The 72,089-nt window shown below is 44.9% G+C and overlaps 1 protein-coding gene and 1 long non-coding RNA gene across 2 annotated transcripts; both read right to left on the bottom strand.

The window, feature by feature from the left end:
* Nucleotides 1–21,922: 21,922 nt before the first annotated feature.
* On the bottom strand, nucleotides 21,923–39,280 carry LOC106781979 (uncharacterized). The gene is made up of 2 exons (XR_011428774.1): nucleotides 39,163–39,280; nucleotides 21,923–22,465 (listed from the first exon to the last, which is right to left on the bottom strand). It is a non-coding gene; the product is annotated as an uncharacterized lncRNA (long non-coding RNA).
* A 2,584-nt stretch (nucleotides 39,281–41,864) lies between these two features.
* Nucleotides 41,865–43,039, bottom strand: LOC100067335 (transmembrane epididymal protein 1A-like). Its single transcript, XM_001497417.6, has one exon. The coding sequence runs from the start codon at nucleotides 42,904–42,906 to the stop codon at nucleotides 42,016–42,018; it is 891 nt and encodes a 296-aa protein (XP_001497467.4). The 5' UTR covers nucleotides 42,907–43,039; the 3' UTR covers nucleotides 41,865–42,015.
* Nucleotides 43,040–72,089: the final 29,050 nt, after the last annotated feature.

Here is a 72,089-nt window from a genome sequence, read left to right as displayed (position 1 = left end):
AAACGTAGGCAGGACACTTTTTGACATCACTATTAAAAGGATCTTTTCAGACACCATGTCTTCTCAGACAAGGGAAACAATAGAAAGAATAAACAAATGGGACTTCGTCAGACTGAAGAGCTTCTTCAAGGCAAGGGAAAACAGGCTTGAAAGAAAAAAAAAACCCACTATCTGGGAAAAAAAATATTTGCAAGTAATACATCAGACAAAGGCTTAATATCCATAATATAAAAGGACTCACACAACTCAACAACAAAAAATTAAATAACCCGATCAAAAGATGGGCAGGAGACATGAACAGACATTTCTCCAAAGAAGATATATGGATGGCCAATAGGCACATGAAAAGATGTTCATCATCGCTGTGCATCAGGGAAATGCAAATCAAAACTACTAAGATAGTACCTTACACCCATTAGAATGACAAAAATAAGTAAAACTAATAGTAACAAATGTTGGAGAGGCTGTGGAGAAAATGAACCCTCATATACTGTTGGTGGGAATGCAAACTGGTGCAGACCCTATGGAAAACAGTATGGAGATTCCGCAAAAAATTAAAAATAGATCTACCATACACCCAGCTATTCCACTGCTGGGTATCTATCCAAAGAGCTTGAGGTCAGCAATTCCAAAAGTCCCACGCACCCCAATATTCATTGCAGCATTATTTACAATAGCCAAGATGTGGAAGCAACCTAAGTGCCCATCAACAGATGAGTGGATAAAGAAGTGGTATATATATATACAATGGAATAGTACTCACCCAAAAAAAGATCAAAATCGTCCCATCTTCAGCAACATGGATGGACCTTGAGGGAATTATGTTAAGTGAAATAAGCCAGATAGAGAAGGACAATCTCTGTATGACTCCACTCATATGAGGAATTTAAACATGTGGATAAAGAGAACAGATTAGTGGCTACGAGGGGAAAGGTAGGGTGGGGGGTGGGCACAAAGGCTGAAGGGGTGCACCTACAACATGAATGACAGACAGTAATGTACAACTGAAATTTCACAAGATTGTAAACTATCATTAACTCAATAAAAAATAAAAAAATTTTAAAAAAAGAAAGAGGAATTAGAGTATAACAGGGATGGGGTGGGCCATGGCTCCTTCTCTGACATGTGTTCACCCACTGGGAGAAGGCAGCTAACAGGCCAGGCTTCTTGGGCAAGTGGAAGGGGTGATATTACATCCTTAGTGTCCCGGCATGCAAGAGTCACCTGCGACCCCACCTCACTGACATTTTTACCCCGGGGCTGCCTGCCAGTCCTCAGAATCTGGAATGTACAGCAAATATCTTCTTCCAAATATTTATTAGTTCCAAAGGGAAAAATAGTAACTTTACAGTGGAGACACCAGCAGACTGCGCCTTAACCAGGCGATCTCAGAATGCGGTTTTATTGAAAGAGATAGTCAAAGTTCCCAGCTGCCCGGCAAAGCACAAGTAAATAATGACTATTAGTGTAGTCCTTGAGGGAATAGTAACAGATCCTCAATGACCTGCAGCCCAAAGATCGCCCCACGCCAGCGCGACTCAGTGCAAAAGTAATCTGCTAACTTGTCACCACCTCCCAAAGGGTTAATGAGTTGTCCTTGGGTAACACGTGGTTAACTCATGAGCTTTTGACGGGGGAGGAGTCCTTTTCTGTAATAAATGGAGTGATTCTAACGGTGGGGATTCAGGCACAGTGGCAGCATTGGGAGAACTGCTTTGGGGCTGGGGTGAGGGCAATATGGGGTCTCAAACTGTGTACAGTACTAGGTACTCCTGTGGTCCCCCACGTTGCGCACTGCTGCGTGCTCTCCTCTTGATCCCTAACCAAACCTGTGCGGGTCGGGCCCGCCCACCCCGCCTGCTCCACACGTTCAGGTCTGCAGATGGGTGTGTGGATGTTGGGGGGCGTGCCCGGGCTCTGCTTCCTCCTTCCCTCCCCTGGCTGGGCTGTGGGTCGGTGGCCTCCTTCACGCTGCATCTGCCGCACCTGGCAGAGAAGCGGTCAGAGCGGACGCGGGGCTCTGCCAGGCTGGCTGAGGACCCGAGCGCTCCGGGGACGGTCTCTTCTGGGAAGCGCGCCACTGCCCTCTGGTGGGTGAGCTGTGAACTTGATGAGGCCCCGGGGCTCCGACTGAGGTGGAGGTACCAAGCCCCTAGAGCCGGACCTGGGTGTTCCGCCCACCCCGGGCCTGGGCCGCGGAGGGCCGGGCGCAGGGTAGCCCGGGGACGGTGCGCCGGGCTGGGGCTGCGGCGAGTGAGGATGGCGCCGACCGGAATGAGCCAGGTCTGAGTCAGCCCCGTCCCAGGACGGCGGGGAGGCCTCCTCCTGCCTCCTTGTCCCCCCTTCGCTGGCCGTCCACTCTTTCGGGTCTTCCCTCTCCTTGAGGGAAAAGAGAGAACAACTTCACATATTCATGTGGAAACTCACTCCTTCTAAAAAGGATTTGAAGTGGTCTCACAGATTTATGAGGAAATTGAAGAAAGGGAAGAGGATAGGAGAAAAAGGATCAACAGAGGGCTAAGGTCAATACTTAACATAAGTCTTGAGATCCTGAAGTTACTAGAGCAGAAGAGTGGAACTAGGACGTCAAACTTCCCAATCGTTAGAGCTTTAAAGAGAAGAAACTAGGAAAACTCAAGCAGTCTTTCAAGAATCCGGAACAAAAGACCAGGGGAAGGGAAATTATGGAACAAAAAATATGAAAGAAACATGTAGACAACATATATCAGAGGTCATAATTATTGCAGGCAGATTAGATTCCCCTATTTAAAAAAATCCCCTAGTGAAAAGCCTAGGACAATATACCTACCTATTTTCTGTTTGTATGACCATGGCTAAAACAAAGTGACACACACAGTTTGAAAACAAAGAGGTTGGGAAGGATGTACCCGGGAAAGCTAGCGCCCCAACATCCGTCCATTTGGAGTTGTAGCCCCGAAATACATCTCACATCTACCCACTTCTCTTCACCCACTGCTGTTCCCTAAGCCAAACCGTGGTGATTTCCCCCTGGGGCAACAGCAATAGCTTCCTAATCACTTTCCCTATGCTCCTCTTGCCTTCTTCCCTACAAAGCAGACAAAATGTTCTTTTAAAAACCTAAATCTCTCCGCTGCCTAAAGTCCTGCAACGCCTTCTTCTGGCACTTAGAGTAAATTCAACATCGCTACTCTGGCTACAAGCCCCTGCTCTCACCCCAACCCATCTCCCACCGTCTGTCCTTCCTAGCTGCTGCCAAGGTGGCCTTCTTGCAGGAAGAATAAAACTCAGGGCCCTAGGATACTGGAGCAAGGCCATGCCATCTACGGCAGAAAACAACGCTCGTTTTCCCGGAGCCCCTGTAGAGAGGGAAAGCTTGACTATGGCATGTTAATTGACCATGTGTACTGAGTTGAGTTATGCCCCTCTAAAATTTATGCTTCTTCAGAACCTGTTAATGTGCCTTCCTTTGGAAACAGGGTGTTTGCTGATGTAATCAAGTTAAGATAAGGTCATAAGAGATTAGGGTGACCCTAAATCCAGTATGACTGGTGTCTTTATAAGAAGAGATGAACTTGGACATAGACACAGAAAGAACATTATATGAAGACAGAGGCAGAGATTGGAGTTACGTAGCTACAAGCCAAGGAACGCCAAGGATTGCTGGCAACCACGAGAAGCTAGGAAGAGGCAAGGCAAGATCCTTGTTTAGAGCGTTCAGAGAATTCATGGCTCTGCTGATACCTTGCTGTTGGACTTCTCTCCTCCAGAACTGTGAGAGAGTAAGTTCCTGTTGTTTTAAGTCAACCAGTGTCTGGTACTTATTACATCAGTCCTAGGAAATGAATACACTGTGCATCTGGAAGTGGTCATCTAAAACGATTTTCTGTCCACTCATGGTTACAATTGGGCAAAGGAACGCCAAGGGATGTCTAAATGGTCACCTGAGTTCCACACAGATTCCTCCTTGACCTTGTTGTGTAGCAGCAGCCCCGCCACCTCCTGCTGATCAGAGTCAATTGTCCTTACAAGCCAGTGACTTCTTGCCTACTGGCCTCTGGTCACAAGGGGCCCATAGGGCTCCAGTGACAGCCGTTACTTGTAGCGCAATAGGACCCTTGCTGTGTCCTCCTTGTGACAGTGAGCCCATCTGGGTACCATGACCTCTAACTCCGTGGGACCAGAGTGCAGTGATGGGAAGCACAAGCTCCCCCTTCGCTCACTGGGAGTGACGGCAAACAGGCTGCTCCTGCTTTTACCCCTTTGTTCCCTTGGCAAAGTGCTATTCTCGGGAGTGCTTGAGGTGTGCAAAGGCTGTGAGTCCACACTGAAAGTCCCCAGAGAGTGTGATGTTCTGGCAATTGGTTTTATCCCTGTCCTCACGGCTCCTCTGCTCTCCATTGTGACTTCTCTCTGCTCTGTGGGTAGGATGCCAGCGCCAGGGTCAGCTATTTCCCTTGGTTGTTCCTGCTGGAGACACAGCAACTGCAGAGGTTTCTGCTTCAGGAAGTATTCCGTGTCCAAGGATAGTGCCCATCCTTGCAGGATGTTGCCTCCAACCCAGCACTTCAGCTGTATCTTCAGCACGCAGTTCCAGTGTGCTGTCATGCTGGAACCTTCTGAGTGGTGTGGCAGGTGATACCATCAGTGAATTCCATGGTCATGGCCTTGCTTCCTTGGCTGCAAAGGAATTTCCTGGTTGGATGCTGTAGTGACTATGCTTTCTTGTTTTCTGTATTCTTGATCCTCTGGCATTTGGGGTCTTGATGCTGCAGAGACTGCCCCTGGCAGGGCTTGCTAATTCCCAGAGATCGCAAACAACTTCCCTGCAAGTGAGTCTTTGATGTGTAAACCAACCAATCCAGAGCCCACATCTCCAGCCATCTCCTTTATCAAACTTTCATACACCCTGCTTTAAATCACCCAGGTTCAGGTGCCCACAACTGGGGGCCATGCCCTGAGCCCAGAGCTCAAGGACACTATTCAAACTATCTAATCCTAAGCTTACTCAGTGTACCTACCCTGCCTTGCCCATTTCTTCCCATAAGAACCACATTGAAGGCTTGGGCCATGCTCTGCCCCTCTTCTGCCTCCTGACCAATCCTGGTCCTTACCGATGAGGTCCTCCTTGGCATGGTGTGCCTCGTGTTTCCAGGAATCTATGTGTACAAACTTCTTCCTTCATAACAACGATTTTCACGTCTGCATGTCTTACCATACCTGATTGAAACAAATCCTGGGTACGTTTTTAGAACAGATGCTGTGTGCTATGGGATTCCGTATCTGTGACTCGGGTATTCCATGAGCCTCAGGATAGTGGTACTGGCTGAGATCCTATGGGCAAGAAAAGCAAACCTATATCCAGAATAGACGCCTATTCCTGTGAGAACAAACTGCTGACCTTCCAGGATAGAATGGGCCCAAGGTAGTCAACTTCTGCTGCTTCTCAAGGGACAGTACCATACTGAGCTCAGTATTGGCCTCTTGTTGGCAGACTGGACATTCAGAGGCGGCAGTACCTAGACAGTCCCTATTAACTGTCCATCCATGCTGTTGGGCCCTTACATGGCCTCGGTCTCTGCCATGGTAGGCTCTTTGCTCATGTGCCGGTTGTGCTGGCACTGGGATGGCCACTGACAACGGCTGGCTAGCATCAACTGGCTGAGTCACCGTGTTTGCTTGGCGCCTCTTCCGTGGTGGATGCTTTCTCGGACCACTCCTGTTACCAAGTGTGGCAGGTTGGGCTCTCCAGGAAGCAGTTGCTGAGAAGAGTCGGGTATACAGACGTTTATTGGAGGGTAAAAACTATCGAAGGGAAAGGGAGAAAGCAGGATTGAGCAGATGGCGATGCAAATGTGATAAACTCTGCCACCCAGCGGGGCAGCTCCAGAGCAAAGACCGGTACAAAGCGAGGCCCTGTACTGCCATCTTGCGCATTTATTGACTGGGGCTCGCCAGATGAAGCGAACAGCGGGAGGAGGTGAGCTAATCATGCTCCTCGCAGTTGGGCAGCACGTTGTTTCTGGAAGGACGATGTGGACAGTGCATTTCCTTGTTACCAGGGCCTCCGACTCCTCAAGACCCAGGGCTTGGGTCACACCACAGGTAAACCTCTGGGACAACAGAGGGGGTAGCTGAGGGTGAGGGGAATTTAGAAGGAATAGTGGAGGGAGGAGACGATGGGGACCACTTGTGGCTCAAAGACCAACTTCAGCAAATGCGGTCTGTCTTTCATCCCCTTAACTTCCCTCTGGCAGGTTTCTCTGAAGGAAGAGAGGCCCCCAGGACCCTGGGGGAGCCACTCCCAACGTGTGTGTGAAGAAGTGGGTCCACGCAACACGAGGTGTGCACTGTGGCACAGAGATGCACTGCTGGCTTCTCCCTGAAGAAGCTGCGAGGAGCGACGTGAGCTGACAGTCTCAGCATCTGGGTCCATGTTCAAGGTCAGTTTAGTTTTTGAGCTGAGGTCATGTTCTTTTTTGGGGTGACCCAACCAATGACTTAGTATGACAATGGTATAGGGCTAGATGTTTCTGCCTAATGGGGGACTCTCCTAACAGGAAACCTTGGCCATCTTTGTTCCAGAGCTCCCGTAGGGCTGGCATAAACTTTGTCATGTCTGCATCATGAGGGCAGTCCATCCCCAATCAGGTTTCTTCTCCTTTCCTTTCATGGGTGCTACTTGCTGATGAACCTTGTGCACTCCCAACTCTGTGTCAGCCTCTGCTTCTCAGAGAACTCTCCTGGCACAGTCTGCGAGGCATGCTCCCCTCTAATCTCTGAGGGCACCTGTCTTTACAGCAGGTGCTTCGTACGGGGTTGAGGTCTGTCTGACTGATTAGCTGAGTGCCCAGTTCTGCTGTCAGGACTGTGCTTCGTGCCTCTGGCAGAGGCTCTGGGATTCTGTATGAGTTCTCCCATAGTATGTGGCTTGCGGGCCACTAAAGGGGGGAGCTACAGTAGTTAAACAGGAGAAGCCCAGGCACGGGCAGCCAGAGCGTGTTTGTGAGTTTGTGATTCTCAGGGACAGCTTTGGGCTGGAGGACGTTGGCCACCAGGTGGGGCGTCTGCAGTGTGGACGCCATCTGGGCCTGGCTCCCTCCCTGCCAGACCCTCCCCTGCTTCCCTGAGGGTCAGATGAAGAAAGAGAGACTTCTGGATTAGGTGCCAAGGACTGGGACAGGAAGAGGCCACGAGAGCTGCCGCACCTCCAGAACAGAAGCTGCATTCCACAGAGCAGTGGTGCCACGGAGAACCTGACAGGGGAGAGCATTTCACGGAGTGTCGGGAGCAGAGGAATCCTCTGTGGTATGGCCCATGAGAATCAGGAGTGGCTGCAGTGGCTGAAGCTGTTGCTGCACACCCACGCGGCCACTGAGACTAAAACCAGTGGGGCAGGGAGGGGTCGTTTTCTCAGGGGTCTTAAAAAAACTTGTTTTTATTGAGGTATAATTGACATATAACATTACATTAGATTCAGGTGTACATTATAGTGACTCATCATTCGTATGCATTCTGAAATGATCACCACAATAAGTCTGGTTAACGTCCCTCACTGAACATAGTTACAAACACTTTTGTCTTGGGATGAGGACTTTTAGGATCTGCTCTCTTAGCAGCTTTCAAATATTCAACACAGTGTTATTAACTATGGTCACCACGCAGTACATCACACTCCCAGGAGTTATTTACTTTATATTCAAGTATTTATGGTCACAGAGCAGGGCTCCAGAGACAGCGAGGGATCAAACTACCTCCCTCAGCCTCGCCAGGCAGAGCAGCACGGATATACCATGAGCGGGATTGAGAGTGTCTACCGGGAACCTGCACCCCAGCCACCCCTATGGAATGATTGCCATTTGTTCTATTAGGAGGAATCATGGGGAACTGCCATTTTTGAAGGTCAAGAAACAGTGTAATACTGGCAATTTTATTTGGTTCCACTTCATATAGAGAGTTGAATTTAAGGGAGGAGTGTATGTCCTCCCAGGCTGGGGTGTCTATTCCTGGAGCTTCCCACGGCTGCTCTTCCTGGAGCGCCTCCTACAGGCCAGGCATGAAACGGAAGTCTTACCACATGGTACCTGATTCTATTCTCACAGCAACACAGACAGTATGTACAATTGTTATCCCTATTTTTCAGATGAAGAAGGAGAGGCACAGCCAAGCAGAGTGCCTAGGGACAGAGGTGGCATGTAGATCTACAAACGCATGTTCTTGACCCCGGTGCAGACTGCCCTGTGTGGGGTTGGGGACTGGACATTTGAGTTGAGAACGATTTAGAGAGCTCTGCACCGAGTGGCCCCTATGTGACCATCAGGGTCAGATATAGACTTAGTGTGTCCTAAAGTTTATGCTGTTTGTGGGGCCCTCTTTAGGAAAAATAATACAAAAATAATCTTACCTTTGCAGATTTTGCGTAAACATATGTTCACATGAAACTTTTGCTAAGGCCTCTCCCCTGGCCGTAGAAGGGACTTGCGGGAGGAGGTGATGCTGAAGCTGGAGCTTCATTACCAAGGTTCTGATGCCCAGAGGGGCCGGGCGGGAAGCAGCTGCCTTCACAGAACAGGTCTGAGCAGGGGGCTCGGGTCTGGCACAGCCATGGAGAGTCCAGCACTCCTGCAAGTTCCACTAAGGCCCAGGGAGATTGTGGAAATGGAGACTCCAGGTGGCCTGTGCCTTTTCCACAAGCCAGACTCTGAAAAGGGGGTCCAGGGTCTGTGGGCAGTGGATGCAGAGGGTGTGTGTAGAAAAGCTCCTTGTTGGCATTTCCATGGCTGAGAGCACCGCAGCTTCCACTTATGGCCACGAGGGGGAGGTGCTCCTCTGAGAACTGCTTGTAAAGAGCGTCACCCTCCCAGGACCCCTTTCAAGGCACCCAGGGTCCCTGGGCCACGCCCTGCTGTTGTCCTCAGGCCCAGTTCTGCTGCTGAGGCCTCTCTGCCCACTGTGACCTGCCCTTTCAAGGAACAACTTGCAGGGGGAGGGAGTACAGCAGTTGGAGGGAACACACGGATTCTACGTGGATTATTTTAAGGAGAAAGCTTTTCTTCCCTCAGGAGCCACTGATCCTTCAGAAGATTCTATAAGTAAAAACTAGCCAAGTGTTTAAACTAGAAAAATGGGAAATTTAATTAATGTTTAACTCGAGTTTAAGAATAGGGAGCATTAAGCTATCTGGTAGACACGTCTGGATTTGGTGCTGTAGCTTGGAGAGGAAGACTGCCGAGCTCCCAGGAGGGCCATGTCCCCACCCCGGGCCTCTCTCCTCAAGGCTGTGAGCTCCTGGAACCCAGGACTGGTCTTTGTTCGTTTGATAACCCCTGACCTGCACATTGAGACCTCAATCAGCATTTCCAAGATGAACAAGTCAACAGAGCAAGAAGGGTTGAAAAATGGGAGGAAGGGAAATGAAAAGATAGAGAAAGAGAGCCCGAGATTGACTATCGCTCATTCAAAAGAACTTTGTCTATTCTTTGCAGGACTTTAGAAATAGAGGAGAGGGGGACATGAGGATAAATAAGTTGATATTCCTGCCCTCAGGTAATTCACTTTCTTGTGAAAAAGAAAGATACGCCAGTAACTATGGTATTGTGCCAAGTATAGGGGCCTTCCTTTGGGGGCGGCCCGGCCTCTAGGCACCAAGGCCTTCTGCGACGTGGCCCGCTCCTTCAGGGGCTCCCAGTGCCAAGATGGCTGGTAAAGATGTTCAGAACCTTACCTGACTCTTGGTCCTTTGCAGGCGATATGTTAGTGTGTTTGCTTATATCTCTTGGATCTTTTAACAGTCTGCGGCTCCAGCGTCTAGAACTTCCACGATGATGATGGAAGTATGCCTTCCTTGGTGGAGTTATTTTTCATTCGTTGTTCTAGCCTCTTGGATGGAAGTCAAATGTTCTTCAGCTCTAGGAAATTTTCTTATTCTTTCAAAATACCCATCCTCCCCCCATATGTTTCTGTGCCCAGTTTTTAGAACTAGTATTAGTCAGATGTTGGAGTCCTGGATGGACCCTGTATAGCTTTTACCTTTTCTCTCACATTTACTATTTTGTTATCTTTTTAATCTGTTTTCTGTCCTACTGATCTTAGTATTGGGAGTTTTTTTTTTAGTGATCATATTTTTAACTTATAAGAGTGCTATCATGTTTACTGAACTTTCTGATTTTCAAGCATTCTATCCTTTTTTATGCTTGTAATAGCTTCTCAAATTTCCCTGAAGATACTGTGTATATGTTTTTAAAAGTTTTTTATTCCCTGAGTTATCCTTGTTTACTCTAAGGTCGTTTTTCCTCTTTTATTTTTCTCTCAACTTCTTATTTAAGAAATGTTCTCTGTGCACAAAATACTCATATATCCTTTCCCTAACCATCAATCATTAACATTTTGTCACATTTGCTTGCTTTGTCTCTTTCTAGTTTTTTGTCTTTTCTGAATCATTTGAAAGTAATTTCAGACATCATGACATTTTACTCCTAAATACTTCAGTATATACCTCCTTTAAGAATAAGGACATTCTGGGGGCCGGCCTGGTGGCATAGTGGTTAAGTTTGCATGCTCTGCTTCGGCGGCCCGGGATTCACGGGTTTGGATGCTGCCGTTCGGGCACGGACCTACACGCTATTCCTTGGGCCGTGCTTTAGTAGCATCCCACATACAAAAAAGAGGAAGATTGGCACGGATGTTAGCTCAGGGCCAGTGTTCCTCACCAAACGAAAAAAAAAAGGAATAAGGACATTCTCCTACATACCACAAGATCATTACCACACTCCAAACACTTAACATTAATTCAATAATATCTTCTAATATTCAGTTCATATTTTAAATTCCACCATTTGTGCCCAAACTTACTTTAATAGCACTTTTTTTTATTCAATATCAGATCAAGAGTCACATATTACATTTAGTTATTACGTTTTTCTATTATCTTTTAACCTAGAACAGTTCCCTTACCAATGTTTTTGGTAGTTTTTCATGGTGCTGACTATTTGAAGAGCTCGGGCTAGCTATCTTGTGGAATGTTCTACACTCTGGATTTATCTGATTATGTCAGACAGGTCAGACATTTTTGGTCAGTCCACTCCCTAGGGAACTCTGTGAACTTAAGACTGCACGTCACTAAGAGGCACTTGTTTCCCTTTTGACTAGATTCAGCTTACACATTCCAGGCAGTCATGTTATACAGGTGACATTGTATTTTTTTCAGGGCATCACATTCAGAGGCACACAAGGTTCACCTGCCATCATTGGTGACATTGATCTGGATTACCCAGTGAAGGTGTTGTCAGCTTTATCAACTGTGGTTGCCTTGCAATTAATAAGCCATCTTTGGGAAGAAATTTCAAGACCATGTAAATATCCTGCTCCTTATCAAATTTTCTCCCATAGAATTAGCACCCATTTTCCCAAACCAATCTTTACTACAATGGTTGCAAAATGGTGGTTTTCAAACTTAACCACTCCCACTGCATTTATCAGCACATTCTGGCTCTGCAAGACGTCCCAGGTTCATCTAGTACTTGCCATGTCCTAGCCCTAGAATCAGCTGTTTCTCCAAGGAGCTCTGGTTCCTTTCAGTGGTTGCCTTTACTGTTGGAGGATATTTTCACTGGATTAATTGTAGTTATAAGTTAGCAGTTTTTGCCCTCCAGTATTTTAAAGATGTTGTTCCCTTGTTTTTTTTTTTCTTTTTTTTGGTGAGGAAGATTGACCCTCAGCTAACATGTGTACCAATCTTATTCTATTGTGTATGTGGATTGCCTGCCATAGCATGGCATGATGAGTGATGTAGTTCTGCTCTCAGGATCTGAACCCATGAACCCTGGACCACCAAAGCGGAGTGCACTGAACTTAACCACTATGCCATGGCTGGCCCCATGTTCCATTGTTTTCTGGTTTGTGTTATTTCTGATGAGAAGTCAATGTTTTATCACTGTTTAAACATTTTTTTTTTCCATTCAATGTTTTATTTTTCTCGGCTTTTAAGATTTTTCTATTTGTCTTTGGTTTTTAGTATTTGAGCTTCTTGGATATGTGGGGTGATATTTTTTTATTGTGTCTGAAATATTTGAAATGTTTTAGCCATCATTTCTTCTAATGTATTTTTTCCTTCTGCAATATCTCACATCTGTTTCGGGAATTTCAATTATATGTATGCTAGGCAGCTTAAGATTGTCCTACAGGTCACTACTTCTCTGTTCATTTTTTGCCATCTTTTTTTGCTTTCTGTGATTCACTTTGGATAGTTCTCTTGTCCTGTCTTTGAGTTCACTAATCTTTTTTACTGCATTGTCTAATCTGCCATTAAATCCATGCAGTAAGTTTTTTTTTTACTTCTGATCTTGTATTTTTCAATTCTAGAATTTCCATGTGACTGTTTTTAATAGTTTCCATTTGTCTACTGAATCTCCCCATTTGTTCTCTCACTGCGTTCAGTTTTTCCCTTTAAATCCTCGAGCACGTTCATGACGGCTGCTCTAAAGTCTGTGTCTGTCAAGTCCTACATCTCTATCGTGTCTGGATTTATTTCTCTGAAGCGTTTTTCCCCCTGACTTTGAATCACATTTTACTGCTCCTTCATCCGTCTAGTGATTTTTGATTTAGACTGTATGTCACATGTGCTACGCTGTTGGAATTGTGTGGTTTTCCTTTAAAGGTTGTTGAGGTTTGTTTTCGCAGGTGATTGATTTACTGGCGAATCACTTTGATTTCTTTCTTCAAGGCTTGTTTTAGGCTTTGTTAGGACTGGTCTAGAGTGTTTCTTACTTTAGGGCTAAATAGCTCTACCACTGAGATGTGGCCTTTCTGAGGCCTCAGTTGAGTTCCACGCTGTTCAGCGGCTCCAGCTGGTTGGAACTTCTGTGTCTCCCAGCACTGAGACCTCTGGAGTCTCTGTGCAGCCCCGAGTCCTCAGTGGCTGTTCTCTGCCAGGCTTTGCAGACTCTCAGCTGCGCTTGCCCAGCTGAGGCTTCACTCAAAGACTTGAGGGAACCACAGCAGGTTTCTGAAGCTTGTTTCCTGTACCGAGCTCTCCTTTTCAGAACTATACCTCACAAACTGCAGGGGCTGCACAGGCCTAAATCGAATGTCTGTCTCAGTGAGCCTCCTGTTCTCTGCTTGGGCTCTGCCTCTCTGTGCTGTGGTGTAGAAAGTGTGTCCAGGATGAAAGCCAGATAATCATGGAGCTCACATGGGTGTTTCTTCTCTTAGGGATCACAGTTCTGTACTATCTGTTGTCCCAGCATAAAAAGTTTCTTTATATGTTTTGTCTGGTTTTACAATTATTTGTGTCAGGAGGGATGGTCGGCTCCTAGTTACTCTGTCATGGCCAGAACTGTTGGAAAAATTTAAATGCCGAGTACAATTTTAAGATTTTAAGAAAGATACCATACTTTTTGAATTTTTTATTTCTTGTTTCAGCTCCGGTAAATTTTGTGAGGGTGTTGTCCAATTTATTCAAATTGCAAAACATGTCAGGGTAAAGTGTGAGGATGTCAAGTTCTTTAAAAATATTCTCTTATGATCTCTTAACGTTTGTAGGATCTGTAGTGATTTGCCCCTTTTTCTTCTTGACATTGGTTATTTTGTGTGTGTGTGTTTTCTCTTTTTTCCTTATCAGTCTTACCAGAGGTTTACTGATCTTTTCATTTAAACATTTGGCTGTGTTGGCTTATGGATCTTTTTTGCCTGTTCTCTGTAACTGCCACCTTTGCTCTGATCATTGTTGCCTCTCTATTTGTTTTTATTCTCTCGGCTCTATCCCTTATTACATTTTCAGTTGAAGTTGAACCTATTCTCCTTTAAGCATCTTGTGATTTAATTTCTATTCCTGAAATGATTTAATTAAAGCATTTTTATTGAGGCATAACTGACATATAACATTATATTAGTTTCAGGTGTACAACATACTGAGTCAATATTTGTATATATTGCTATTTAATTTTTCTTCCATCTCTTTCCTCAGTTTGGCTAATTCATTTCTCATCTTGTTTTTTGTCCATTTCTATCCTGAATTTTTGAATTTTGGTCTTCTTTTGTATCTTCAAATGCTTGTTTAATAATATTTAATTTTTGTTGGATATTGTGTCACAATTTTAATCTGTTTCTTTGTTGTTTGGAGAAAAGTAAATTCATCAGCTGAAGATAATAGACTCTCACTTTTCATTTTATTCTCACAGTGACTTGGTATAGACGTTACCTGTTATTTGTTTACTTAGAAGTGTGTTGAATTTCCCTGGCCTGTCAATAACAGGCGTTTCTTTGTGGGGAGGGGTGAAGGGCTTGAGTGACTTACTAAGATTCTTAGTTCAAGAGCGCCCTCTTCAACTGACAAGTGAAGTCAAGTTTCTTTAATGGATTGTGCTCTTGTCAGGGAGAGGTTGATGTGCCCTCTGCTTCTGTGATTTCTTTTGTTTCTGTAGGACTCTTACTTCCCACCATTTTTCATTGCTTTTCTTCACCTCCCAGGCTGCACATAAGGCCTCTCCCTTCTAAGTTCCCTTCCTCTCCCAGAAGTGGAGCCTTTCCCAGATTGTTGCTTTGGGTCCTGTGTGCTTTTGAGCCTCTTCTAGCTTCCTCAGTAGCCAGTGCTCTGACCCACCAGGTCGCAGACCTCTTTTCAGTGTTCCTCCACTCAAGATGAGCCCTCTCTTTCTGAAGTGGTGACTTTTATTGATGTTCTTCCACTGCCAGGACCCACTGCCCCCTGCCCTCTTCCCTGCGGTCTTCACCTGACTTTCTGCTCTGGAGTGGGCTCTGGAGCCGGCTTTGCTGATATCACATGTTTAATTTTCCCTCCTATGTGTAGACCAAAGTTTGTAGAATCTCTGCCTTGTGGTGATGGTGTAGATATGGATGATATGTGATTTGAGTTGCTCTCCTTGTTAATTTGTCTGGGTTTTGGAGGTTGCGTGAAGAGATCTGGATGGAGGAAAGTATCATTATCCCACGGGAACTCAGTAGAGTCATTTTCAAAATCTCAGTTTTATTTATTTTGGAAGCGTTCCTCAAATTTCTAGTGATTCTTGATTGGCTGATATATTTCAGAGTGTGGCACAAAAAGGCTATTAGGAGCTCTGTGTATATGTTGGGGGGTGGGCTTTGCTTGGAGGTGATTGTGTGGGAGCTGGCCATTCTGCTGGGGTTCCTCTAAGGCTGTAGTGTGCACTTCTTTCCTCTGGGCCCACTCATTTCTCCAGGAAAGGAACCACAATTCTCTTCCCTGAAGGATGGATGTCTGGGTTTGTCCACAGAGGAACTAGAGGAAGGGGAGGAGCAGGGTCATGTATTTTCTGCTTAGACTTTCAGTCAGCCACCCTGTTTTCAGCCCTACACGGTGCTCTTGTCCTCTGCTGTGCAACTATACCTGATTTCATAGAGGACTGAACTTCTCTGACATTCTGTAGGGCTGAATGGCTCTTCTCTGTATTTTTTTCTCTGTGCCAGTATCCTACTCTGCGGCTTCCTTCATTCTGCTACTGTAGTTGTCACTCCTTCTTCTGCTTCACACCTTCCAGAATTTTGTCAAAACCTCCCATCTGTCGATGGACCGTCTCTCATATCCTTATGGCTGCAGATTGATCAGCTTTTTATAATCCTTCACTTTAATTTTACTGAGGATGTGGGAGGGAATGGAAATAAACAGAGATGTTTAATCTGCCATCTTTATTTGCAAATCTCTTCTCTTAGAGTTTTGAGTGTTTAAAAGAAAAGCAGCCCCATTAGAAAAGGAGAGAAGATGGTGGTTCTGTGGTTAGAAGAACCACCAGGAGCAGGACGTGACCCTGACCATCACTCCTGGGCCACTTGGCAGGCTGGGGTAGTTGTGCCTGAGAACTGAAAGAGCTTCAACCTGTGGCTCACAGCAGAACCCACGGTGGAGGCTGGAACCGAAGACCCTGCAGCTGCCCCGGGCTATGAAGTTTCACATTCTACACACTGCTGAAAAATGTCTTTAACTTAACAAAAATGTAGTTATGTGTCATATTGAACATCTGTCCCTGTCATTAGATGTTCATGTGCCATATGGTGTTTAAGGCTGCTTTCTACCTCGTCCTGAGAGCTACCATAGTTCATTTAACCAATCCCGTAAGTTGGGCCCATCCACTACATTGGACTTCCGATCTTATAAAACCAAGCCTGAGCTCCCTGCACCCTCCCTTGGCTCAGAATTAGGTTAGTTCCCATGTGTATGTGGTTCCAGCTTGTTCCCTTTCCTCACAGACCATCTGTTAAAGCCCCAATGTGCTTTGTTTCCAAACTCACAGAGTTATTGAGAAAAGGAGGCCCAAACAAACTGAGAAAACACCAAGGCAAAGGCTTGACTGGGTTCTCAGCACAGGCTCCCCATCCTCCTGCAGTTAAAATCTTGGCTGAGCGCTTTCCTCATAGTGTTTGGCTTGGATGCTAGACCAGGGAAGTCAGCATTCCCGGATCCTTCTTTTGGGCTGAAAGAATCTGCCTTTCTCAGGCATTTCTCTGAAACCAAGGTCAGAGCTGTCCTGTGGCCCTGGTCTACATTGATTGTACATCAGCTCTATGTTGGTCTGGAGCCTCCCAGGGCACCCTGGGAACTGGACTCTTGATTGAGGAAAGCACACTCGATGTTGTCTCACAGGTCCTTCAGTCCAATGTGCACTACCCTCATGGATGTTGCATGGTGTGGTGGAGACCACCTGTGCAACCTTGAGCAGATCATTCTCTCTCTCTCTGAACCTCAGTGGGGATAGTAGTGCCCTACCTGTGCCTCATTGGCTGTAGGGCTTAAATGCGGTAATAAATATGAGGTTCTTAGAACATTGCCTGACACCAGTGGCCCTTTCCTCACTGACCCAGTGGTCTCCTGGGCCCTTGTGTCCACCTTGCCCCTGACCTGTCTCCATCGGGCTCTGGCAGCACATTTCAAGCATGTTCTCTAGCTGAAGGTCGAGGCCACCTCTTCCTTACTTGAAGCTAGGATTCTTGCCTACTTCTATTGTCAGATGGTATCTGAGTCTAATCTCTTGAGTGTCCATGTGGGCTCTTGGACATGCATCATATTCCTGGGCCTTCTCCACCATCATTTATTTCAGCCGCCCTTCCCCCTTTCACAAATAGTAGAAAATTATCTCCCTCATTTCTAAAGTTGGAGCGGTGTAGGACAAAGATATCGGTATAGGACATGCAATCCCCAGGATGTGAATCCTCGTTCTGCCATTTATTAGCTATGTTACCTTTCAGAAGTTATTTGACACTTCTACACTTTAGTTTCCTCATCTATAAAATATGATGATAAGAATAATACCTATCTCACAAGGTTGTGAGGATAAAATCAATATGGATGATACTTTATAAGTGGTAATGTATTGGCAACGGTTTTTATAAATAAATAGCTACTCCCTAGTGGGTTCCTGAGGGGCTCTGTTTGCTGAAAAACACTTCAAGCACATAGGCCCTCTTATGATAGCTTTCAGGTTGATTGAAACATCTGAGACCGATAAATGTCCAAGACCCATCCATTTTATTCATTCACTGAATGAACATTTACTTCAGTCTACCGTATCCCAGGCCCTGTTCTAGGCACTAGGAATGCATCAACAAAGAAAACAAATCTATACTCTCATGCAGCTTATAGTCTAGTGAGAGTAACAGACAATAAACATAACAAATAAGCTGCATAGTCTGTTAGAAGCTGATAAATATTATAGTAAATAGAGGAGGGTAGGGAGATTGGGAACGTTGGGATGGGGTTGCAACTTTAAGTAAGATAGTCAGGGAAGGCCTCACTGAGAAGGCGACTGTAGAGCCAAGACTTGGAGGAGATGAAAGAGTGAGCCATGAGGTCATCCGGGAGAAGATATTTCTGTGCAAAAGCCATGAGGTAGGAGTAGCTCTGGAGGGTCCGAGGAAACATAAAGAGGCCAAAGGGGCTGAAAGAAAGTGAGTGAGATGGGGAGTAGCAGGAGATGAAATCAGAGCCAATGAGAGGCCAGATCTGGAAGAGCCTGGTAGGCCCCCAAAATGACTTTGGTTTTTGTTCTTGTTGTTAATTGTTTATTTATCAAGAGAAACTATTCCTTAGCCTACATATTCATGTGTTATAGTTTAGGAATGGAAGTCAGTGACGAGCTTCCATAGAAGTCACTCCAAAGAAATTTGTTGTATTGCAAATCACTTTGCACTCTGAAAGATATCAGTCTTTCTTAACTTCTCAAAATCTTTCGTGGAATGCTAATTTCTGTGGAAATCTGTGTATGCCTTCTTTCTTGGTTCAGCCACAGCAACTTGAAGACAGATGCAGCTCCTAGGGAGAGAGCAAATGCTTCAACGATATGAAGTCAGGGACACCTGGCCAGAGGGACCCACATCTGAGGTTTCGCCGAAACACTGGAAGCCGCGGAGCTGTTCTCCTTAACACCCAGACTTTGGTTTTTCCTCTGAATGATTTGAGAAACCACTAGAAGAGTTTGATCAGGAGAGTGGTTTAATTTGACTTGCGTTTTGAAGCAATCACTCAGGCTGATGGGTGGAGAATAGACGGGGGAGAGGCAAGGTGGAAAGCAGACAGACCAGTCAGGAGATTGGTGTAGTGATCTGGGTGAGAAACGACCGTGGTTTGTATCAGGGTGGTACTAGTGTTGCTGATGAGATTCTGAATATATTCTGAATGTAGAGCAAAAACAAGGTATTCTAACGGTTTTGGAAAGGGCGTAGAAGAAAAAGAAGTATCAGGGTCGAAGGTTTTGGGGCTGAGCGATGGAAAAGTACAACTGCCATTACCAGAAGACTGCAGATGGAGCAGATTTGGGGGTTGGGTAAAATCAGGAATTCTCTTTTGGACAGTTGAATGTACAAATGTGGAATTCAAGGGAGAGTTCGTGACTGGAGATACAAGTTTGGGAATTTTCAGCATATAAAGATATTTAAAATCATAACGTTGAATGAGATTGCCAAAAGAGTCAGTATGGAGAAAGGAGTGAAGCAGTACCCTGGAGTACTGCCAAGTGAACAAGTAGAAGATGCAGAACCAGGAGGCTGAGAAGGAGTAGCCAGTCAGGAGGGGGAAACCCAGCGGGTGGGATGTCTTGGTGGAGTCTTTCCAGGAGGAAGGGTGGTCAGCTGTGACAGATGCTGTTGGTAGGTCACGTCAGACGAAGACTGAGGACTGATCATTGTATTTTGCAACACGAAAGTCACTGGAGACCTTGTTTAGAGACATTTTATTAGTGTGGTAGGGGCCAAAGCCTGACTGAAGTGGATTCAGGAGAGAATTGGAGGAGGGAGACTAGAGACAGTGAGGACAAGTAACACTTTCAAGTGGCGTTTCTATGAAGGGGAGCAGAGAATTGGGATGGTAGCTGGAGGAAAGGTCAAGAGAGAGTTTTTCTCCTTTTTTTGTGGTATTTATTTATTTATTTTGAGGAAGACTGGCCCTGAGCTAACATCTGTGCCCACTTCCTCTATTTTCTATGTGGGACGCCTGCCATGGCATGGCTTGATAAGTGATGGGTAGGTCCACACCCGAGATCCGAACTGGCGGACAATGGACAGCCGAAGCGCAACATGTGAACTTAACCGCTGCACCACTGGGCCGGCCCTGAGAAAGCATTTTTCTTTGAGGGAGAAATAACAGTATGATTATATGATTCTACACAGATTTAGTAAAGAGGGAAAATCTGATGATGTGAGAGAGAGGACAGTTACTGGAGGTACGTCCTTGAGAAGGTGAGGGGTGGGTTTTAGACAGGACCACAGATGGTTTCTCTATAGTCAAAGGGGTTAACACAAGCCTGCTGGCACAGGTGCGGTAGGTGGGATGATGAGGCAGTGGGAGTCCAGGACAGTTCTCTTTTGACAGGTTTCATTTCCCAGTAAAGTAGGAAGCCACGTCACAAGCAAGAGTGAGGATAGAGAAGGTGTTCGAGATCTGAGGGGGAAATCGGTGGAAAGTTGTCATTTAGGATTATAGGAGAGTGAAAGGATTAGGATGTACAGTATGAAGGCCTGACTACAGTAGAGATGTACTTGAGGGTCATGGCCATGGATTTAGAGTGGAAACAGTCAGCAGTTTTGTGTCTTTTTCTCTAGCCAGATTCAGGTGCATAAGGGCAGCTGTGGAGTAAGTGGAGAGCTGGATTTTACTTGGCTTGTAATTTTTCCAAGAGAGTAGCAGGGAGTGAAAGAGGGGCAAAGGAATTAAGATTGTGATAAATAGAGCAATTATAATAATTGGCTGAAGAAATTAAATTTGGCAAGGAAGAAAGAGGGGACCAAGGACTTGGAAAAGTGGTAGAATCAATAGATCTTAGGTCCTCGTGGGGCAAAGCATTGCTGGAGTTTGGGTAATGGAATAACGAGATAGAAAAATAGCAGATGAAGGCAGAAACTGGGATGCAGGACTGAGATTGTTGACTTTAGCTATTGGTAAGTGCAAATCTACGACACGGTCATGAAATGTATCGGGCGGGGAAGGGTATAGAAGAAAGTCAGGTACTGGGAATCCAGGGTTTTGGAGGGATGCTTGCCAACCCCTCTTGGTCAGAATCCCAGGGTTGTCTCTCTGTGTGTCGTTGTTTCAGCAAGAAAATAGCCTTGCTTTTCTTATCTTTATAGTAAAAATATAAAATACTTTCAATATGTATAATCCACAACTCTCATATAGCAAAAGGATAGTCGCTCTCTGGCAAGAACTACTTGAATTTGAAATGTTAGTTGGTTTTCCATGTGTAAATGTCCAGGCAGCTGTTGGAAATGTGGGTCTGAAATATGGGAGTAGAGATGGAGCTCTAGAAATATCTTAATAAAAAGAAAGTTGAAGCAATGTGAGCAGACAAGATTGTCTGGAGAGACTGCGTACAGCAAGAAGAAAGAGTGGACTTCTGAGAGAACTCATATTTACGGGGCAAGAGGAACCAAAAAGGCTAACGAGAAGGAGAGGGCAGAAAGGTAGAAGAAAGGTCAAGAAGACACAAGGAGCAATGAGTTTTCAGAGTAAGGGAGAGATCAAGAGGGACAAGTAGTCCAGAGTCCAGCAGAATTAAGACAGACAGAAGCCCTTAGACTAGCAACTGGGAGTCATTGGTGATCTTGGAACAGTCTCCATTGAGGGTCAGGGACTGATGTTAGGCTGGGATAGGTCAAGGGTGGCTGGTGAGGATGTGCAGAGAAGGCAAATGGACTGTTCTCTGGCAGTTTGGAGGAAAGGAAAAAGGAAAGAAAAGGAAAGAAATCCAGACAAGGAGAAAGAATCCGTGAAAATGAAAAGGACGAAGGGAGAGGAGACATTTGAAGCAAGTTCTGAAAAGTCAGAGTTTGAAACACAAGGGAGGGATGACTCTAAGCAAGAAGAAACAGCTTCTTTTGAGACAGAAAGGAAAGCAGAGACCCCGAGTCAAGAGTGGGAGGGGGTATGAGAGGGAAGGGAGGCAATCAGGACTCTCATGTTGATGATGTTTATAGCCAAATTTACAGTTTACAAATAGCCATGATAGGTTTGTGAGTAACCACCTTAACCCCCGTTTCCCTCACCCTCCTCCACCCCTTCCCAAATTTCTTATGTTTTTCTCCTTTAATGGCTCATCCTTTCCTTCCTGGTAGCTAAGTGTGGTCACATTCCAGCCATCTGACCCTTGGCATTCTCCTCTTCTCTCTCCACTCTGCTGGTCACAGCCAAGGAAATGTCCTCTTCTCTTTGGACAATGGTAGTTGTACTACTTATCCTTTTAAGCATCAAAACTTCTATTATTTTTAACTCTTTGGCTGGGGCGTCTGTCAAATGTTTCAGCACTTTCCTGCTGGAGTGGAGACTGCTAGCTGGCCACCAAATCTGCTCCCTCGTCTTCCGTAGTAATGGAAACTGGACATATAGCTGCCCTGTGATGTGATTTCTCCAGCCTCTTCTGCAGTTATTAGGTGTGGCCATGCATCTTATCTTAGTTTCCTCCAAAACAGAGACTGAGACAAAGGCTTTCACGTGGGCAGTTTATTTGGGAATGTGTCTCTGGGAGCAAGAGTGAAGAACAAGGAAATGAAACAGGGAAGGATGGCTGTGTTCGTGAGTTGGCCAGGCTATCTGCGACGGGTGCTCAAACTAGAGGACTTTCTAGTAAGTCTCATGCATGCATCTCAGAGCTGTGTGCTTGGGGGATGAAAGAGGAACGATTTATCCTTTGGCTTGCATCCTCCATTGATCTGAGCCTTAGACTGTAAGAATACCCCACAAACCTTAAACCTCCCTGTATTTTGGGTTACACCTGTGTACGTGCCAACAGCATCAAGGACAGACTAAGACATATGTAGCACTGGGCCCAAGACAAGGCACTGTCATGTTGTACAGGCAAAGAACTGGTTGACGTCTGTGCAAAGCTGGTTACCAAAGCAGTGGCTGGAGTAAGAGCTGTGGCCAAAAGGATTTGAAGTGGTGCACAAGAGGGCTCCTTATATCACTGTTCTCGCCTTCCCTAAGTCCAATCCACAGAGTCTCCATCAAGAAGGTGGTCAGCTACAATGTCTGCAAAAATGTAATACAAGTGTGTTAGTACAACAAGCTATAGTCCCCGTTGGTGCAGTAGTCCCAAAGATGAAATTAGTATTTATCCTCTCCCTCTCCCAACACCATTATAGATTTATCAGCCAGCGCTTTGATTGGTGTGGGTTGGTTGCCTGGTGGGGACACCTAGTCAATCATCCCAAGGGATCTGGGCCTCAGCCACCCTGCTCTTGTTGGGCAGTGATTGCAGTATTTGCCTGCTCACCATTGTCACTGGGCATGGAACCTCTGAGATTCAGTCATAGTCCTTCTTGTGCCCATCATGTAGCAACCCCAGCTCTTCATGGCAGAGTCAATTAGCACTCACAGCTGATAACGTTTGCTTACTGGCCCACTGGCATAGGATTCCAAAGGGTCCAGGTAGGTGGAGCTTCAAGGTCAGTAGACACCTTATGGAGTGATGGTGGGGAGGGTCGATCCTACTTCTACTTCTTGGTTTCTGGACCCGTGTCAGACAGCTACTGAGGGAACAACCTATAGATCATGGCCAGTGCCTATACTTCATCTTAGAGGATGTACCTCAACCCCACAGGGTGTTGTCTTCAAGCTGGTGCCTTAAATGAGAGGTCATTCCAATGTTCTCTTAGGCTGTTTCTGGGTGCTGAAGAACACAGTATGGTCAGTGGATCCTGCAATCCTATGTCCAGTTCACACTTCCTTTGCCATGAGATGGGTTCCTTGCTCTGAAGTAGTGCTGTGGGATATATCATGCTAATAGATGAGGAATTTTGTGAGGCTACACATGGTGGTACTGGTGGAAGAACTACGGGCAGGGAAGGAAACTGGGGAAGGTACTCTGCCCTTCGGCTGTCAGAAGACACTCAGGTGGAAAGCAGTATGTTTGTTCTGTGGCCCCTGGAGGCTCGGCACAAGTTCTCTGTGTCATAAATTTGCTGGAAGGGACTTTCCTTCAGGACCTTGGAGAAGATGGCCCACACGGGACTTGTGGCCAGAGCCTCAGGCTCACTCAACTGGGCAGAGCTACTGTGTATGGCTGCACAGGCTGTACACTGCACAACACCAGGGAGTGCTATTTGCAAAACACCAGGGATGTGCACGGCACCACCTGGAGTTGCGCAGTGCTGAGATCCTGCACAAGGGCATCACATTTCAGCACCGATCAGTGTCAAATGTATGCTGGGGAACAGTGTCACAAATTTGGAGCTAAGTAAACCCCTACTCTTAGCTTAATCTGAGGGTGTAGACAGGGTGTGGGCCTTAAAATCCACCCTTGCCTTGAATCTCCCAGAGGTCCTGCTACCTCTGCTCACCTCCAAAAGCCTCCAGGCCCTCTTGCATTCCTCCACCCACCTCCTCCCTCCCTGCAGTGGCGGGGAGGGGAGGCTGTGTGACTAATGCAGAGGCCTCGGTTTACATGACAGTCAATTTTATGAGCCACTTCAGCAGGCAGTGATACTGGGCTGGTGGGTGTTTAAGAGAAAGCCTTCATAATGGTTAGAGTGACAACAAATGGCTCAAGGAATCTTAGCAGCACCTTTCCACAGAGGAACTCAAAGCGCTCCCACTTTATTCCCACAACATCTCTGTGAAGTCAGAAGAGGATAAGTGGACACAGTCTCCATTTTACCACAGGAGAAACTGAGGCCAGAGAGGAAAAGTGACTTTCCCAGTGTTTCTTCTGAATGTTTGTGTCCTCCTCAAAATTCATATGTTGACATCCTAACCCCCTATGTGATGGTCTTCAGAGTGGGGGTCTTTGGGAGGTGATTAGTCATGAGGGTGGAGCCCTCATGAATGGGAGTAGTGCCCTTATAGGAAGAGACACAAGAGAGATGGTCTCTTTCTCTGCCATGTGAGGGTACAACGAGGAGGTGGCCATCTGCAAACCAGGAAGAGGGCCTTCACCAAGAACTCCACCACGCTGGCACCCTGATCTTGGACTTCCCGTCTCCAGAACTAGGAGAAATAAACGTTTGCTGTTTAAGTCACCAACTCTATGGCATTTTTTATAGCAGCCCGAATGGACCAAGACACCCGGGATCACGCAGCATGTGTAACCGAGCCTTCTACCCAGTGCATCACCACTCAGACAATCGCTACTTCTATTTGCAAAGCCCACACCCCCAAACCCCACAAGGGGAATGTGTCAGTCAGGGTCCAGTCAGGAGACAGAAACCACACAGTGACTTGAACAGGGTAAGCTGAACATAAATAATTATTAACTGTAAGAGGGGCTTGAGATAAAGGAAGGCGGGCTAGTAGTTGGTGGAGAAAATTCGAATGAATACAGGAAACACGGAGGTAGGGAGCAGCCACTACCCCTAGAGCTGAGGCAGAGCACTCACAGAAGGAGAGAATCTGCAAGATCTCCCTCTGTGTGGCTGAGATCCAGACCTCACTGAAGAAGGTGCAGCCAGGGCTCGGTGGATGGGGAGGTGATTAGTCATGCAGGTGGAGCCACCCAGATGGCTATCTCCTCGTTATATCCTCACATGGCAGAGAAAGAGGCCATCTCTCTTGTGTCTGCTGAGGTGCTGTGCCAGCGGGACTCACTGAGAAAGAGTTCCCTGGGCTGGAGGGTCAGGGGGGCTGCCCAGGGACAGATGTTGGTGCTGCTGGCTGCTGGGTGCTGCGAGAACCGTGTGTGCAGCTGCACCGGGAGCTGCTGAAGTCTTGTGCTGCAGGAGGCTGCCCAGGCGAGCGCACTGGAAGCTGGAAGCCTGGCCCCTTCCTCCTCCTGCCTCCTTCCAGTGCCCACGACTGAGAAAGCCTAGCATTCGGTCAGCTGCCACAGGAGAAATATTTTAGGGTCCTGGTCCCCTACCACAGTGCAATAGACTTCAAGCAGGGAGGCAATAACTTGATACCTGCCACATGGAACGTAGAGGCTACAGTCCCTCAAGAATATTTTAATTCCACTTGGTAGCTCTCAGCTCTAAACCAAGCTTCCAGCAAGGAGACTCTCCATGTACAGAAAGGAGGAAAAGGGACCCAGGAATTCAGAAGTCGGATCAGCAAGGTGACGAGTATACCACTTGGGAAATACTCTTGAGGAAGAGAGGAACCCATAATAATTGTTTTGGTACATTTTAATTGAGGTATAATTTAAACGCAATTGAGTGCACTAATCTTTTTTTTTTTTTTTTTTTTGAGGATGATTAGCCCTGAGCTAACATCTGCCAGCAATCTTCCTCTTTTTTGCTGAACAAGACTGGCCCTGAGCTAACGTTCATGCCTATCTTCCTCTATTTTATATGTGGGACGTGTACCACAGCATGGCTTGTCAAGCAGTGCGGTTTCTGCACCTGGGATCCGAACCAGTGAACCCTGGCCTGCTGAAGCTGAACGTGCGAACTTAACCACTGTGCCACCGGGCCGGCCCCAAGTGCACTAATCTTAAGGGTACTGCTTGACAAATTTTTGCATTTGTATAAACCTGTTTGACCACCCCCCCAGATCCAGAGAGAAGATTTCCAGCACCCCCAAATGCCCCTCCCAGTCAACACAGAAATTCACACTGTTCTGATTCCTGTCATCATGGATTGGTTCCCCTGTTTTTGTGGAGTTACACAGTATCTGCTCTTAGGTGTCTGGTGCCTTTTATCTTTGTCTCTGTGAGATTGGTCCATGTTGTGATGAGTAGTAAAACCAGAAGAATGTTTAAGCAGGAAAAGAAACAAAGAAAAGTCAGCCACGATGCTTATGACTGTTTCCTATGAAGACATGTCTGCTACAAGCATGTCTACATACATACTCTCTATGATGTAGATTTGTGAATGTGTTTCCAATCACCAGGCGACCATCACTTTACCGGCTGTGAGATGCTTCGTTGTGTGGGCCCAGCAAGATCAGGTAACTAGTTGAGCCTCTGAACTGAGAGTTCCATCCAGTGAGTGGGGCAGGGCCGGTTTGAGCCATTTGTGTCACTGCTGAGTCTTTGGAGTCTGGAACTGGCGGAGGGAGCATGCAGGGAGGACCTCAGGGAGCAGATCCAGCCGCTGAATGGATAGGGCTTAGCTAGAGAAAAGTGGGTCGGGGTCCATGGTGGGGCTAGACTTGGGGCCCACGGTGGGGCTACGAGCAGAGCCCAGCACCCCCGGTAAGGCCCTGGGGCTAAGTGGTTGTGACTCAGGGCAAACAGATGACAGGGCCTTGGAAAACTCACTTTAATGCCTGCCAGACTGGGGGGTGGGGAGCTGGGCTAATGAGCTGGTGCTTTTTGTTCCCGTGCAGGGGTCCAGCACCTAGGGCTGCAGTGGGGCTGAGCAGGGGATGCAGGGAACTTTGGTTGCAAGAAAGGAATTTACTGGAAAGATACTGGCCGATTTCACAGAGTCTAAGGATAAGAAGGGGAAGGAGACCTTGCGAGGAGCTGGGGATTGGGAAGGCAAGGACCAAGTTTCTTTTTAAAGATTATTTTATTGAGGTCATAATGGTTTATAACATTGTGAAATTTCAGGTGTATATTATTATCTATCAGTTTCTGTATAGACTGCATGGTGCTCGCCACCAATAGTCTAATTTTTATTGTCACCATTCATATGTGCCACAATACTCCTTTCGCCCACTCCCACTCCCAATCCTCTCCCGCTCTGGCAACCACTAATCTGTTCTCTTTGTCCATGTGTTTGTTTATCTTCCACATATGAGTGAAATCCTGCAGTGTCGGTCTTTCTGTGTCTTACTTTGCTTAACATAACACCCTCAAGGTCCATCCATGTGGTTGCAAATGGGATGATTTTGTCTTTTTTTTATGGCTGAGTAGTATTCTCTAGTATATATTTACCACATCTTCTTTATTCATTCATGAGTTGATTGGCACTTGGGTTGCTTCCATGTCTTGGCTATTGTGAATGTTACTGCAGTGAACACAGGGGTGCATAAGTCTCTTTGAATTGATGATTTCAAATTCTTTGGATAAATACCCCGTAGTGAGATAGCTGAATCATATGGTATTTCTATTTTTAATTTTTTGAGAAATCTCCGTATTGTTTTCCATAGTGGCTGCACCAGTTTGCAGTCCCACCAGCAGTGTAAGAGGATTCCCTCTTCTCCACATCCTCTTCAACATTTGTTATTTTTGCCTTGGTAGTTATAGCCATTCTAACAGGTGTAAGGTGATTGTAGTTTTGATTTGTATTTCCCTAATGATTAGTGATATTAAACATCTTTTCATGCGCCTGTTGGCCATCTGTATATTTTCTTTGGAAATGTGTTCATATCCTCTGCCCATTTTTGATCGAGTTGTTTGTTTTCTTTTTGTTGAGTTGTATGTGTTCTTTATATATTTTGGAGATTAACTCCTTGTGGGACATATGATCTGCAAACATTTTCTCCCAGTTGGTGGGTTGTCTTTTCGTTTTGTTCATGGTTTCCTTTGCCTTGCAGAAGCTCTTTAGTCTGATATAGTCCCATTTGTAAATTTTTTTCTTTTGTTTCCCATTCCTGAGTAGCCATGGTTTTCGAAAAGATGCTGCTAAGACTGATGTCAAAGAGTGTACTGCCTACGTTTTGTTCTAGGAGTTTTATGGTTTCAGATCTTACCTTCAAGTCTTTAATCCACTTTGAGTTAACTTTTGTGTATAGTGTAAGATAACGGTCTACTTTTATTCTTTTGCGTGTGGCTGTCCAGTTTCCCCAACACCATTTATTGAAGAGACTTTCCTTCCTCCATTGTATGTTCTTGGCTCCCTTGTCGAAGATTAGCTGTCCACAGATGTATGGTTTTACTTCTGGGCTTTCAATTCTGTTCCATTGATCTGTGTGTCTGTTTTTGTGCCAGTACCATGCTGTTTTGATTACTATAGCTTTATAGTATATTTTGAAGTCAGGGATTTTGATGCCTCTAGCTTTGTTCATCATTCTCAAAATTGCTTTCACTATTCAGGGTCTTTTGTTGTTCCATATAAATGTTAGGATTCTTTGTTCTATTTCCATGAAGAATGTTGTTGGGATTCGGATTGGAATTGCATTGAATCTGTAGATTGCTTTAGGTAATTGGATATTTTAATTATGTTTATTCTTCCAATCTATGTGCATGGAATATCTTCCCATTTCTTTATGTCATCTTTGATTTCTTTCAATAATGTCTCATAGTTTTCAGCGTATAGGTCTTCCACCCCCTTGGTTAAATTTATTCTTAGATATTTTATTTTTGTTGCAGTTATAAAGGGGATTGTATCCTTCAATTCTATTTCTGCTAGTTTGTTGTTAGAGTATAGAGATGCAACTGATTTTCGTAAGTTGATTTTGTACCCTGCGACTTTGCTGTAGTTGTTGATTATTTCTAATAGTTTTCTGATGGATTCTTTAGGTTTTCTATATATAGAATCATATCATCTGCAAACAGCAAGAGTTTCACTTCTTCCTTTCTAATTTGGATACCTTTTATTTCTTTTTCCCGCCTAATTGCTCTGGCCAAAACCTCCAGTACAATGTTGAATAAGAGAGGCGAAAATGGGCACTCTTGTCTTACCCCTGTTCTCAGAAGGATGGCTTTCAGTTTTTCACCATTGAGCATGATGTTGGCTGTGAGTTTGCTATATATGGCCTTGATATGTTGAGGTACTTTCCTTCTATACCCATTTTATTGAGAGTTTTTATCATAAATGGTTGTTGGATCTTGTCAAATGCCTTTCTCATCCATTGAGATGATCATGTGGTGTTTATTCTTCATTTCTTTAACGTGGTGTATCACATTGATTGATTTGAGATGTTGAGCCTTCCCTGAGTCCCTCGTATGAATCCCACTTGATCATGGTGTATGATTGGTTTTCTTTCTACATTAGCTTCATTGAGGTATAATTTACATTCAACAAAATTCACTCATTTTAAGTACAGTTTGATGAGTACTGACAAATCTAAACACCTGATTAATCATCACCACAATGAAAATATAAGACATTTGCACCATCCCAAAAAGCTCCCTGTGACCTTTCTAGACCCTGGCCCAGGTCCCACTGCCCTGCTCCCTGTCACTATAGATAGTTTTTTCTTTCCTAGAATTTCCTAAAGGTGAAATCACACTGTATACAGCCTTGTATCTGGATTCTTTAGTTTAGCTGAGCATGCCTTTATGATTTGTCCATGTTGATGAATGTATTCCTAGTTCATTACTTTTCATCACTAAGCAGCAATCCATTGTATGGATATACCATAATTTATCCATTCACCTATTGGTGGACGTTTGGATTTTTCCCATTGTTTAGTTAATATAAATAAATCTGGTATGAATATTTGTATTCAAGACTTGGTGTGGATATATATTTTCATTCCTCTGGGAGGAGAATTGCTGGATCCTGTGGGAAGTGTCTGTTTATAACAGAGTGCTAAGCCATTATTTAAAGTGGTTGTATCATTTTGGAGTATCATCCTTTTAATGTATGACTGTATTCGGTTTGCCAATATTTTGTTGAGGATTTTTGCCTGTGTTCATCAGCAATATTGACCTGTAATTTTGCTTGGCTGTGTTGTCCTTGTCTGGTTTTGGGATCAGGGTGATGTTAGCCAAGGACCAAGTTTCTTCTTCTTGTTTCTGTGCCTATGTGTGCTCCCTCTCTCTGGGTTGCAAGGTCTCTCTTGTTTGCGTCTCTCTGTCACGTCTCCACTCCGGAGGGAGTTCTCTCACCTTTCTCTAGTTTATCACATGCCCAATAAAATTTGGTTGTTTTGGCCTCATTCTCTGAGATCACCAGCTGAAGGGCCCATGGAATCCATCTAGGTCTCCAGAGACGGCAACCCGTTGGTAACGCCCACCCCCCATGCTTTCGATCCTCTGGGGTTCAGACAACCAGGATACGAAGCCACTTGGTGCAGTCATGGCCCCATGACTGTGGAGAGAGGGGTCCCTAAGAAGAGAGTGTGGTCAGGAGAAGTGACAGGTAATTTTTAGTGCCCAGGAAAAGAAGAGCAGGTAAGGTCTGGTGTTGATAAAACCATCCTCTGGAGTTCTCCCTCCAGAATGACCTCTGCCGTTGGCTGTGCTCTAACGAGTGTACCAGGGCTTAATCCTGTTCTGGAATGGCATGACAGTGGCTGTAGGGAAAGAACCAGTAGCTGCGATCTCTGCTGATGGGAACTAGGTGGCAAGACACCTGGAAACCCAGTGAGGTTCTGTGACTGGAGAAAGTGTTTTCAGCAAAGAGACAGAAAAGTAGGGCAGGGGAGGGGCCGAGGCTTTGGAGCCAAAAATTCTCAGCCCTGTCATTCCTTAGGCTACGTGTAACATTGGGTGAGTCACTTAATCACTCTGACACCAGTTTCCTCATCTATAAATTGAGCTATAGTTTATCCCACAGGGTGGGTGCTAAAATTAGGGATAATGATTGCATGGATCACAGTGTTCTAGAAGCTAGCCATTGTCATTGTTTGATACACAGGTGTGCATACACACACACACACAGAAGGAGAGAGAAGATGACTGCCTGCGTGGGTCTCCCCGATTGCATGGAAGATGCTGTTGTAGGCTTTAGACGGTGGATGCTTGGTGCTGGGGCATCTGAGGGCCTTCCAATAATGTCGAGACCTCAAATTAAATGATGGGCTCAAAATACAAAACAAAACTGCACAGCTGAAATTGACCAAGGTTAAGTCATCTGCAACTCAACTAACTCATAAACATTACCTTTAATTCTTCTTACATATAAACTCTACGAGAGCTTTATAGGCCATAGTATGTTGGCATCAGAATGCCTACCTTTGTCTTTTGGCTCCACCACTCACTAGCTGTGTGGTTTTGGGCACATCACTGAACCTCTCTGTGCCTGTCCTTCATTTGTAAAATGAGAATAATAATGGTACCTACTTCAGAGGATTGTTGTAAAAGACTTACAATATGCCCGGCACATAACAGGTCTAGCTATTAATATTTACTGTAGGATGAGGGTGCATTTCAATATGCTTGATATGACTAAGATAGGGCCTCCAAAGTAAGGGCCTGAGCCTCATTAGGTCTTAAAAGAGCCCTGATCCTGTTTACGTGACTATATTTTTATGTAAATCAGGTGTAACTTAGATTGCAAACCACAGATGTGCGTGTCTTTGTAAAAATTAACGGTTCCCTGCAGGGTGATCCTACTCCCAGGGGTATGCTGGAAATTTGTAATTTTTTGTGTCATAATGAATAGGGGTTACTGCTGGCATTTAGTGGGGCCAGACTGGCATGATAAAGGAGTTCTCTTGTGTCCCTCAGGACTTTCAAATACAAGTCAAAAACCTGTTTACAACGATCCAATTCTAGAATCTACCTGAACCTGGAATTATGTAGGTGAAAAACCTGCTTGTAATTATTTGAGCTCAGAACTAACTCCATTTTACAAATGAACACAAAGTTTTTGGGTCTTTTTGGCAAGGTTTAGTAAGTACCAAATTTCCTAGGGAACAACAACTGCATACATTAAGAAAAGATTGTACTGTGTTTTATTTAAAACTCTGCTATGAGTTCACCACTTGAGAAGTCACTGATGGCGAGCCTGCTTGATTGCTGGAGTCTGCACTGGTACTGTCATCTTCACGGAGAGTCCACACTCACACAGGAATACACTGATTTAGCCTGAATGACACAACGTCACATAGAAAGGAAAAGGGTCAACAACCATCAGGTGCATATTGGAAATTTGGTTTTATATCTGCTCACATACGAACAGTTGCCAACATGCCAACTCTGCACTTCTTTTTTTAATAAGTGACTCCAACAAGATAAAGTGAAGATTTTGCAAAGAGACACGTTTATAAAGTTGACAGCATATCATACTTCTGAGATTTAAAGGAAGAGTTGGAAAACGAGAATTTTCACTGAATGTTGAAAAACATCTTTGAGTTGAAGATAAAGTTGTTGCTGTTTTCTTTCAAAATAATATAAGTGCTTGCCAAATAGGGTACGCAACACATTGTAGAAAAAACTCCAATTACCAGTGAACGATAGGTTATTAGAAGGATGATAGGAAAAAATACAACTGAAATGATTTTTTTATCCCACTGAATTTTGATGATACTGTTCTAAGAAAAGTCGACAAGAAGGTGACAGCAGTTGAATATCAGCTGTGTAATAAAATCAGGCAAGCAAATTTTCATTACCAGTGGATGAGAGGCCCTGTGGGATGAGAAAGCTCTCTGATCACATGGGTAAGGTTAAGGAATGAAAAAAGCCAGGGTGGAAATTTATTTTCAAAATTACTGACAATGGTGTTGACAGTATGCGAAACCCTTAAAAACGAATTTCATAGGAAAAATAATTCCCTTTTCCCATGTCGTTGTATGTTCCACAGATTGAGCCTCAGCTATAATTTGTTGGCAACATAGTTTTATAGGCCATTTAAAAAAATTAGCACCACATGTTTAGCACGATGCAAAGAAAACACTTTGTGAAAACTGTGTATTATTTTATGTATTTTGGATTCCTTACCGTTTTTCAGGATTTTCACTGTTACTCTGATACGGTCCCAAGAGGTCCACCTTTGAAGATCTAAATTCTCTAAAAACTTTTGTATTCTCTTCTAATCCAGCCTCTATTCTCCACCACTTGGTGAAACAAAATAACCCCAGGCCACAGTGAAATAAATGGGATCCAGAGCCAGCCCTGATGGCCAAGTGGGTAAAGTTCGGTGCTCTCCGCTTCTGCTGCCCGGGTTTGGCTCCTGGACATGGCACCACGCCACACATCTGTCAGTAGCCATGCTGTGGCAGCAGCTCACATAGAGGAACTAGAACTTACAACTACACACAAGTAAGTACTGGGGCTTTAGGGGCAGAAAGGAAGGAAAAAAGGGAAAGAGGAAGATTGGCAACAGATGTTAGCTTAGGGTGAATCTTCCCCTGCAAAAAATAAATGAATGAATAAATGATCCAAAACTCAATCTTGTAAAATGGAGGACTGCATTTTTGCATTGTTAATAAGAAACCATTTTCCAGGAGGTCTGTACTATCAAAAAAGGCTCAAAGGTAAATATATTAAAGCATGTTGTAGACAACTATCCATATATCCAACTGGGCAAGTCCCAATTCCGTTATGTCCAACCTGTCCTCTGCATCCCCCATCATCCCCCCATACCAGACCCACACTGTCTACAGCCTGCAACAGCGCTGCCTGGGAGTCTGCTCCAAGCACGACCACACACGATCCATCAAGCACCTTCCACTCAGGCATGGAGACCCAAGCAAGCATACACCCTCTCTCTCCATCTGTGTTTTCAGTGTATGTGTGCGTGTGTGTGTGTGCACGTGCAGACCAAAATGATGACAATGGCTAGCTTCGAGAGACCATGAACCATGCACGCCCCAAACATCATCTCTAATCATAGCACCTGCCCTGTTGGGTAAGTGTTATTATCCTTTTAGTCTGCCTCAGTTTTAGACTCAGTTTTGGGAACCAGGGCTCGTCAGGTGTCCAGAGCAAATCCCATTATACTGAAATATGCATTATCTTGGGGTCTATTACATATGGTCTTCAAAGGTCTTTTTGAATAGTAGCATGCATGCCTTGGAGGAGGATTGAAATTTCCAGACAGGAGAGGCGGCCTCGGAGATACTTCATCACTACCTTGTTCCCTGTCACGCAGAAGGAATGTTTTGCAACTACTCCTATAAATAAGCCAATGCTCTTACGAGAATATTGTTCTCTCTTATATTTTCTTCTTGAACAGCCTATAATTTGCTTAACCTGTTATTCCTGTTTCCATTAGGGCTATCCTGTCTTTCTCTCATTGTATATGAATCAGCCTGGTGTGTTATTACATATCTTGACAGTAATTTTAATTCCGACGTGAACTGGAACCTCTCTCGTTCTTCTGATTTATTGTAGGGAAACACTCCCAATCTTCTTATTTGAATCCAAACTGACTCCTATAAGGGGGTGCAACCATTTGATTCTATTATGTATTCTAGCAGAGTTATGCTGGAGCGTTGACATAGGGCAATGTATATTATTTTATTATTGATCATTTTTATCTCTCCCTTTTTATTTTAGTTCGGATATGAGAACGAGAAATCAGTCCCTGACACCTGGGAGCCAGCCTGGCACTCACCACTCAGCATCATGTTCTCCTATTGCACATCAACAATTTCACATGACATCTGTATCAGACAAGGTCATTCTGTGACCTTGATGGATCTAGATAAAAACAAGAGCATGCTGCAATCTTGTCTGAACACACAAAATGTGAACATGGTCCAAACCATAGAAATGATGAAACATCTCCCCATCTTGGCTGAGTCCAGTGACTGCGGCTCCTTTCTAGTGATAGCTTTAGCCTCATCCTGGTCTGCCCCCCATCTGGATAACATTTCTTAAAATACCCCGTTCCAGAATGATTCCCATTTCTTTCTTTCTTTTTTTTTATTTTTTGAAGAAGATTAGCCCTGAGCTAGCTACTGCCAATAGTCCTCTTTTTGCTGAGGAAGACTGGCCCTGAGCTAACATCCGTGCCCATCTTCCTCTACTTTATACGTGGGACGCCTACCACAGCATGGCTTGCCAAGTGATGCCATGTCCGCACCCGGGATCCCAACTGGCGAACCCCGGGCCTCGGAGAAGTGGAACCACTGTGCCACCGGGCTGGTTCCTGATTCCTGCTTCTTGACAGCATGCAATCCAAAGCAAAGCACCGCTTCCATGAATCCCCCTGAAAGTCACCTAACACAAACCTAAATCCTGCGAGTCCTTTCTATCACGCTTCCTACGGTGTGTATTCTCCCTCTTTGCAATGAGCGCTAAATTTAACTTGTTCAGCTACAAGTGTGTTCCCAAGGGTCTTTACTGAGAGGCATTGACAGATATTATATGATATCTATCTACATATCTGTATGGCTTTTGCAATTATGTATGTAGATATTATGTAGATTGTATTAAAGTAGGCCAGCCCCCACTATCCGCGGTTTTGCTTTCCATGGTTTCAGTCACTCTCAGTAAACCGTGGTCTGGTAATATTAAGTGGAAAATTCCAGAAATAAAAAAATTCCTAAGTTTTACATTGCTCCCCTTTCTGAGTGATGAAACCTTGGCCATCCTGCTCCCCCTCTCCCGGAAGTGAATCGTGTCTCTCCCTCCCTCTCTCTCTCTCTCTGTCTCTGTCTCTCGGAGGTTGGTTCTTGGGAACTGCGCGCCTGGAGAGAGGGGTTGCCTGGGAAAGTTAATGAACTGTTTTCACGAGGGCCGATGGGGTGGGTGCACAGGGCAGGGAGAGGGACGTTCTCCGAGTTGAGTGCCGGCTCCGCTCAGTTTCCTCAAAGAATTGCCAAGGAGGGAAGACAGTGGCCTCCCCATCAAGGCAGTGAGGAAGGGAGAGCTGTAATCTCTGGACTCGTCTGGAATCCAGAAGGCAGTCCTGAGCAGTAGGGGGTGGGGGAGTGTGTGAGGGGAGAGAGAAGGAGGAGGACGAGAAGGGGCGAGGGGGAGGGAAAGAGAAAGGGAGAGATGGAGAGAGAAGGAGGAGGAGGATGAGAAAGAAAGAGGGAGAGAGGGAGAGAGATTGAGAGAGGGGCACAGAGAGGGAGAGAGAGCCCTGTGAGGACTCAGTCCACCTGGGTGAGGCTTTAAGGGATAGAAGGACCTTGAAATATGGATCATTATCCTTCCTGTGGTCCCTTTTGTACTCACAAGCTAGTGAGGAGAGAGGAAATTTGATTGCAGTTTCCACCCGCTGTATGGTGGGCACTCAATAACCAGGGCTAATGAACTAAAAGAGTTAACTATATAAAGTACAGTCATCAAGCTAAAATAACGCTCACTGTGGTCCTGGAGTTAACTTCCGGTCTCACTTTACCAAGATATTGGTCAAACCCTTTGCTGGGCATGACTTAGGAGGAAGTCTTTGTCCTAAGCATCTTCATTGCTTTCTATTCTTTCATCATCCAGTTTTACTGTATGATGGTACCAAGACCCGAATTTTGTTGATGCAGCTGAGGCAACACTATGGGACACTGCAGGACCGGTTCCACTAGTCTTGGGAAATTAAGTTCCCTGCCAATGTCCTGGGGGCCATCCTTCTCTGGGAGGAGAAGGAAAGCAAGGAGGAACTGGGAATAAGAAATAAGGTTTTGCTGGCTACTCCCAGTCTGGGAACAATAGCAGTATTTGTTTTCTGAGTTACAAGTTCCTCCTGCCTCCCACCTCCCTGGCTTCCCCTTCTTGGGCTGCCTTACAAGGGCCTCTCTTCGTTTTCCTGATGAGATGTGGTGCCTCTGAGAGTTGTGTTCCAAGCCTCCTTCCCTACCCCCTCTCCCTGGGTGAGCTCATCCAGCCCTGGTGATCGGGAATGGCTTTAGTGACCAGTGATGGTCCCAGACCTCCCTCTCTACCCATCCCTTTCTCTTGAGCTCCAGACTCATACATCCACCTACTTCCAGAACAACACCTCAAACCTTGTGTCTCCAACTGGAATTCATCTCTTCTCCTCCAGCCCCTGTCCCAGTTTTCATTTTCTCAGTGATGGCATTTATCTTCCTCCTCAGCTGTCCAAGCTTTGGTTTCTTCCCCTCTCTCTCACCCTACCGACTCCAGCCATGAGGTCCAATCAGGAACCATCTCCATCAGCTCTCCAGTCCATGCACTTTTCTTCTTGTCCAGCCCCATCGTGTCTTAGCCTCTGAATTGGTCTCCCTGCTTCCAGGTTTGCCCTCCTCCAGGCCTCACTCCACATGGAGCCTGAGTGATGTTTCCAAAATGGAAATTGGATCATTACTGTTGGTTTCAGGATGAACACCAAATTCCTTCCTGTGGCCTGGAAGGAATCTGACCCTTGTCTGCCTTTCTACCTTCATGCTTGCCACTCCAGGCTCAAGCACCAAGGTCTACCGTCCCACTTTGGTTCACTTCCTTCAATGTTTAGGCTATGACCTGGGGACTTCCCCTTGGTCCTTCCCCCGCTCCTGAATGTTCCCCCCATCCCTCCTCCCCTGGCCATACCCATCCTTCATGTCCCTGTGGGGACATCACTTTTCTAGAAGCTTTTCCTGCTCCCCAAGTCTGGCTTAGCTGCCCCTCCTTACAGCCCCTTTCAGATTGCATTTAGCTCGCTGTTTATTTACCTTTCTTCTCCCACTGGACCATAATCAGCTTGAAGGGAGGGACCCAGGCATCTGGGTCACTTCATTATTCTCAGGGCCTAGCAGGGGGTCTGGCGTATAGTAGACGCTAAATAAATATCGAGTAACTGCTTGAACGAATAAATGAAAGAATTGAATATGTCGAAGTAAATGAAGACCAACCAAAGGAGAAAAAGCCTAACTACTCAGAGCTTGCTATAGCAAGGGAGTCAGCCACCATCATTTGCTTTTTGGCGGAGACTGAAAGTCAGGCAGAGGAGTAGGAAAGCTTCATAGTGGAAAAGAGGAAAGGCTTCAGTAGGTTTGACTGGAGACTGTCGGCAGGGAGAAGCTGTAGGTGGGCTCACTAGAAGTGGGGCATCCTATGTGGTTGGTTAGGGGCGCATACTTAGCTTTCTCTGGTTGGTCCTAAAATGGAAGTGGGGCAAAATTAGGACAGCGTTACTTCTTCATCAGGTCCTGCCCACTTTGGGTCTACTGCTATGGGGCTTATTGTTTTGCTTCCTGGACTGGTCACTAGAAACAGCTAGCTGACTTTCTACAAGTCTGAGTTATAGACAACAGGCTGGCTTCCTGGGCCCGCAACCATGGATGGTGCATTGGTTTCCTGGGCTAGCTGCTGCAGATTGTGGGCCAGAGTTTTACTATTTTTTTTCTAAAGATTGGCACCTGAACTAACAACTGTTGCCAGTCTTTTTTGTTTTTCTTAAAGATTGGCACCTGAGCTAACAACTGTTGCCAATCTGTCGTCTTTTCTTTCTGTTTTGTTTTTTTTCTTCTTTATCTCCCCAAATCACCCCCGGTACATAATTGTATATCTTAGTTGCAGGTCCTTCGAGTTGTGGGATGTGGGACGCCGCCTCACCGTGGCCTGATGAGCAGTGCCATGTCCACGCCCAGGATCCGAACCGGTGAAACCTTGGGCTGCCGCAGCGGAGTGCCCAAACTTAACCACTCAGCCACAGGGCCGGCCCCAGAGTTTTATTTTTATATGTGGTCTGGTTATTGCCCATTGTATATTCGGTCTCTCAAACTAATATTTATTGAGCATCTACTGTACCCCATGCTCTCTGTTAAGTGTGGTATCTGTGGCACTTATTTCTCACAATACCTCTGTGGGGTAGGCGTTGCCATTTCTGCTTAACCCTGATCACCTTCTCCTTCGAGGCTCCTGCTATCCACGTGTTCTGTCTTCTGCCCCTCCTTTAAGTCCCCCAGAAAATTCACTGAGGGCTGGGGCTCCAGGGTTCTCCTCCAGCCTGAGGTTGCCCTCTTCCCAGGCGTGTCAGTATCCTTGCTCAGTTCCCTCTCACAGTGCTGGTCTCCGAGTTCTGGATTTCTTCATCTTCACTGACTTCTACCTCTGAGTCTTTTCAGTCATCTGTGCCTTAGTCATCAGGCACATCAGTCATCATCGCCAGGAAAGTCCCCATCTCTGAGAGACAAACCCTATTCTCCACTCTGTGATTGAAATCCCTTCATACCCTTTTAGCTCTCCAAGGCAGTAATTAATTTGGGGTAAAGGCATTACGGTAAATTTCAAAATACTTTAAATACTTTTTGGTATTTTCTAAGATGTCTAAAAGGTATAACATGAATAACCAAAAAAAAACCCTCTAAACATTATTTTTGAATGTTTAAAAATAAGTGTCACCTACCTGCACACCTGTTACTCTAGCTCTCTCCTTCTAGATGGAACAGGGAAGAGAAGGATTCCGTACAGCATTATGTAGTCATAGTCGTGCTCCAATCAGAACCCATAATGATGAAGTTCCTTTAAAATGAAGTTACCGTTATTATTTGGGAAGGTCTCCAAAAATCACGAGACATGCAGTTGACATAAATCACGTTTGAGTGGCCATGTTCCAATATGCTGAGTATGATGGTTAATTTTATGTGTCAACTTGGCTGGGCCATGGTACCCAGTTGTTTGGTCAAACACCAGTGTAGATATTGCTGTGAAAGTGTATTTTAGATGTGATTAACATTTAAATCAGTAGACTTTGAGTAAGCAGATTACCCTCCATAATATGGGTGGGCCTCATCCAATCAGTAGAAGTCCTTAAAAGAAAAGACCGAGGTGCCCTGAAGGAGAAGGAATTCTGCCTCCAGAGTGCCTTCAGACTCAAGATGGCAACATCAACTATTCCCTGGGTCTCCATCCAGCCTGCTGGCCTGCCCCACAGATTTTGGATTTGCCAGCCCTCACAATCTCATGAGCCAATTCCTTAAAATTTCTACCATCTGTTGGTTCTGTTTCTCTGGAGAACCCTGACTAATACACTGGCAAGGGCCAGACGTGTCAGACAAAAATTTCCCCACACAGCACAATTGAAGACAAATAGGACCTACCTCTGGAAATTACTTCCCACCTCTCCCCCTGGCCATGAGTCTTCTGTACCTCTAATTCCTCCTTATCAAATAGGCCTAGTATCTGATAACATGCATTTAAGTTTGTTGACTGAGGGATTATGCTTTCACAGGTGGTTTTCAGCCAGTGTGTGATGTCATTAGCGTTTTAAGCTCCTTGTTTCCAAGTTGAAGAAGGAAGAGTCTTAACACTATCCCTGAATAAAGAGTGTTCCCCTAACAGGCTGAGAGATGTGTTTATCGTAAGGCATCCTGAAAGTCAATCTGTGTTAAGCCTTCAGGGCTGGGGCACAGCCAGGTTTGGCACAGTCTAGAGTTTATACCATTTGGAGGTCTCTCTTTAGAAAAAAGAGCACAGAAATGCCTTACTTTTGCAATTTTTCAGTGATAAGTACTCATAGGAACACCTTGTTCTGGCCCCTCCCTGGGCTTTGGATGGGAGATGTGAAGCGAGGGAGCCTGGAGCTTAAGCTTTATTAGCTTTAGAGTAAATCTGCCTCTGCTTCTGGGCTTTTCCGGGTGGGGACAGAGAGAAGCGTGCTGGTCTCTCCTGAGGTTGGTTCCTGCTTCCTTGGGGAGGAAAGCTGGGGCTGGCATGCTTCCAGCTGCTGGAGGAAGACACATTGCTTTTCCTGGAGATCCAGAGTATTCTTCCTCTCTAAGCCCTGCCAGTGTGAGGTGCCGGAGCCTTGCCTCACCCCCATCCCTCCCCTTGCTCCCCTCTGTGCCTTCACCCCTTGTCCCGGAGTTTGCCAGGGCCTGTTTCCCATGCTCTTGCACACTGTTTCCTTAGGGAGTGTCCAGGGATGTTTCAGATGACAGTGTGCCGCCTGTCATGTCCTCCATCCTGCAAATGCCAGTGCCTCTCTATACTTAAAGCTTTTCACTCACTGAGAACAGCGTGGGAGGTGGCGTAATTGCAGCTGCTCCATAAATGGGCACTTTTCTCTATGGTCCTTTCTCCCCATCTACAGCCAGCATCTCCTCCCTTCTTCCTGCCTCTTCAGACCTCCAAGTGCTGGATTTATGCATCTTACAGAAGCAGATTCATGCTGTTAGAAGCGGTGGCTTTCTAACGGTACCCGGGATAAGTATTTTTATACAGTTTGCTTTCACTATTTCACTGGACGTACTAGCACCTCCTCTCCACATTCTGGGAGAAGTTCAAGGACTGGCTGAAAGTTTCTGCAAATTCCAGGGGGCTGGCATTCTCAGGTTTCTCTCAGCTCTGAGTTCCCGCATCTTCAGAACCACTGAGCTCATTCGACCTCACGTTTCATGGCAGTTCTTTCCCCTCCCCTCCCGCCAACTGAAATAGGGGCCTTTCCTCTGATCTCGCCCCAGAATCACTCGCGCGAGACTGATGGACGTGTATCGTAGACTTGACTGAAGGAGTTGGAACACTGAAGTTGTTTGACCTCACAGCCGAAAACAGACAGCTGATAATTATATTTGTCATCCTCGCTTCTTCCAAACACCTTTGGGAATTCCTCCCTTACCTCTTTTTTCCCCAGACTTGAGCCCTTGCTGAAGTGATGGCCACCCTTTTCCCCTCCTCCCTTACTCCCTCGGAAGGCAGAAGGAGCCTCACTCAGTTTGGATTGAAAAACAGCAACAACAAAAACAGAAGCTCTTCATCCCGCTGTACTTAGTGTGAATAAAAACAGAGAGAAGTCAAGACAACAGGAGCCCTCACTGTGATGCAAAAACAGACCCTCTCACGTTCACACACATTGAAACACTTCAGCTGCAGGCACACACATGCACACACAGAGCCGGCCCCGCCGCAGACAGATAGAACCCTCCTTGAGACCCCAGTGACTCTCCGTCTCCCTCTGTTTCCTCCTCTTGGATCCCAAAAGCTTCAGAGAAAAGCACTACATCTCATTCTCACTCCCTGTAGGTCCATGGCCAGGAACCAGACAGACTGAATAGGGAGACCGGGAAGAGACAGACCTGGAGAGAGGCGAGCAATAAATAGAAGGAATCCTAGGAGCTGGAGGGTTTATTTAGGAACAAGGAAGAGGACTCCTGTGATGGAAAGCCACATTGCAGATCCAGGACATTTCTCTGCTGTGTACACGGTGGGCGTCCTCAAAACTCTCATTACAAAGGGCATAGCACAAAGACAGATACCAAACCTAAATGCTCCCGTCCTGCAGCTCGGTGCCTGATCTGAGCTTCTCCAGCTCTTCGCTGCTGGAGCCCATGGGGCATGGCTGGTATTTGGCACCTGGGGCCTCTCTCCAGGAGGACCAGTGATGGTGCCAGAGGCTGCAGAGGCCATAGACAGTGGCCACCGTGGCGGCTCCGAAGCCCAGATGCCAGCAGAAGAAGATGGTGAGGAAGGCGAGGTCTGTGGGGTTGTCTCCTTTCCAGGGCTGCCCGGAGGGAGGAACGTACATTACCACACAGAGCTGCAGCAGCCAGTTGCCGAGCACCTGCCACATCCAGGCCTTGAGCACCCAGAGTGGAGGCTGGTCAGGGGCCCAGACCTCGATGGTGAGCACCAGGCCGAGCAGGATGACAGGCACTATCAACAGGAGGTGCACGCGGATCTCTAGGGTGCCCTTGTTCTCAACGTGGGATGCCATCAGCAGCGCCAGCACATAGAAGGCCAGGGCCTCGGCTGCTCGCTCCAGCTTGATATTCTGCCGCGCCCAACACCACTGGCTCAAGATGTCCACCACACCACTGACTAGGAAGAACCCGTACATGGTGGCATGTTGCCAGCTGTCCTTGAATAAGAATGGTCGCTGAGGGTCCTCCCAGTCTACCATCATCAGTCGGTTTTCTCCTGGTGGGTAGAAAAACTGGGCCATGATGCCGATCACAGAGATGACTGCCTTCATGACCCCTTCCACAGGTACCGACGGCCACGACCTGTGTCCTCGCTTCTCCCTTGGGGGTAGAGGGGGTTTGAGGAACCTCTGTCCCCGTAGCAGGGCCAAGGACATCAGCACTGAGTAGTAGAGTGAGAAGATGAGGAAGAACATCCCTGGCAGCAGGTGTCCCTCAAGGGTACCCATCATCTTGGTGTGGGTGTCGAGGCCAACAGGGTGACAGCTGGCAGATAAGCAGCAACCTCACAGGGCTCTCCTCACAAGTGAGAGTGGCTGCTTCTGAGCCGTGGAGAGATGTTCTTGATCCAGCCCCACCCCTAACTCACACACGTGGAAACACGTACCACCTGCCCTGCTGGAAATGTGAGTCACTCCCTGGGTGGGATCTCCTTCAGGGATGCGCCTCCGCACCTCGCTCTATTCCTTACTTGGGTCTGCTAGGCCCAGAATTTCAGCCTCTGCATCTCACCACAGGCATTCGTTTCCCCTTTCTCTCACCCACCCCTCCATCGCCACCCCTCTACAAAGAGAGGGGAGGGAAAGAGTGAGGGTGCTCCAGCAAAGAGGTGTGATGACTACTCTTTTGTAGCAACTGTCTCTCGGTGGTAGGCACACTGCACAGTTTTTCTCATTTAAATCCACAAAATTTGTTAAACAAATTTTTCAGCTGACATTGAGACTCAGAGGGGTGAGGGGACATGCACAAGGTGACACACCTACCAGCGAGCACAGCAGAGCCACGATGTGGATCCAGGTATACACATCTGTTCACAAAACCCAGAGTTGGTACACAGCAAAGTGACTGATCTCAGCTCCAACACTTTTTTTTAAAGCTAACTGGATCTCTTGGAGCTCCTTTTTTTAAATATGGGCCCTGAGCTAACATCTGTTGCCAATCTTTTTTTTTTCCTACTTCTCCCCAAAGCCCCCAGTACATAGCTGTATATTCTAGTTGTAGGTCCTCGTGGTTGTGGCATGTGGGACGCCGCCTCAGCATGCCTTGGTGAGCAGAGCCATGTCCACGGCCAGGATTCGAACTGGTGAAACCCTGGGCCACTGAAGTGGAGCTCACGAACTCAACCACTTGACCACAGGCCAGCCCCAGCTCCAACACTTGCAAGTCACATGACTTTGGGCAAGTCACTTTGTCTTCTTCAGCCTCAGTTTCCTGATCTGTAGAATGGGAATAGTAATTACTTCATAGGTTTGTTGTGAGAATTAAATAGAATAATGTATGTAGAGTGTCTGATATGTAGTAAATAGTTGATAAGTGGTGGTGATTATTAGTTATTTTACTATTGTTATTACCAACGTTCCTTGCTAAATACCTGTGATGCTCAAGTGGTTCAAGTATTTCTATGAATGATACCAAAAGAGGAATCATAAAGAAAATAAAGTGAAAAACTTCCTTACATTTAAAAATTTTTAAAGCTTTTTATTAATAGAAATTAAACATTGCAATTAATAATTTATTTATATATTAAAATTCCTGTTACAAAACAAATTTTGAAAGAAAAACAAACTGTAAAATTTTAAGCAACAAAATGTTAGTCTCTTTACAATGTAAAAAAGTCTTACAAATCAAAACATTAAAAATGAAGATCTCAGTAGGAAAAATGGGCGAAGGACATAAAGTGGTTATTTCTCCAAGAAAAACTATAAATTCTTAATAAACCTATGAAATTCAAGATAATAAACTCAATGGTCAGTAAATGAGTAATAATGTAATCAACACGATACCAGCTATGGACTGAAAGTTTGTCTCCCGCCTCAGATTCACATGTTGACACTTTAAACCCCAGTGTGACGGCATTTGGAGGGTGGGTCTTTGGGAGAAGATTAGGTTTAGATGAGGTCATGAGTGTGGGACCCCCATGATGGGATTAGTGCCCTTCCACAAAGAGGAGGAACAAGAAAGACCGCTCAGAAGAATGTATTGTGTTGTTGTTGGGGAGAGTGTTCATACATGTTTGTTTGACCTGGATGGTTTATTGAGTTGCTCGAGTCCTCTATTTCCTTATTTCTCTTCTGTCTGGTGGTTCTTTCCATGTGCATTACCGAGGAAAGGCCATGTGAGCACAACGCGAGTAGGTGGCCATCTGCAAACGAGGAAGAGGGCTCTGCTCAGAACCCCACCACGTTGGCACCCTCATCTCAGACTTCCAGTCTATAAAATTGGGAGAAACGAACATTTCTTGTTTAGCCACCCAGGCCATGATATTTTGTTAGAGCAGACTGAGCTGACTAAGAGGGAATTTTGGGACTGTGAGGTGGCGTGCTGCTGCAACAAATATCTAAAAATGTGGAAGTGGCATTGGAGCTTGGTAATGAGTAAAGGCTGGGAGAGTTTTGAGGTGAATGCTGGAAAAAGACAAGATTGCCGTGAAGGGACAGTTAAAGGTGATTCAGGTGAGGGCTTAGAAAGAAAAGAGGAGCACTATAGAGAAAGCTTCCATCTTCTTAGAGAATACGTAAATAATCATGAACAGAATGTTGGTAGAAATGTGGACTATAAAGGCCATTCTGGTGAGGCCTCAATGGGAATAAGGAACATATTCTTAGACAATGTAGGAAAGCTGATCCTTTTCATAAAGCGGCAAAGACCTTGGCTGAATTGTGTTCCTGTTTAGTGTTTTGTGGAAGGTAGAACTTGTGAGAGATGAAACTGCATGTTTAGCTGAGGAGATTTCTAAGCAATGTATTGAAGGGGAGGCTTGGTGAGTCGTGACTACTTATGGCGAAATACGAAAAGGGAGAAATGAATTGAAGAAACAATTGTTAAGCAAAAAAGAACCAGAACTTAAAGATTTGCAAAATTCTCCGGCTGTCCATATTGCAAAAAATGGGCAAGCTTGTTCTGAAGAGAACACTAAGGGTATGGCCTAACACCCATTTGCTAAGGAGATTAGTATGGGTGTGAACCAAAGACCTAATCAGCCACCCCATCAGAAACACCTGCACTTGGAACTGAAGGGGACAGGGCTGAGACCAAATGAAGGAAGGCCATTGAACTTAGATCCTATAGGACTGGATCATAGAGCTATTTGGCTGTGAACCTGTGCTATTTTTCAAGACAGGGGAATAATGATCCTAAAGGCAATTCAGGTATCATCAGGGCTGCCTCCTTCATTTCAAAAGGGGGAGGCGGCATTGCCTGGGTTTCAACAGGCCAGACAGTAACCACCTGGAGCCTTGGGGGTGGGGCCACCCACATGCATGAGGCAGCGACCTACCCAGAAGAATCACAGGGTTTGGATTGCCATCCCAGTGCGACCTGAAGGCAGGACTGCCACCCCAACAGGTCCAGAGGGGCAGAGCATTGACCCTAAGAGAATTATTCTCCAGCCCTAAGATCAAGTGATATTTGCCTTGCTAGGTTTTGGACTTGCTTGGGCTTGGGACTATCCCCCCTTACTTCCAATTTCTCCTTTTGGAATGGGGATGTCTATCCTATGCCTGTCCCATGACTGTATTTTGAAGCACATGCTTTTCTGGTTTCACAGGTTCACAGTTGGAGAGGAGTTTTGCCTCAGGATGAATTCTACCTGCAGTCTCACCCATACCTGATTTAGGTCCTATTTAGATGAGACTTTAGACTTTAGGATTGATGCTGGAATGAATTGAGATTTTGGGGGCTCTTGGGATGGAGTGAATATATTTTGCATATAGTCATGATTTTTAGGGGGGGTACAGGGACAGTGTGTTATAGACTGAATGTTTGGGTCCTCCCACACCAAATTCATATGTTGACGTCCTAACCCCCAATGAGATAGTTGCTGGAGGTGGGACCTTTGGGAGGTAATTAGGTTTAGATGAGGTCATAGGATGGGGCCCCCGTGTTGGGACTTGTGTCCTTATAAGAAGACGAAGAGGGACCAGAACTCTTTCTCTCTGCCATGTGAGGACTCAGCAAGAGGGGGTCATTTGAAAGCCAGGAAGTGGTTCTTCACCAGGAACTGAATTGGCTGGCACCTTGATTTTGGACTTCCCAGCCTCGAGAACTGGAGAAATAAATATCTACGATTTAAACTACTCAGTATGTGGTATTTTTTATGGCAGCCCAAGCTGACTGATACGTTGGCCCATTGGTTGTTTAAGAGTGTGCTGTTTAATTTCCACAAATTTGTGAATTTTCCAGTTTTCCTTCTATTATTGATTTCTAACTTCATCCCACTGAGGTTGGAGAAGACTCTTTATATGATATCTGTCTTTTAAAATTTATTGAGAACTGATTTGTGGCCTCACATGCGGTCTATCCTAGAGAATGTCCCACGTGCACTTGAGAAGAATGTGTATTCTGTTGTTGTTGGGTAGAGTGTCCATATATGTTTGTCAGATCTGGTTGGTTTACTGTGTTGTTCAAGTCCTCTATTTCCTTACTCATCTCTCTCGTCATTCTATCCATTACTAAGAGTGGCGTATTGAAGTCTCCAACTATTCTTGTAGAACTATCTGTTTCTCCCTTCAATTCTGTCCATTTTTGCTTCTTATATTTTGAGAGTTTGTTATTAGGTGGGTAGACGTTCATAATTATATATTCTTCTTGTATTGAACCGTTTACTGATATATAATATTCTTCTTTGTCTCTTGTAAACTTTTTCGATTTAAAGTCTATTTTGTTTGATATTGCTAGAGCCACTCTGCTTCTCTTTTAGTTAGTATTTGCATGGAATATCTCTTTCCATCTTTTCTCTTTCAATCTATTTGTGTCTTTGGATCCAAAGTGAGTTGCTTGTACATAGCATATGGTTGGTTGGATTATGTTTTTCATCCATCGGCCAATCTCTGGTTTTTTGATTGGGGAGTTTAATCTGTTAACATTTAAAGTAATTACTGATAAGAAGGAACTGTCTTTTTGCTGTTTGCTGCATGCCTTATAGCTTTTTTGGTTCCCCATTCCCAGCATTACTGTCTTCTTTTGCATTTAGTTGATTTTTTGGTAGTGAAAGGTTTTAATTCCCTTCTCATTTCCTTTTGCATATATTCTATAGCTATTTTCTCTATGGTTACTATGGGGATCACACTCAGCATCACCGAGTTATAATAATCTAATTTGAATTTACACCAGCTTAACTTCAATAACATACGAAACTCTGCTGCTATACAGTTCTGTCTCCATTCTCTTTCAATTATTGATGTCACAAAATTACATCTTTATGCATTGCGTGCCTAAAATCATAGACTACTAATTGTTTTCAATGCCTTAGTCTCTTAACTTGTGTAGGAAACAAAATGTGGAGTTACAAACCAAAGTTACAGTAATACTTGCTTTTGGACTAATAATTCTTTTTAAAAAAATGTATTAGTCACTTAAATCAAGTAGAAAACAAAAAGTGAAGTTATAAACCAAAGTTACAATATTACTAGCTTTTAGAATTGCCCATGTGTTTACCTTACTGAGATCTTTATTTCTTCATATGGCTGCAAGTTGCTGTCTAGTGACATTTCATTTCAACCTGCAACTCCCTTCAGCATTTCTTGCAGGGCAGGTCTAGTAGTAATTAACTCCCTCAACTTTTGTTTATCTGGGAGTGTCTTAGATTCTCCCTCACTTTTGAAGGACAGTTTTGCCATATGTAGGATTCTTGGTTGACAGTTGTTTTCTTTCAGCCCTTTAAATATATCAGCCCATTGTCTTCTAGCAAACACCTTTCTTATTTGGGTAAGGTTTTGGTTACTTTGATTCTGAGCTACTTCTGGTTGGAAGCTTCTGGTGGAAGCAGGTTTATCTTTGCCTAGTGGATCCAGTGGTGGTAAATTACATGGAGGGTGTGTCAAGACCAAACAGGAGAATCACAGTAAAGTCTCCAAAATTTTGGAGCAAAATCATGATCATGTTGGCAAATGACCATCCTCCTTTTAAGAAACTGCTCTTGGCTTGCTATTGGGCCCTTCTGGAAACTGAACACTTTCTACATTGGGCACCAAGTAACCTCATTATCTGGATGTTTTCTGGTTCTAAACTCAGGCATATATTACAGCACTCTATTGTCAAATAGATAAGTTACAATGAGGCTAGTTTAAATGTCCTGAAAGCACAAATAAGTGGCATAAATTTGTTGCTTAGGTTGCCAGCACGCTTCCTCCTCCCTCTTCTCCCTCAGCCAACACCTATGGCCATGTATAGAGTTCTATATGAGCAGCTGATGAAGGGGAAACATTCAAGTTGGTTTCAGATAGTTCTCTCAGGAATGCACTACGGTCCCACTCCAGGAAGGTCCTGAGGAATGGCACAGAAGGGAAACACTTCCAGGGGGCAGAAATTTGAACAGAGTGTTTGTAATTTTTTATGTTCTACTTTTTCTCGAAAGGCTCAAGGACCACTAAATCATGGGTAGTGATTAAAATCTGGCCACATGATCAGTGACCCAGAAGAATTAAGGTTAGAGAATTTATGACAAAAAGGTTTGGGGAAGAGTTCATGTCTAGAACTCTCAGAACGGGCCCAGAATATTTGTGTCTCATGTGAATGCTCAGCAAAACGTTCCCATGGTGGAGGTTTTCAGTAACCAGGGACCAGGACAGCCCACTGTGCGGTTGTCAGTCTGCTCTACGCCGCTCCACTCCAGTGCATGCTCAGTGGGCTCATGAACAGTGCGGCCATCGTAGCTGGGGTGGAGCCTATCTGTGGCCTTCACAACACCGACTTCCCCTCACAGAGGATGCTGTATTTCCTCCACTCCTCAATGCCACACAGGAAAAGTAGTGAAGAATGATAAACGATAAGCTAAAAATATGTTAAGCCTACTGGAATAGTGAGTGGCTATCTAAAATACTTTTTCCCCTCCTAACAACACTAGACCCTGAGGGTTCAGAAATTTTAGTAGCAAAGGGAAGAATATGCCCACCAAAGGACATGATGATGATGTCATTGAACTGGAAGCTGAGGCATTCACATTGATATTTCAGGATCCTCAAGGCACAAGGCAAACAGGCCAAAAAGGGGGATATGATACTGGTTGTGGCAAGTGGTTCTCATTAACACAGGGACATGGAATTGCTGCCACACAAGGAGATGGAGGAAGAAGTGGTGCAGATGAAACACAGGTGCTTCACCAGGTTGCTTTCTTAGGCTATGTGTCCAGTGGTCGTTGAAGGAAGACACTTCCACAATCCCATGTAGGCAGGACCACCAAAGGCTCTTGATTCGTTTATTCATTCAACAATAAATACTACTAATGCCAGACACTGTTCTAGGGCCTGAGGGTACAACAGTGAAGAAGAGAGACAGGAAACAAATAAATATACGAGTAAACAGGAAAAATGGTAGAGAATGGTAAATGGTAAGCCCTCCCTCCCCTCAAAAATTAAGGCACTAGTGAGTGATTCCTTCAAATTGAGCCATCAAAGAAGACTTCTAAGAAAGTAACATTTAAACCAAGATCACACTGGCATCTGGCTCCAGCCATGCAATAGCTGACTGAACGTTTGGGTCACTCTATCACCTAAAGACCAGAGGTGGAGAGGAACGAAGGCAAAGACCCTGGTCAACCATCTCCCCACTGACGATATTTGCTACCTCCAGTCTTTCCAGGAACGTCCTTCTCTTCCTGACCAGGATCAGAGTTTGTTTTTCACCATCAAGAAACTTGATGGGGGTACTCCAGGTCGTAAGGCCATGAGTAATTTGTCTTTCCTTATCTATTTTTTTCTGCATTTTACAATAAGCATTATTTTTGTAATCAGAAACTCTCTGAAAACTTGAAATCAATGATACAAAGTTTTAATGCGTGGAGGAAAAGCTTGGATATGAAAACATCGAAATGTGGCAATTTTTGGATGTTAGCTTTATGGAAAATATTAACTTGTGCCTCTATTTTCTTATATTTCTCAATTGTTCTATGAGGTTCTATTAATTTAATTTTATGATAAAATTATTAACATGAAAAACTTTGTAAGAGCTCTCAGTCATCAAAATATTTCTTTACATGTATATTTATGTGTACAATTATTTATAAAGACACAAAGGTAATATTGAAAATTTTTAAAGACACCACAAAGCACAGACAAGTAAAAAGAGTAATATGCCAATGCAGAACGAACACGTGTTAACATTTTGTCATGTTTGTTTCCAGGGTTCAAATAAATAAATAAAACAAACAAACAAACATTCAAGTCTTTCCAATCTCCTTCCCTCACCTCCCTCCCTGCATAATGGGAACCAACATCACGAGTTTCTTGTGGATCTTTGCTGTCATCCTGTCATTTTCTATACGTTTGCACCTCTCTTTCTCTGCCTTTTTCTGTCTCCCTCTGTCTCTGTCTTCTCTAGTCTTTCTGATTGGGTACTATGTATTTGTATTTCTAGTTCTGGAGAAACAAGCAACAGAAGGAGCTCTTCCTTAAACAAGGCATTGGTAATGCTTCAATTAGAACCCATGTAAGTGAAGTTCCTTTGTAATGAAGTCAGTGCAGTTAAAGAAAAAAAGAGGGACTCAAGAATCATGCAAAAATATCGTTGATAGGAACCATGTGTCAGAGTGGCCCCATTCCAGTAAACTGGCGAGTACAAAGATGTGTTGGTCCTAAATTCCTCTACTCCCAACTCCTGTTTTGTCCACAGGGTAGCTAAAGGTAAACAGGACTAACCTTTATCACACTGCCCCCTAAAAGTGACCATGAGTCCCTGGTGTGTCTGTCTCTCCCCATTTCCCAAGCGGGCAGTTACTCATCATCTCCTACTCTCTGAGTCCTCCTTTAAAAGGAGGCAGTGTCTGATAATCACCACTTATTTTTGTTGACCAATAGATTAATCTTCAGCAGAAGGGTTTCGGTCACTGGGATATCTCAATCAGTCATTTTAAGCCCCTCATCTCCAGCTGGAGAAGGAAAATCCTTAGCTTTCCCATGACTAAATGGATTTTAGGCATCAGCTAGCAGGTGCCGAGAAGTGTTTGTTATAGAGTCTAGGGGTTTCTGAAAGTAAATCTGATTTAGACCCTCTAACCCAGTGGTTTTCAAGGCTGCCCATCAGAATCACCCAGGAGCTTTTAAAATGTTTGGGTCCCACCCCCAGACTTTCTGATTGAATTGGTCTGGGATTGGACTTGGACTTCCATGTTTTTGAAATCTCCCCTGCAGACACAAAAGGACAAATACTGTATGATTCCACTTGTCTGGGGTATCTCGAGCAGCAAATTCATAGAGAGAGGAAACAGAACGGTGGTTGCCAGGAGCTTGGGGCAGAGGGGAGTGGGGAGTTATTGCTTTAATGGATACAGAGTCTCTGTTAGGGAAGATGAAAGAGTTCTGGAGAGGGACAGGGGCCATGGTTACACCACAGTGTGAATGTACTTAATGCCACTGAACTGTATACCTGTAAAGGGTGAAAAAGGTAGATTTTGTGTTATGTGTACTTTACCACTATAAAAACAAGTGAAAGTTAAGCTCTCCCCTGGTGATTGTAATTTGCAGGCAGGCTGAGAACCACGGTAGGCGATCTGGGGTTGCCGTGGAAGGTGGATCTTGCTCTCCTGCTTGAGTTGGGAGCCAAGCTCCCAGTGCCCTTGGAGGCTCAGCTCCCGGCTGTTCCACTTTCAACCGTTACTGCTACTGGGGGCAAAGAAGTTTCACTCTTCCTTTAAGATTTGGTCTGCTCCCTCCCAAGACTGGTCCTAGAAACCGTCTCTGTGCTTCCTAGAGCCCCTCTCTGTGCCTCCTGGAGCACTAATGCATCCAGTAGCAAATTTCTGTGTACGCAGCTGAATGGCAACCTCTCCCAGCAGGGGTTTTTATTCTCTGTTCCCTTCTGATATCTGTGGCTGGAGCCTCCTCCCTCCCCTCTCTTTTTCCAGACATAAACATGCTTGGTTTGATCCAGCCCTGTAATCTGACCCATGCAGGTATGAATCACCCAGGAATAACCAGCCAGTTAATGCCAAATAGGGATGACCCTGCATCAGTGACAAGGTCTTTGTCTCTTCTCTAACGAAATGTCATGCTTATCTAGCTTGTAACCCAGATGATAGGGATAGACACCTTATCTTTTGAAATGTTTATGAAGTTCACTCGGTGCCTGTCTCACACTCTGGAGGAAGGCCAACGCTCTGTCCAAGTTTCCTGAAGATTCCAGATCTGGGATTTTCCTTTCGTCTGACTCTGAGCGTCTAGATCTGCTCTAAGCACGTTCGGCAGCAGCACCCTTTGCTCTGTTTTCCCACAGACCCAGAGGGGAGCCTCAGGTCCTTTTCATTGATTCCCACCTCTACCCCTTGGAAAACAGAACAAAAACCCTTACGAAAGGCACTTATCTGTGCACCAGGCTTTATTACAGATGTGAGGACGATGACGGGTATTGTATCACCCCAAAGCAAAACTCCCAGTATTGGGTATTAGAGACTTCTGTTCTTCAATGTCCTTCAGTAATGTCATATGATTCTATCCATACAAAGTCCCAAACTGGCAAAACTAGCCTCAGGCGTTAGAAGTCAGGTTGGCATGAGAGGAGTGGCTAGGAGGAATCATGAGGGGCTTCTGGGATTCTGGTCCAATTCCGTATCTTGCTTAGATGCTGGTTACACAGGGGATTTGGGGACAAGCGATTGAGTGGTACACTTGTGATTTGTGCACTTGTCTGTAATTATGTTATGCTTCAATAAAAAATTTACATTAATAACCAGAGGCACTCACAACTAGAATATACAACTAGGTACTGGGGGGCTTTGGGGAGAAGATGAAGAAGAAGAAAAAAGAAAAAGAAGATTGCCAACAGATGTGAGCTTAGGTGCCAAACTTTAACAAAAAAAATTTACATTAAAAAATAAAGAACACAGAAGAAGTTCGTCAGCAGCCTCATGTCCAGGCTTGTTGCTCAGTCTCTCTCTCTCACTATCCAGACTCTTTCCCCACATCAGTATCGAGAATTCTCCACCCACCCAGCATCTGCATCCTCAAAGTCAGTCTTGGGTTTTGACTCGTTAACAGAGTTTTCAGAAAGGACCGAGAGAAATGCAGACACACAGGCATGTTGTCAATGAGGACCCTGTGCAGAGACGGCCCCTCACACACCCTTCTTCCTGAACAGCCTCGTCACGGTCGCACCAGTGAGAACCGGACAGACTCATCCAGGTGCCCACTCCCCACTGGCCCACCCTGGTTCCCTCTACTCCTCTGTATCAGCCCATCCTCTGGAACCCCTAAACCTGTCAGAAGAAAGACCGACCCTGCAGAGAAGCCAGGAAACCACCTCTGCCCAGTGAGACAGACAGTCTCACAGACAGACCCTGACACCATCCCAGGAACTAAACATCCCCTGGAAAACAGGAACATAGTCCACAGGATAGACAGGAACTCAAACCGTGGCTCTCAGGACACTTCAGTCTGCCCACCTGTGGGCATCGTCAAAGGACACCTCTGAACCTCACGCCACCATCCTGCAGCTTGACCTCTGTCCTGAGCTTCTCGAGCTCCACCTCTGGGGCCCACCTAGTATGGTGCGACCTGGTTCCTGCCCTTCAATAGGAGAAGCAGCGATGGTGCCAGAGGCTGCAGATGGTGCCAGCACAGTTACCCCTAAGGCCAGGCACGCACTGTAGGTGATGAGGAAGCTCAGGGCCTCTAGTGAGACAGTGAGGGGACATCAGTGTACAGCTGCAGCCGTCAGGTAGCTCATCACTGACTGCCCATGCCTTGAACAGCTGCATCAGTTTCGAAGTGCTCCCCATGTGGCTGTGCTAGCCATGCCTGGTTCTTTACGGCCACCACAGGCTCAGCAAGAATGCCAAACCCAGAGACCTCCTGCCCTGGCGTGTGGAGCAGGCCAGCTCCTAGGCTCTTCCCAGTTCGCCGTCACCATCTGCTTCATCCTCGGGGACAGAAGAACGTAGTAAGGGTGATATTAACGAGGCAACTGCTTCCCCTCCTCTTCCTCAGGTAACTGCTGCCACCACCTCTGCCCTCATGTCCCTGGGTAGGACAGGGTCTCAGCAGGGCAGGAACACCAGCCCTGAGAACAACCCAGGAATCTTCACAGAGAACAGCTGTCCCTTCTACACCACCAGGAGACAGTGGCCAACAGTCAGTGAACAGGTGAACAGGCGGGCTCACCTCTCAGGGAGCTGCTCCCAGCGGGCAGGAGGAGGCACCTCAATGATACTGCTTGCTGCCCGTTCTTTCACTGACGCCTCTGTTCTGCACAGGCGTTAAGCCAAGACGTGAGAATGGTAGACAACATGACAATTATGTTTGTTATTGTGACCATTGTGCCAGCGCACCAGCTTTCACCAGCCTGGGACTACAAGTCCAGTCTGATTAACATGAGCATCCACATTTTAATGGCTCTTAGCCCCCAACATCTGCCATGCCACCGAGGGTCTTAGGATCTTGCAGTTTCTCTTCTGCGCTGAGCCTATGGACTCGCACCTGCCCAGCATTAGCTCTGGTTACTGCTCTGTCAGCGGGCTGCTGCTCAGGGGCAGACACGGCCCATGCTGCTTGCTGGGTACCGATTCTGCAGCAGCCGCGCTCGGCAGTCTCCCAGGGAAGCTGCAGCCAGCTGGGCTGTAGCCTGCCTGCCCTGTCCTGGCCTGTGATGCTGCCATCACCGTGGGGAGTCCACTCTTGCTGCCTGCCGAGCTGTCTCTGGGGCTGCAGCTCCACAGGCAATTGCCTCGACAGCTAGGCGGGGCCCTGGTCTTGCTGGTTTAGATGTCTGGCTGTTCTCCCCAGGAAGTGAGGCTCTTGTCAAGTGAGACCAATACAGCTTTTTCCACTGGAGACGGGGGCCCACAGGAAGATTCTGTGAGCTCTGCAGGGCCCTACCATCCTATGAGACCACTCACCTATGTCCTCCTCCCAGACTATTGTCTTCTCAAAGTATATACCTGTGGCCCTGGTAGGCTGGGTTGGCATCAGGTTGAGGACCAGCCTCCCAGTTTTTCCAAAACCACTATGTCACTTGGACCCTCAGGGTTTGAAGATGAGTGGCGTTTGTAGCACGAGATACCTTCCTCCTTTGTAGCAAACATTCTCTTTGGTGCCATATTGTTCCTTCTCCCCATGGCTCTTGTCAGGGACCCCCGGGGTCTCAGCTCTCCCTGAACTCTGTCTATTAACAAAGTTCAAGCTCTTGTTTTTCCAGACCTCCCTCAGGCCCACACAGTTCCGGGGACACAGATGGGTACAGGAGAGGAGGAGCTTAGTGGACATGCTTATTCTGTCTGGCTGCTCAGCACTGGGCCCCCTTCCTCTGTTGAAGGAATTCCTACCTAACGGGCAGGTGGGAAGCAGAGCTCAGCTCTCCACAAGGAGCTGGAAACGCCAGGTGGCCCTTAGTGGCTTCCCCTGACGTGGGCACAGGCCCTATACACCTTCCCTGTCTGTGTATTTTCTCTGAGCCCTGCCAAGGATTCCTTCAATAAACTCCCTTTCTGCTTAAGCCACCAGAGGTGGGTTTTGCGGTTTGCAGCTAAGAACCCTGCCTGACGTGAGGGGCTCATCTCTCCATCACGCCAGCTCCACCCTCTTAGGTAAAGATATGTTTAGTCGTCTCTCTTCCCTTCCCCTCCCTTCTGCCTCCTTTTATTATGAACGGACTCTTTTCTTCCGCTGTTCTTTTCCCCTTGAACTCATCTCGGACTTGACCCAACGTGGCTGCCTCAGACCCCAGGGTCCCTCCCTGGACTCCGTTAGCTCAGTGGCCTTTCTGAACCTCATCAGGGCTGGGACCAGCCCCTGCTGCGTTTTGACCATGCAGGCCGGCACAGCGGCCATGGCACTGCTACCCAGGCCTTTCTCTGAGGATGCTACAGCTCTCCCAAAGTCCCCCAGCTTGGTCTTTGTGCGCCTGTGGAAGTGAGAGACCTGGGGGGCTTGGGAAGGAGTTTGCACGGGAAGCAGAGCTTGGGGTCTTTCCCCTTGGTTGACCTGCCTGCCTATGGGAACTTAACATGACAAAGGTGGCACCGCAAATCTAAGGGGAAAGGATGGATTATTTAGTAGATGATGTTGAGAAAACAGACTCACTCGATGGAGGTACATAAAAATGGATCTCCACCTAACACTACATCCAAAGGTGGACTCTAGACGGAATTCTGAGCTAATGTGAAAGATAAAACTCTACAGCTAGTAGAAGACAGTGGAGGAGAATATTTACATCCTAGGGACAGGAAAGAACTTCTTCAACTTTCAAAAGCTCAAATCATATGCCAAAACGATTCATTTATTTAATGAATTTGATTACATAAATGGAGGATTTCTGTTCTATGAAGGACATTCTGGGAAGGTTAATAAGCAATGGTGGAATTGGAGAGGACTGGCAAGGCATTAAAATCCTTCTAGACTACACAAAGAAATCCTACTGATCAATAAGGAAAAAAACCAGCAAATTCAATAGAAAAATGAGCAAAGGACACAGGCAAACTACAAATGAGAAACTCAAGAAGCTAATATATGTATGACAGGGTGCTCAAAATCACTGATAATCACAGAAATGTGATTCAAACCTCCATGAGATTACACTGTCCACCATTGGAAATTGCACCATTGGAGATTGCACCGATTACACTGTCCACCATTGGAAAGCCAGGTAACGCTAAGTTGGAGGGGATTGGGTGACATAGAAGTCAATCACGTATCGCTAATGGAAGTGTAGATGGTGTAGACGTTCTGGAAAGGACTCTGGTTCTACTTGGTCAAATTGAGTCCTCCATATGCATGCCCTATGACCTAGCAGTCCTGCTCCTGGATTATATCCTGGGAAAATCCTCATATGGACCCAAGGGAACACTTATATAAAGATGTTCATCGCGGCATGCTTCTATGGTGGCGGGGATTGGGAGGTCACCTGAGTGTCCACTGCTGGGAGAGTGGAGCAGGTGCACATGATGGCGTATCATGCAGAGGCTAGATGTCTTGAGTTAGACGTCACAACAGCAACATGGCTGGGTGTTAAAAACATAGATAGGAGGAAACATAATAAGATATACTGGATAAGACTTTTCACATAAACATTTAAAATATGTGCACATAAATCAGCAATGTACATTTGGTAAGAACACATTCAAATAAAGATGCCCATTAACATAAGAAAATAATGACCTGTAGAGGGAGGGCAATGAGAGTTGGGAACAGGGATAAAAGAGAGTACATTAACCAATAAAATCAGTAAAGGGCTCTGTGCAGACCAAGGATGATAATACAGCATGGACTGAGCAATAGGAGTAATCCAAGCCTCCTAACCAAGGCCGTCAAAATGAAACAAACAAAAACAATCACTGGCACAAAAGGGAAGAGACAATGTGCCCATAAAATCTGGATTATACAGGGGGCCAGTGGCACAGCGGTTAAGTTTGCATGTTCCACTTCTGCAGCCCAGGGTTCACCAGTTCAGAGCCTGGGTGCGGACATGGCACCACTTGGCACACCATGCTGTGGCAGGCGTCCCACATATAAAGTAGAGGAAGATGGGCATGGATGTTAGCTCAGGGCCAATCTTCCTCAGCAAAAAGAGGAGGATTGGCAGATGTTACCTCAGGGCTAATCTTCCTTGGGAAAAAAAAATCTGGATTATACACAGTAGAGTGTGATGTGTGCTCTATTGCAGGTGCTGAGAGAGGGCCACGGGAGATGAGGGGGGGACAGACAGTGTCCATGTTGGGGGAGAAGGCATCTTGTCTGAATTAGTGTTCCCTACTTAAGAACAGGCCTCTCTCCCAGGTCACTCACATCAGAGAGGCCACGTCATAGAAGAACCTGTCCACCCCTTATACAGACCTGGGGATCAATCCCATATCAGATTCCACACTGAAGCCCAGCACTCGCCCCAGCGATGCTGATGTATCCTGATGGATGGGCAGGGAGGCAGGAAGATGACCTCCTGGCTGGGCCCAGAGCCCTCTCTTGGCCCCAGGCATGGGCCAGGCCATCTCCAGTGGCCAGTTGTAACTTGCTCTCTGTATGGTAATGCCTCCTCGTACCCCCATGTAAAGCTCAACTGTGAATGAAGAAAAGGACAGATCTAAGTTCAGCCACGAAAGAAGTGGTACCAGAGCATTAGTGATTCCCTGGCATCTGCTTCCGGTAATGGTAGACTAAGGGATGAACCACCCACCATCGGAAGAAATGACAGAAGTTAGAGGGGACATCAAACCACCTTCTTACTAACACGGAAGCCCTAACAAGAAAGAGGAATTAAGATTCAGGAGACATCAGCAACATGGTGGCGTGAGCTCACCTGGGACTCTCTCCCCTCCAAATTACAACCAAAAAGAGCAACTTCTTTCCAACCATAAAAAAAAATCCTAATAATGGAAATTGTTGGAGACCCACAGCAGCCAAAGGATGGAGGGCGGAGAGGTTGGAGCTGCTCTCGGAGGAGCTGGAACAGGGTAAGACAGAACTTTGCTCCCTCTCCTAGAGACTGGGATCGCTCACCTTGATGCAGGAAGGAATGGGGGAGGGGCTCGTGTCCGGGCATCATCCAGGACTCCCACCACCCTTGCAGCAGAAACCCTCTAATGAGGGAATGCTTTCACGTGGGGGAACCCCATCAAGCCAGGGCCCCAGGAAACCAGAGAGCAAGAGCTGATCCGAATCCAGGGTGGGGAGCGAGAGAAAGTGCCCCTCCTCCCCCAACCTGTGCTTCCTGCTGCCATCGGGGCTGAACGCAGAAGGCTCAGAATGAGCAGCTCTTGACCCCATCTAGTGGCAACAGGCTGTAACTGCAAGTGAATAATAGCATCATGTGCAAAAAAAACAATATGTAGAAAAACAAGTCGACTTCTGGAGTTACTTCACAAAAGAGATTGAAATTATAAAGAAGAATCAATTAGAAATACTAGGGATGAAAAATACAATGGATCAGATAAAACAAAATAGAGATCCCCTAAATGCCCGTGTAGATGCCATAGAGGAGCAAATTGGTATAACCGAAGATATACAGGCTGAATGGCTCCAGACAGAGGAAGAAAGAGAAATAAGAATTTAAAAACTGAAGAAAATCTCCAAGAAACAGCTGACTCAATGAGAAAACTCAACTTAAGAATAATTGGAATTCCTGAGGGCGTGGAAAAGGAAAATGGAGCAGAAAGTGTGCTCAACGAAATAATAGAAGAGAACTTCCCAAATCTAGGGATTGAGGGAGAAATGTGTGTGAAGGAAGCTTTCAGATCTCCTAGACATGTCCATGCAAAAACACCTACTGCAAGGCACATAGTAGTAAAAATGGCAAAAATGAATGACAAAGAAAGAATACTCAGGGCAGTAAGGCAGAAGAAAATAACCTACAAAGGAACCCATATCAGACTTTCAGTGGATTGCTCTACAGAAACTTTACAAGGTAGGAGAGATTGGAGTGACATAGACAAAACTTTAAAGGATAAAAATCTTCAGCCAAGAATACTCTATTCAGCAAAAACATCCTTCAGATATGAGGGAGAAATTAAATCTTTTCCAGACAAACAAAAGCTAAGGGACTTTGTAGTCACAAGACCTCCACTACAAGAAATCCTCAAGAAGGCCCTCATACCTGAAATAAGAAAAAAAGGGAGAAAGGGTCACAAAACACAGAGTAGGGAGACAAATAGAATCAGAATCGGATAGCAAATATTCAACTATAGCTTTAGGATAAAGGGAAGGAAATCACCAAAGCAAAGACAGTCTTATCACCCTAACCACAAACTCACAACACAAGTTGGAATAAGAGATGAAAATAATAATTTAGGAGGGGAGGAGGAAAGGGACTGAAACAGTCTAGGCTAAGGAAGTAAGAGACCACCAGAAAATGGACTATGTTATACACGAGATTCTGAATACAAACTTCAGGGTAGCCACTAAACTAAAAACCAGAACAGAGACACAAAACATAAATAAGGAAAAATCTAAGAAACCCAGCATAAGAAATTGCAGAAGTCAATGGTAGGCTAAAACACACAGGACAAGAAACAAAGGAAACACAGGAAAACTGGAAAATGAGCAACAGAATGACAGCATTAAGCCCTCATGCATCAATACTCACCCTCAATGTAAACGGATTGAACTCGCCAATAAAAAGACACAGAGTGGCAAAATGGATTAAAGAACAAGATCCAACAATTTGTTGCCTCCAGGAAACACACCTCAGCTCCAAGGACAAACACAGGCTCAGAGTGAAGGGGTGGAAGACAATACTCCAACCTAATAGCAAACAGAAGAAAGCAGGTGTTGCAATACTTATATCAGACAAAACAGACTTCAAAATAAGGCAAGTAAAGAGAGACATAGATGGCCAATACATAATGATCAAAGGGACACTTCATCAAGAAGAAATAACGCTTATAAATATCTATGCACCCAACACAAGAATACCAAAGTTCATAAACCAACTATTAACAAACCTAAAAGAAGATATCAAAATTAACAAAATAATAGCAGGGGACCTCAACACCCCACTCCCATCAACACCCCACTCCCATCAATGGAAAGATCATCCAGACAGAAAATCAACAAAGAAACAGTGGAGCTAAACAAAAAGCTAAAACAGTTGGACTTAATAAACATATATGGAAGACTCCATCCAAAAACAGCAGAATACACGTTCTTCTCATGTGTGCATGGAACATTCTCAAGGATAGAACATATGTTGGGAAACAAGGCAAGCCTCTAAAAATTTTTAAAAATTGAAATAAAACAAGCATCTTCTCTGATCATAATGCTATAAAGCTAGAAATTAATTACAAGAAAAAAAGCTGAGAAAGGCACAAGGATATGGAGACTAAACCATATGCTATTGAACAAACAATGGATCATTGAAGAAATTAAAGAAGAAATCAAGAAATATCTGGAGACAAATGAAAATGATAACATGCCATACCAACTCATATGGGATACAGCAAAAGCTGTATTAACAGGAAAATTCATCACAATACAGGCACATCTTAACAAACGAGAAAAATCCCAAATCAGCAATCTTAAACTACACCTAACTGAATTAGAGAAAGAAGAACAGAAAAAGCCCAAAGTCAGCAGAAGGAAAGAAATAAAAATCAGAGCAGAAATAAATGCTATTGAAACAAAAAAGCCAGTAGAAAGGATCAATGAAACAAAGAGCTGGTTCTTTGAGAAGATAAATAAAATTGACAAACCTCTAGCCAGACTTATAAAGAAAAAAGGAGAGAACACTTAAATAAACAAAATCAGAAATGAAAGAGGAGAAATAACAACAGACTCCACAGAAATACAATGGATTATAAGAGAATACTACGAAAAAGTCTATGCCAGCAAAATGGATAACCTAGAGGAAATGGATAAATCTTGGACTCCTACAATCTCCCAAAGCTCACTCAAGAAGAAGCAGACAATTTGAACAGACCAATCACAAGGAAAGAGATTGAAACAGCCATCAAAAACATCCCAAAGAATAAAACCCCAGGACCAGATGGCTTTCCTGGGGAATTCTACCAAACTCTCAGAGAGGATTTAATACCTATCCTTTTCAAGCTATCCCAAAAAATTAGGGAGGATGGAACACTTCCTAACACATTCTACGAGGCCAACATCACCCTGATACCAAAGCCTAACAAGGACAGCACGAGAAAGGAGAACTACAGGCCAATATCGCTGATGAACATAGATGGAAAAATTCTCAGCAAAATTTTGACAATCCGAATTCAGCAATTCATCAAAAGGATCATACATCATGATCAAGTGGGATTCATACCAGGGACACAGGGATGGTTCAACATCTGCAAATCAATCAACATGATACACCACATCAACAGACTGAGGAATAAAAACCACATGATCATCTCAATAGGTGCAGAGAAAGCATTTGACAAGATCCAACAGCCATGTATGATAAAAACTCGGAACAAAATGAACTAACAGGAATAGAACTCAAGAACACAATACCATTCACAATCTCAACAAAAAGAATAAAATACCCCAGGGTGAATTTAACTAAGGAAGTGAAACACCTATACAATGAAAATTACAAGGCTTTTCTGAAAGAAATGGATGATGACATAAAGAGATGGACAGACATTCCATGTATGTGGATTGGAAGAATAAACATAGTTAAAATGTCCATTCTACCTAACACAATCTACAGATTCAATGCCCTCCCAATCAGAATCCCAATGACATTCTTTACAGAAATAGAACAAAGAATCCTAAAATTCATATGGGGTAAGAAAAGACCCCAAATTGCTAAAGCAATCCTGAGAAAAAAGAACACAGCTGGAGGCATCACAATCCCTGACTTCAAAACATACTACAAAGCTACAGTAATCAAAACAGCATGGTACTGGTACAAAAACAGGTGCACAGATCAATGGAACAGAATCGAAAGCCCAGAAATAAAACCACACATCTATGGACAGCTAATCTTCGACAGACGAGCTGAGGGCCTACAATGGAGAAAAGAAAGTCTTTTCAACAAATGGTGCTGGGAAAACCGGAAAGCCACACGTAACAGAATGAAAATGGGCCATTCTTTTTCACCATTCACCAAAATAAACTCAAAATGGATCAAAGACCTAAAGCTGAGACCTGAAACCATAAGGCTTCTAGAAGAAAATGTAGGCAGTACACTCTTTGACATCAGTATTAAAAGGATCTTTTCGGACACCATTCTTCTCAGACAAAGGAAACAATACAAAGAATAAACAAATGGGACTTCATCAGGCTAAAGAGCTTCTTTAAGGCAAGGGAAAACAGGACTGAAACAAAAAAACAACCCACTAACTGGGAAAAAAATATTTGCAAGTAATACATCTGACAATGGCTTAATATCCATAATATATCAAGAACCCACACAATTCAACAACAAAAAATTAAACAACCTGATCAAAAAATGGGCAGGAGACATGAACAGACATTTCTCCAAAGAAGATATATGGATGGCCAATAGGCACATGAAAAGATGTTCATCATCGCTGTGCATCAGGGAAAGACAAATCAAAACTACTAAGATATCACCTTACACCCAGCAGAATGACAAAAATAACTAAAACAAATAGTAACAAATGTTGGAGATGTAGTGGAGAAAAAGAAACCCTCATACACTGCTGGTGGGAATGCAAACTGGTGCAGCCACTATGGAAAACAGTATGGAGATTCCTCAAAAACTTAAAAATAGATCTACCATACGATCCAGCTATCCCACTACTGGATATCTATCCAAAGAGCTTGAAGTGAGCAATTCCAAACGTACCATGCACCCCAATGTTCATTGCAGCATTATTTACAATAGCCAAGACGTGGAAGCAACCTAAGTGCCCATCAACAAATGATCAGATAAAGAAGATGTGGTACATATATACAATGGAATAGTACTCAGCCATAAAAAAGAACAAAATCACCCCATTTGCAACAACATGGATGGACCTTGAGGGAATTATGTTAAGTGAAATAAGCCAGATAGAGAAGGACAATCTCTGTATGACTCCACTCATATGAGGAATTTAAACATGTGGGCAAAGAGAACACATTAGTGGCTACCAGAAGAAAGATGGGGTGAGGGGTGGGCACAAAGGGTGAAGGGGTGCACCTACAACACGACTGACAAACAATAATGTACAACTGAAATTTCACAAGATTGTAACCTATCATTAACTCAATAAAAAAAAATTAAGACTAGAAATGGACGAAAAACAAGATGAGAAATCAGTTAACCAAACTGAGTAAAGAGATAGAAGAAAACTTAAATAGCAATATATACAAATATTGAATCAATATGCTGTACATCTGAAACGAATATAATGTTCTATGTCAGTTATGCCTCAATAAAAATGCTTTAATTAAATCATTTCAGGAATAGAAATTAAATCACAAGATGCTTAAAGGAGAATAGGTTCAACTTCAACTGAAAATGTAATAAGGGATAGAGCCGAGAGAATAAAAACAAATAGAGAGGTCACAATGATCACAGCAAAGGTGGCAGTTATAGAGAACAGGCAAAAAAGATCCATAAGTCAACACAGCCAAATGTTTAAATGAAAAGATCAGTAAACCTCTGGTAACACTGATAAGGAAAAAAGAGAAAACACACACACACAAAATAACCAATGTCAAGAAGAAAAAGGGGCAAATCACTACAGATCCTACAAACGTTAAGAGATCATAAGAGAATATTTTTAAAGACCTTGACATCCTCACACTTTACACCCATATATTTTTCTTTTTTTTTTTTTTTAAAGATTTTATTTTTTCTTTTTTCTCCCCAAAGCCCCCCAGTACATAGTTGTATATTCTTCGTTGTGGGTCCTAGTTGTGGCATGTGGGACGCTGCCTCAGCGTGGTTTGATGAGCAGTGCCATGTCCGCGCCCAGGATTCGAACCAACGAAACACTGGGCTGCCTGCAGCGGAGAGCGCGAACTTAACCACTCGGCCACGGGGCCAGCCCCTATATTTTTCAATTTGAATAAATTGGACAACACCCTCACAAAATTTACCAGAGCTGAAACAAGAAATAAAAAATTCAAAAAGTATGGTATCTTTCTTAAAATCTTAAAATTGTACTCGGCATTTAAATTTTTCCAACAGTTCTGGCCATGACAGAGTAACTAGGAGCCGACCATCCCTCCTGACACAAATAATTGTAAAACCAGACAAAACATATAAAGAAACTTTTTATGCTGGGACAACAGATAGTACAGAACTGTGATCCCTAAGAGAAGAAACACCCATGTGAGCTCCATGATTATCTGGCTTTCATCCTGGACACACTTTCTACACCACAGCACAGAGAGGCAGAGCCCAAGCAGAGAACAGGAGGCTCACTGAGACAGACATTCGATTTAGGCCTGTGCAGCTGCTGCAGTTTGTGAGGTATAGTTCTGAAAAGGAGAGCTCGGTACAGGAAACGAGCTTCAGAAACCTGCTGTGGTTCCCTCAAGTCTTTGAGTGAAGCCTCAGCTGGGCAAGCGCAGCTGAGAGTCTGCAAAGCCTGGCAGAGAACAGCCACTGAGGACTCGGGGCTGCACAGAGACTCCAGAGGTCTCAGTGCTGGGAGACACAGAAGTTCCAACCAGCTGGAGCCGCTGAACAGCGTGGAACTCAACTGAGGCCTCAGAAAGGCCACATCTCAGTGGTAGAGCTATTTAGCCCTAAAGTAAGAAACACTCTAGACCAGTCCTAACAAAGCCTAAAACAAGCCTTGAAGAAAGAAATCAAAGTGATTCGCCAGTAAATCAATCACCTGCGAAAACAAACCTCAACAACCTTTAAAGGAAAACCACACAATTCCAACAGCGTAGCACATGTGACATACAGTCTAAATCAAAAATCACTCGACGGATGAAGGAGCAGTAAGATGTGATTCAAAGTCAGGGGAAAAACGCTTCAGAGAAATAAATCCAGACACGATAGAGATGTAGGACTTGACAGACACAGACTTTAGAGCAGCCGTCATGAACATGCTTGAGGATTTAAAGGGAAAAACTGAACACAGTGAGAGAACAAATGGGGAAATTCAGTAGACAAATGCAAACTATGAAAAACAATCACATGGAAATTCTAGAATTGAAAAATACAAGACCAGAAGTAAAAAAACTTACTGAATGGATTTAATGGCAGATTAGACAATGCATAAAAAAAGATTAGTGAACTCAAAGACAGGACAAGAGAACTATCCAAAGTGAATCACAGAAACCAAAAAAAGATGGCAAAGAATGAACAGAGATTTAGTGACCTGTAGGACAATCTTAAGCTGCCTAGCATACATATAATTGAAATCCCAGAAACAGATGTGAGATATTGCAGAAGGAAAAAATACATTTGAAGAAATGATGGCTAAAACATTTCAAATATTTCAGACACAATAAAAAAATATCACCCCACATATCCAAGAAGCTCAAATACTAAAAACCAAAGATAAATAGAAAAATCTTAAAAGCCGAGAAAAATAAAACATTGAATGGAAAAAAAAAATGTTTAAACAGTGATAAAACATTGACTTCTCATCAGAAATAACACAAACCAGAAAACAATGGAACATGGGGCCAGCCATGGCATAGTGGTTAAGTTCAGTGCACTCCGCTTTGGTGGTCCAGGGTTCATGGGTTCAGATCCTGAGAGCAGAACTACATCACTCATCATGCCATGCTATGGCAGGCAATCCACATACACAATAGAATAAGATTGGTACACATGTTAGCTGAGGGTCAATCTTCCTCACCAAAAAAAAAAAAAAAAAAAAAAAAAACACAAGGGAACAACATCTTTAAAATACTAAAGGGTAAAAACTGCTAACTTATAACTACAATTAATCCAGTGAAAATATCCTCCAACAGTAAAGGCAACCACTGAAAGGAACCAGAGCTCCTTGGAGAAACAGCTGATTCTAGGGCTAGGACATGGCAAGTACTAGATGAACCTGGGACGTCTCGCAGAGCCAGAAAGTGCTGATAAATGCAGTGGGAGTGGTTAAGTTTGAAAATCACCATTTTGCAACCATTGTAGTAAAGATTGGTTTGGGAAAATGGGTGCTAATTCTATGGGAGAAAATTTGATAAGGAGCAGGATATTTACATGGTCTTGAAATTTCTCCTCAAAGATGGCTTATTAATTGCAAGGCAACCACAGTTGATAAAGCTGACAACACCTTCACTGGGTAATCCAGATCAATGTCACCAATGATGGCAGGTGAACCTTGTGTGCCTCTGAATGTGATGCCCTGAAAAAAATACAATGTCACCTGTATAACATGACTGCCCAGGATGTGTAAGCTGACTCTAATCAAAAGGGAAACAAGTGCCTCTTAGTGAGGTGCAGTCTTAAGTTCACAGAGTTCCCTAGGGAGTGGACTGACCAAAAATGTCTGACCTGTCTGACATAATCAGATAAATCCAGAGTGTAGAACATTCCACAAGATAGCTAGCCCGAGCTCTTCAAATAGTCAGCACCATGAAAAACTACCAAAAACATTGGTAAGGGAACTGTTCTAGGTTAAAAGATAATTAAAAAAATAATAACTAAATGTAATATGTAACTCTTGATGTGATATTGGGTCAAAAAAGTGCTATTAAAGTAAGCTTGGGCACAAATGGTGGAATTTAAAATATGAACTGAATATTAGAAGATATTATTGAATTAATGTTAAGTGTTTGGAGTGTGGTAATGATCTTGTGGTATGTAGGAGAATGTCCTTATTCCTTTTTTTTTTTTCCTTTGGTGAGGAAGACTGGCCCTGAGCTAACATCCGTGCCAATCTTACTCTTTTTTGTATGTGGGATGCTACTAAAGCATGGTCCAAGGAATAGTGTGTAGGTCCGTGCCCAAACGGCAGCATCCAAACCCATGCATTCCAGGCCGCCAAAGCAGAGCATGCAAACTTAACCACTATGCCACCAGGCCGGCCCCCAGAACGTCCTTATTCTTAAAGGAGGTATATACTGAAGTATTTAGGAGTAAAATGTCATGATGTCTGGAATTACTTTCAAATGATTCAGAAAAGACAAAAAACTAGAAAGAGACAAAGCAAGCAAATGTGACAAAATGTTAATGATTGATGGTTAGGGAAAGGATATATGAGTATTTAGTGCACAGAGAACATTTCTTAAATAAAAAGTTGAGAGAAAAATAAAAGAGGAAAAACGACCTTAAACATGGATAACTCAGGGAATAAAAAACTTTTAAAAATATATATACAGTATCTTCAGGGAAATTTGAGAAGCTATTACAAGCATAAAAAAGAATAGAATGCTCGAAAATCAGAAAATTCAGTAAACATGATAGCACTCTTATAAATTAAAAATAGGATCACTGAAAAAAAACTCCCAATAGAAAGATCAGTAGACCAGAAAATAGATTAAAAAGGCAACAAAATAGATAATGTGAGAGAAAAGGTAAAAGCTATACAGGGTCCATCCAGGACTCCAACATGTGACTAATAGTAGTTCCAAAAACTGGGCACAGAAACATATTGGGGGATGGGGGCGGGTATTTTCAAAAAACGAAACAAGAAAATTTCCTAGAGCTGAAGAACATTTGACTTCCATCCAAGAGGCTAGAACAATGAATGAAAAATAACTCCACCAAGGAAGGCATACTTCCATCATCATCGTGGAAGTTCAAGATGCTGGAGCTGCAGATTGTTAAAAGATCCAAGAGATATAAGCAAACACACTAACATATCACCTGCAAAGGACCAAGAGTCAGGTAAGGTTCTGAACATCTTTACCAGCCAGCTTGGCGCTGGGAGCCCCTGAAGGAGCGGGCCACATCGCAGGGGGCCTTGGTGCCTAGAGGCCGGGCCGCCCCCAAAGGAAGGCCCTTATACTTGGCACAATACCATAGTTACTGGCGTATCTTTCTTTTTCACAAGAAAGTGAATTACCTGAGGGCAGGAATATCAACTTATTTATCCTCATGTCCCCCTCTCCTCTATTTCTAAAGTCCTGCGAAGAATAGACAAAGTTCTTTTGAATGAGCGATAGTCAATCTCGGGCTCTCTTTCTCTATCTTTTCATTTCCTTTCCTCCCATTTTTCAACCCTTCTTGCTCTGTTGACTTGTTCATCTTGGAAACGCTGATTGAGGTCTCAATGTGCAGGTCAGGGGTTATCAAATGAATAAAGACCAGTCCTGGGTTCCAGGAGCTCACAGCCTTGAGGAGAGAGGCCCGGGGTGGGGACATGGCCCTCCTGGGAGCTCGGCAGTCTTCCTCTCCAAGCTACAGCACCAAATCCAGACGTGTCTACCAGACAAGTTAATGCTCCCTATTCTTAAACTCGAGTTAAACATTAATTAAATTTCCCATTTTTCTAGTTTAAACACTTGGCTAGTTTTTACTTATGGAATCTTCTGAAGGATCAGTGGCTCCTGAGGGAAGAAAAAATAATCCACGTAGAATCCGTGTGTTCCCTCCAACTGCTGTACTCCCTCCCCCTGCAAGTTGTTCCTTGAAAGGGCAGGTCACAGGGGGCAGAGAGGCCTCAGCAGCAGAACTGGGCCTGAGGATAACAGCAGGGCGTGGCCCAGGGACCCTGGATGCCTTGAAAGGGGTCCTGGGAGGGTGACGCTCTTTACAAGCAGTTCTCAGAGGAGCACCTCCCCCTCGTGGCCATAAGTGGAAGCTGCGGTGCTCTCAGCCATGGAAATGCCAACAAGGAGCTTTTGTACACACACCCTCTGCATCCACTGCCCACAGACCCTGGACCCCCTTTTCAGAGTCTGGCTTGTGGAAAAGGCACAGGCCACCTGGAGTCTCCGTTTCCACAATCTCCCTGGGTCTTAGTGGAACTTGCAGGAGTGCTGGACTCTCCTTGGCTGTGCCAGACCGGAGCCCCCTGCTCAGACCTGTTCTGTGAAGGCGGCTGCTTCCCGCCCGGCCCCTCTGGGCATCAGAACCTTGGTAATGAAGCTCCAGCTTCAGCATCACCTCCTCCCGCAAGTCCCTTCTACGGCCAGGAGAGAGGCCTTAGCAAAAGTTTCATGTGAACATATGTTTACGCAAAATCTGCAAAGGTAAGATTATTTTTGTATTATTTTTCCTAAAGAGGGCCCCACAAACAGCATAAACTTTAGGACACACTAAGTCTATATCTGACCCTGATGGTCACATAGGGGCCACTCGGTGCAGAGCTCTCTAAATCGTTCTTCAACTCAAATGTCCAGTCCCCAACCCCACACAGGGCAGTCTGCACCGGGGTCAAGAACATGCGTTTGTAGATCTACATGCCACCTCTGTCCCTAGGCACTCTGCTTGGCTGTGCCTCTCCTTCTTCATCTGAAAAATAGGGATAACAATTGTACATACTGTCTGTGTTGCGGTGAGAATAGAATCAGGTACCATGTGGTAAGACTTCCGTTTCATGCCTGGCCTGTAGGAGGCGCTCCAGGAATAGCAGCCGTGGGAAGCTCCAGGAATAGATAGCCTGGGAGGACACACACTCCTCGCTTAATCTCTATATGAAGTGGAACCAAATAAAATTGCCAGTATTACACTGTTTCTTGACCTTCAAAAATGGCAGTTCCCCATGATTCCTCCTAATAGAACAAATGGCAATCATTCCATAGGGGTGGCTGGGGTGTGGGTTCCTGGTGGGGACCCTCAGTCTCACCCATGGCATATCCGTGCTGCTCTGCCTGGCGAGGCTGAGGGAGGTAGTTTGATCCCTCGCTGTCTCTGGAGCCCTGCTCTGTGACCATAACTACTTCGAATATCAAATAAATAAGTCCTGGAGGAGTAATGTACTGCGTGGTGACCATAGTTAATAACACTGTGTTGAATATTTGAAAGCCACTAAGAGAGCAGATCCTAAAAGTTCTCATCACAAGAAAAAAATGTTTGTAACTATGTACAGCGAGGGACGTTAACCAGACTTATTGTGGTGATCATTTCAGAATGCATACAAATATTGAGTCATTATAATGTACACCTGAATCTAATGTAATGTTATATGTCAATTATACCTTAATAAAAACAAGTTTTTTTAAGACCCCTGAGAAAACGACCCCTCCCTGCCCCACTGGTTTTAGTCTCAGTGGCCGCGTGGGTGTGCAGCAACAGCTTCAGCCACTGCGGCCACCCCTGATTCTCATCGGCCAGACCACAGAGGATTCCTCTGCCCCAGACACTCCGTGAAATGCTGTCCCCTGTCAGGCTCTCCGTGGCACGACTGCTCTGTGGAATGCAGCTTCTGTTCTGGAGGTGCGGCAGCTCTCGTGGCCTCTTCCTGTCCCAGTCCTTGGCACCTAATCCAGAAGTCTCTCTTTCTTCATCTGACCCTCAGGGAAGCAGGGGAGGGTCTGGCAGGGAGGGAGCCAAGCCCAGATGGCGTCCACACTGCAGACGCCCCACCTGGTGGCCAACGTCCTCCAGCCCAAAGCTGTCCCTGAGAATCACAAACTCACAAACACGCTCTGACTGCCCATGCGGGGCTTCTCCGGTTTAACTACTGTAGCTCCCCCCTTTAGTGGCCCGCAGGCCACATACTATGGGAGAACTCATACAGAATCCCAGAGCCTCTGCCAGAGGCACGAAGCACAGTCCTGACAGCAGAACTGGGCACTCAGCTAATCAGTCAGACAGACCTCAACCCCGTACGAAGCACCTGCTGTAAAGACAGGTGCCCTCAGAGATTAGAGGGGAGCATGCCTCGCAGACTGTGCCAGGAGAGTTCTCTGAGAAGCAGAGGCTGACACAGAGTTGGGAGTGCACAAGGTTCATCAGCAAGTAGCACCCATGAAAGGAAAGGAGAAGAAACCTGATTGGGGATGGACTGCCCTCATGATGCAGACATGACAAAGTTTATGCCAGCCCTACGGGAGCTCTGGAACAAAGATGGCCAAGGTTTCCTGTTAGGAGAGTCCCCCATTAGGCAGAAACATCTAGCCCTATACCATTGTCATACTAAGTCATTGGTTGGGTCACCCCAAAAAAGAACATGACCTCAGCTCAAAAACTAAACTGACCTTGAACATGGACCCAGATGCTGAGACTGTCAGCTCACGTC

Source organism: Equus caballus, chromosome 19 (genome assembly GCF_041296265.1).
Source record: "Equus caballus isolate H_3958 breed thoroughbred chromosome 19, TB-T2T, whole genome shotgun sequence".
Taxonomy (NCBI): Eukaryota; Metazoa; Chordata; class Mammalia; order Perissodactyla; family Equidae; genus Equus; species Equus caballus.
This window is presented reverse-complemented; position numbering and strand designations above follow the sequence as displayed.

Excerpts from the sequence above, each read along its gene's own strand:
- LOC100067335 (XM_001497417.6), bottom strand. The coding sequence starts at position 42,906 with ATGATGGGTACCCTTGAGGGACACCTGCTGCCAGGGATGTTCTTCCTC.